Here is a 54,909-nt window from a genome sequence, read left to right as displayed (position 1 = left end):
CAAGTTGCAGTGGGACTATGAATTTTGATAGCTCTGATTTGTACCAGATAATAATTCCACCTGAATCTCTACCTTTTGTAATATGAGGGTGTTTAACAGAGAGAATGATGATTTCTTTGTAGTTTGTGGGACAGTGAGTGATGCTGTCTGACTTACACCAGGATTCTTGTAGGATGATAATCAGTCAGTGGTTTTTGTGTTTTTTTTTAAATTCATGGTTTTTACTTTTGTATCCAAACAGAGATGATTTTATGCCCTGAATGTTCCACATAAAAATAGATAGGAGTTTCATTTTTAACATGAATGCAAGTACAAATAAAATAGATTTTAAAAGGAGATAAACCTGTGTAAGTGAGGGGGACTATTGGTGTGTGTGACATATATACAGTCATTAACAAACTATGTGCATTTACAGTCTCATGTTGTGAGTAGTGAACACAGAACTTAGCTCAGCAGTTTGGTGCATATGAGATTGAGCAGCTGTTTGATCTCGCCCGGGTCTGTAGTGCTGGTGGGGGCTGGATTCTTCACTGCGTTGGCGTAGCTCTGCTTCAGTGGCTGCCTGCTGGGGCTGGGGACTGGTAGTGGGTGCATTTTGCTGGTCGTTGGTGGGCGGGTTGCTGGGCTAGGTATGGTGTGTCTGTGCAGGCTCGTGGTCCGGCAAGCTGGGGTTGCTCTGAGGGTGGGAAGGCTGTGTGGAGGCAGGGGGTGGTAGTGATGGATGATTTGGTGCATGCTGATCTTTTTGGGTGATGGTGGATGGAGTTGTCTGGCTGCATGTAGGCTGGGTGGTCTGCTGTTTCTCAAGGGGCTGCTGGGGCTCACATCTTTTAGGTTTTTGGCAAAGGTGCCCACAAAGTCTTTGGATAGGTGGACATGGTCGTGGAGGCTGTGGATGCTGAGGTTAGGATGGTGTGCCAGGTGTACATTGGCCATAAAGGCACATCCATGGGAGATTTCTGTGTTTATCTTCTGGATGGTAGCAGGGTGGAAATCTCTCTGGGGCAGGATGGTGGAGATGGTGATCTTGGAGGGGAAGGCCTGAGTGGCAGTCTGTGCTACTCTCCTTACACATTCTGCTACTCTTTCCTGCTGTGCCCTTAGGTCGTTTGTGCCAGTGTGGATGATTACATTGCTTGGCTCACCTGAGATGGCATGAATGAGGAGCTGAATTGCATCACTGGTTCTGGGACACCAGACTTTGGTGACTTTGGTTCCAGGGAAAAGTTGTTCCTCATTTAAGAATTTTCCATTAGAATCAGTTAGGATGACAATATCCGAATCTTCAGGTATGTGTGTTTGTGGCTTTTTTTCTTCATGTGGCCCTACCTTAGAGTGGGTGGGCTGTGATTTTGAATGGGCTTGTCGTGGCTCTGACTGGATGGACCGTGGGTCACCATGGATGGATTGTGGGTCAAAATGAGTGGGGCATAACTTGGAGTGGGCAGGTACGAAGCTCTGAGTTGGTGGGCTCAGGTCTGGAATGAGTTATTGATGTCGTGGAATGGGCAGGTTGTGATTCTGAATGGGTGTTCTGTTGTTCAGAGTGGGTGGACTGGGGGTCAGTGTAGGTGGGGCATATCTTGACTTGGGTGGGCTGTGGTTCGGAGTGGCTGTGAAGTAGCTCGGAGGGGGCAGACCGTGAGTCAGAGTCTACAGGTGCTGGCTCAGAGTGGGCGGATCTTGGTTTGGAGTGGGCAGGTTCTGTTACGTAATGGGCGGGTCTTGGTTCTGAGTGGATGGGTCTTTGCTCAGTGCGGGTGTGTTGTGGCTCGGAATGTACTGGTCGTATTTCTGTGGGCTGCTGTTGCTGCTGGCTAGCGTTGAGGCTTTGTAGCTCCTCCCTGAGGCTGTGAAGGGTCTTGTCCTTGAGTTGTAGCTGCTCTCTAACTGTGGTGAGCTCTTTCCTCAGAGATTGTCCTCCTGGAGCTCCTGCACCTCTTTTCTCAGCTGTAGCAGTGAGTTCTCTAACAGGGGCAGTTGGTCTTTTAGTTGCTGGGATGGATCACTGGATGGTGGGTTGGAGAGCAGCAGCTGTTTGAATCTATCAGCTCTACCTCTTGGAGGGACAGGCTCTCTCTCAGCTGGAGCACTGTGCTCTCCAGTCTGTGTGGTTCTGTGCTGTCCTGTACTGATCTGAGTTCTGTGGGGTGCATCTGCTCGTCTCTCCCCTCCCCCAATCGCTGGACTTCACTGCTGCTGCGCTCTGCCCCTCCCATCCCTCAGTCCCTCTCTCAGTCTCAGCCTCTGTCAGGGCTCTGATAAAGGTAAAGTCCTGCTGGACAGAGCTGAGACTAGCCTCACTGCCCTGAAACATGATGGTTCCATTGTGGTACACATTCACAGTCAGGAAATTACTTTCACTCTCCTCGTTCTCTATGATTATTTGTCTTCCGTTGCAGATGCCCCTCTTTTTGTGGCGTGTGTAGTGGGCGCAGATAGCCCTGTGGCAGACTTCAGTGTGGTCAGTGTAGAGCAGGAGGTTTGTAATGGTCATTTTACTCTCTGTTTGCGAGTAATCAGCTGTGAGGGTTTCTGGGTTTTCTCTCAGGAATCTGTGTAGGCTTTCCTTGCCTATGTGGTGGTCAGGTCTGCAGGGTACTGCACTGCCAGGGGGGAGGAGTTTTCCTGCAGCTGCCTCAGTCATGGCTCACACTCTGTGGCTTAGGTTAGCTAGGTTAGCACTGGAGCTAATTTACTGGAGATTCAAAACTAAGATTTATTCAGTTTTTTTTGTAAAGGTGGAGGTTCCTACCTCAGTATTCCTGGGTGGATGACTTGAATGGATGAAGCTTTGTAAATTTGATGATCTTTATTCCTCCTTATTCCTCCTCTTGTCCCTGTTTTTGTTGCTCCTGCTCTGCTCTGCTGCAGCTTCAGTTAGCCAATCTTTAGCTCAGTCTGTTCTTGTCTTTTCTGTGACTAACCTTATTTATTTTTCAGAAGATAGTTTCTGTTTTACTTTCTTGTCGGTTCAGAGTGTTTAAAAACTAGCTTACTTTGGTTTATCTCATTTTAAAACCATTTAATTTGCAAAAGTTTCAAGAGCTCCCATGAAGCATGACTCTCATGAACTCTCTCTCACTCCCTGTGCTGGACTTTACCTGGGCTAATTATTTCCTGTGCTAGACTTTACCTGGGCTAAATACTCCCTGTGCTGGACTTTACCTGGGCTAATTATTTCCTGTGCTAGACTTTACCTGGGCTAATTATTACCTGAGCTAGACTTTAGCTGGGTGAATTATTTCCTGTGCTAGACTTTACCTGGGCTAATTATTACCTGAGCTAGACTTTACCTGGGCTAATTATTACCTGTGCTAATCTTTACCTGGGTGAATTATTACCTGTGCTAGACTTTACCTGGGCTAATTATTTCCTGTGCTAGACTTTACCTGGGCTAATTATTACCTGTGCTGGACTTCACCTGGGCTAATTATTTCCTGTGCTAGACTTTAGCTGGGCGAATTATTTCCTGTGCTACACTTTACCTGGGTGAATTATTACCTGTGCTAGACTTTACCTGGGCTAATTATTTCCTGTGCTAGACTTTAGCTGGGCTAATTATTACATGAGCTAGACTTTACCTGGGCTAATTATTACCTGAGCTAGACTTTACCTGGGCTAATTATTACCTGTGCTAGACTTTAGCTGGGCGAATTATTACCTGTGCTGGACTTTACCTGGGCGAATTATTACCTGTGCTAGACTTTACCTGGGCTAAATACCCCCTGTGCTATCTTAATTAAGAGATAAACCACAACTAACAAGACTAATTAACCCCAACAGAGAGAGATGAAGGGAGAGAGAGATACAGATAGAGAGAGAACAAAGAGAGAACAGACAGAGAGAGAGAGAGAGAGAGAGAGAGTCAGAGAACAAAGAGACAGAACAGAGAGAGTTAGAGAGAGAGGGAGAGAGAGAAAGAGAATTAGAGAGAGAGAGATAGAGAGAGAAAGAGAATAAGAGAGATACAGATAGAGAGAGAACAAAGAGAGAACAGACAGAGAGAGAGAGAGAGTCAGAGAACAAAGAGACAGAACAGAGAGAGAGTTAGAGAGAGAGGGAGAGAGAACAGAGAGAGTTAGAGAGAGAAAGAGAATAAGAGAGAGGGAGTTAGGGAGAGAAAGATAATTAAAGAGAGAGAGGGAGAGAGAGAGGGAGAGAGAGAGAGAGGGAGAGAGAGAGAGAGTTAGAGAGAAAGAGAATTAGAGAGCGAGGGAGAGAGACTCTCTCAGATAGTCTTTTGATTGCTGTTGCAGTCATCAGTAATTGAGTGGACTGAACAATAATGACCTCATAAACTGTGCGGAATGAAATCAGACGATTCAGAGCGACGCTCAGATTAAAACACTGTAGGTCAATCTGTTAATGGATAAATGGAAAAAGGCTGAATGGATGAATGAACGGAGGCTTTAAAGGTGACGACTGTGATGATTAACTCTCAGTTTGTGGCTGACGATCCTGTAATTTTATATGAAATATTTCTGACTGAAACGAGTGCCGAAATCATCTGGACAGTAAATATTCAGTCTGTCCCACATTAGAGTAAGAAGAGGAGATGATTTACAACCCCATTTCCAAAAAAGTTGGGACGCTTTGCAGAATGTAAACAAAAGTAGAATGCAATGATGTGCAAATCATTTTAACCATATTATTTAAAGGAAAATACTACAAAGACAACATATCAAATATTGAAATTGAGAAATTTAATTGTTTTTTGAAAAAATATATGCCCATTTTGAATTTGATGCTGGCAACATGTTCCAACAAAGTTGGGACGGGGGCATGTTTACCACTGTGTTTCATCACCTCTTCTTTTAACAACACTCTAAGTGTTTGGGAACTGAGGAGACACTGCTGTAGTTTAGAAAGTGAAATGTTTTCCTGTTCTTGTTTGATACAGGACTTCAGCTGCTCAACAGTTCAGGGTCTCCTTTATCATATTGTTCATTTAATAATGCACCAAATGTTATCAGTGGTGACAGATCTGGACTGCAGGCGGGTCAGTTTAGCATCTGGACTCTTTTAATATGGAGCAATGCTGCTGTGATACATGGAGAATGTGGTTTAACATTGTCTTGCTGAAATAATCAAGGCCTTCCCTGAAAAAGACGTCGTCTGGATGGCAGCATATGTTGCCAAAACATGTATATATCATTCAGCATTAATGGTGTCTTCACAGATGTGCACGTCACCCATGCCATGTGCACTAATGCACCCCTGTACCATCATGAATAATGGCTTTTGAACTGTGCACTGATAACAAGCTGAGTGGTCTTTAGCCCGGAGGACACAGTGTCCATGATTTCCAAAAAGAATGTCAAATGTTTATTCGACGGACTACAGGACACTTCTCTACTTCACCTCAGTCCATTATAAATGAGCTCAGGCCCAGAGAAGGTGGCAGCATTTCTGGATCCTGTTTATATTTGGTTTCTTCTTTGCGTTTTAGAGTTTTAACTGTCATTTGTGGATGCAGTGATGAACTGTTTTCACAGACAGTGGTTTTCAGAAGTGTTTCTGAGCCCATGCAGTGATTTCTTCTACAGAATCATGTCTGTTTTTAATGCAGTGCTGCCTGAGGGCCCGAAGATCATTGCCAGAAAATACTGGTTTTTGACCTTGTCCCTTACATACAGAGACTTCTCCAGATTATCTGCATCTTTTAATGATATTATGTACCACAGATGCAAAAGTTCTTTGCTATTTTATGTTGAGAAATGTTATTTTTGAATTGTTGCACTATTTGATCGTACAGTCTTTCACAGAGTGGTGAATCCCTCCTCATCTTTACTTCTGAAAGACTCTGCTGTTTTTATACCCAATCATGTTACTGACCTGTTGCCAATTTAACCACCAGGTGTTTGTTTAGCATCACACAACTTTAATAATAATAAAAAAAAAATAAAAAAACAATAAAAATTCTCAGTTTTGACACTTTGTACTATTTTCAGTGAAATACAGAGTTTAAATGATTTGCACATCATTGAATTTTGTTTTCATTTACATTTTGCACAGTGTCCCAACTTTTTTGGAAATGGGGTTGTATTATTGTATTAGTCTTGTGCTATGGAAGAATATCCTTTTTGTCTTTTTTAATATCAAAATAAACAGAAAATACTCTGAAGTGAGATGCAAACCTGTTAATACAGACAGGTAATCAGATGTAAATGTAATATAATGTAATAATATAAGCCTATCTGTAAAATTAAATTTGCAATAATAAGTTCACAATTACAGGTTAACAGTAAAAGAAGCTAGTTTGCTTAGCTTTGTTTGGTTTTCTTGTTCCAGTGTATTTTGATAAAGCTGGTGCTTTTATCTTTTTTTTTAGCTCCAATGGAAAGTCGGTGACGTGGGCTCAGACGGAGCGCAATTCCAAAGGCAGCCACCTGTGGCAGCGTCTTTCCTTCCACATCAAAAAACGGGAGAACAACCAGACGGCCGTGATCAAGCCTTTCTCGAAGACATCGGAGGGTCGTGACTGTGGAGGAACTGAAGTCCCGCCAGACAGCAGCAACAACAAGATGCTATACGAAGTCACCGAGCCGGAGGAGCGCTTCCCCATCACGTATCGTCCTCAAACACCATCCCCAATCAGCACCGTGAGCCAGAGAGCAGGGGGCGGAGCTTTGGGAAGGAGCTCGGGTGCTGATGACCAGGTGATCAGTGGAGTGTCATCTTATCTGAGCCAGCCGCCTCGGAGCGACAGCGTGTCCTGCGGCGGAGTCGGCGGCACCAGCGCATCACAGGGATCGCTGATGGAACAGATCAGCTGTGTGGTTAACCGCTTCACCGCTAACATTAGCGAGCTAAACAGCATGATGCTGTCCAACTCACCACCAGGGGGCACCATGGGGCTGAACACGAGCATGTCTGCTAGCATTTCAGCTAGCATGTCCACTCACGGCCACTCCTCCAACTGTCCGCCTCCCTACTTCCTGCCCCGAGAGGTTTCAATGCCGACCACGATGACGACCTACGCCGAGATCCAACCACTACCACCAGTGGAGTCCAATGGGGGTCGGACGCCTTGCCCGCTGCCCAGCTCCTCCTCCAGGGGTCCAGGCACCAGGAGCTCTCCCGTGTCCAGTGTCAAAGAGTTCATGGTGGGCACGGCGTCAGCCCTCGAGTCCACAGTTACAAAGGCCGAGCTGGAGGAGCTGCTGCCGCTAACGCCTCCATCGCCCTTCAGGGACTCTGTGGCTTCCGGGAGCAGCTCCCCCAACTCCCCCACCGGCTCAGAGGCAGGTCTGGGACCGCCCCCGTCCCCCAGATACGAGTGCCTGGTACTGCGACACTACAGCCAGAGCTCCTCCTCCTTATGAGGGCCGGGGAGACGTAGGAGGAGGCGACATTTGGGGAAAAGAGGCAGGAGGAATGTACGAATAAATGACAAATAACGGCTTCCTAGAAAACGTAATAAGACAAATCTAGTCTTTAGTGTGCGTGTTTACATGTTTTTGATGCCGGAGACAGACGGCCAGTACAACAACAAGACGTCCGCCGAAGTTTCTCCTGAGCGAGGCATTTTACGAACGGCCTGCAGGGTCGCACAACAACATAATATCTTTTTGTTCTGTTGTTTGTTTGTTTGGTTTGTTTTGGTAGTGGCCTTAAACAAACATGGCTTTCGTCTAATTAGAGATGTCCTTCTGACAGTATAAAAAAAAACACATTTGTGTGTTTGTGTGGCGAAATGGGGACCCGGCCGCCAGTGGGGACCTTCAGCGTCCTTCACCCAAGGAGCTTGAAAAGGAAAGTGACTCAGAGTATTAGTGACACTTGGCAATGCACTCGGGACCGAAGACCTGCTCCGCCAGACTGGGAACAAAGTGCTTTGTTTTATTTACTGCAAAACCCTGTAAATATACATCAGTGACATTTTATCATATGAATCTGTTTCTTTTTCCCTTTTTTAATTCACTCTTTCTCATTTTTCTTCTCCCTCTTCTTCCGCCTTGCTTTCCAACTTTGGGGATTATCTTCCCGTTTGATTCAGAATTATGAATGTATGTGTTTCGTGAATTTTGAATAATGTGGGACCAAAATTCTCCGTCTCTGCTCTTGAGGTTTAAGTTTTTTTGGTTTGTTTTTGTTTTTGCAGAATCGTTTTTGGCCTTCGTGAACACAATACTAGTGAATGAAATACTAGTGAATCTATTTAAGTATTACGAGTTAAAATGGTGGTTCAAATCGCCTCATTCTAGTAAATCACAGTGATTGATCGGTTTAGCTAATGATAATCAGTACAGAGTAATAATTCATTACTTATTATTTAGATTTAAATCTTCAAATACTGTTTAATAATGACGTCTTCATTCATAAAGGGCTTTTAACTAATTTAGCACACTTAGCGCCCCTTTTTTAACCCAATCAAGACACCCTCTGAATAGTGAACAAGATCCGGAATTGTCTATCATCGTTCATGATGATGGTGTACATAATAAGGGCATGCTAACGGACATAAACATCAGTCATCGCCTTACATCACCTGACACAAACATCTCCACTAACAAGTTTTACAAACAAGAAAAAAAAAAACAAACGAGACTTTTTCACTAAAGGGTAAAGATGTCTTTTCTACAGAAAACTCCGCCCACATGTACCGAACGTGTCCTGATGAATGTGAGATTATATATGTATCCGATATAAAGTATTAATATGATAGAGTTCATAGTGCCAAAGCGGCTCGCCGGGGAAATATGTGTTTATTTACCGTTTTTATGGTGATGGATACTGTATTATTTTATAAAATAAAAATCAATAAATGTTCCAGTTTTTCAGATGTAAAGCAATACTACCATAATCGCACTCGCAGCAGCTAGAAATGCGATGATGTTCCTGAAATGTATGCGTTTTTTCACCCGCTCATGTTATGGATTATAACAGTTTCCGTTTTCATTTTGGATTTTAATGATTTTAACAGATTCATTTATAAAATGTAATCATAATAAATGCAGATGCAAAGAGTGAAAGTGGAAGTGAAAGAGTAAATCAGATGAATATTAAATATTATATTCATTATGTTAACTACTAAGTTTATACACTCACAGTGTTTTATAAAGTAACCTGGCTCACAATTTAACTTCTAACAGTAAATTTACAGTAATAAGAATAATGATCCACTTTTTATGTTCCGTATCTGTTTTATTAGAAGTTTAATGAACTCATAATTTAGTCAGTCAGGTCCGTTACTTTAAGTTAAAACCCAAAGTTTTTTTACACTTCATTTGCATAATGTCTACGAGGGTCAAACATTCATTTGTACCCATCTGAGGATGAAAGCTGGAGGTCTCATATTGGACACGTTTCATCTTCTACATGTTTCTGAAGTTTTTAGCGTTTTTCACAGTTTTAGTTTAACAGCGTTTAGAATTAGAGACTGAACGTTTAAACATGCTACTCTAATGATATAAAACTAATTCTGATCATTACAGTGCTTCACTCTAAATAATCATTGATGATTAATTGATTGGAAAATAAATAAAGTCCTTTATGCTGGTAATCTTTACAGATCAGAACTGAATATTTAATTCAAAACAACAAACTCTCCCCCAAAACCGAGTCCAACTCTCAGCATCGTCAGTAACATTATTATCTATGAGAACATGTCAGTGAAGTAAGTGTCGCTGCGTAAACATGCGTGTGTTGATGTTGACATTTCGCTGTTTAGACATTAGCAGAGTAAATGTGCTGATTTTATTTGTGATGGTGACGGTTACGAGAAAGAAAGTGTTAGAATGCAATATCTGCGTCTGGTCACAGAGTGAAAGAGGTGAGCTTCCCTTCAACCAGCGTTTATTCCCAGAGGAACACGACTCTGGAGTGATGTTCACGCTGAGGTCAGTAAAGCAGTCAGGTCACTGGTCTGGACACACAGTCCGGATCTGAACAGAAAGACTCATTATTATTATTATATTATTATTATTATTATTTTAATTATTCTCTGCTGAGAAATCAGTTCAGTTCTGGTTTAAACTGTGACTGAAGAGCCCATAAAGACTCTGTCCAACCTGTGCCAACTCAAACTGTGTGAACTGAGCTGAAGTGCTTTCTTTCTTTTGCTGTTTTCTGATTGATTTTTTTGTCACTGGTTTGTTTTGCTGCGTATTTCGGGCTCTGTTCCTGTAGAGATTATAGAATGTAATATGATATTGTTATAACGTATTTCTGAAGGTGATTTTTGTTGATATAGTTCCATGCAGCTTTGTGAGAGACATTTGTGAGAAAAGTGCTTTCTGCTATTTAGAATCAAATCTTCTTTCTTTCCTTTATTTTCTGGACATCTGAAGACAGTTGTGTTGCTGTGTGACATCTTTTCATTCATTATTAAAAATCTGGAATAGATCCATGAATCTCTGGTGGGTCAGTTTGGAAAAAGATGCTTTTAATCACAGTTTCATGTTTGTTAAGGTATTAATACACACAAAACTCTCAGGCTGGACTGACAGAGACTCGGCTGTATTAACCGACAGCGCTCTCATAAAAAAGTCATGCTATAATTTTACCTAAATTATTTCCGGCTCAATGTTCATTGACAGAAGTGGAGAAACTGTGTGGAAAGTGCAGATTTTAAACTTTTAATCAATACCACAGTGATGTCTGTAAGTAGAAAGAGTGTTTCTGTTCAGGCCATGAATATCAGACAATGCTGACTTTCTTTTAGCTCACCTATGGAATTTCTAAGAGTATGTTAGCACCAGGGCAATTCTAGCCCCTATTTAAGGGGACTTTAGCCCTCGTTTTTCATCTCATGTTATACCTGGTAATTCTCCATATGAATGAAAGGCAAGGCTGAGATATAATGCGATATAAATAAAGACAGTACATTTTCACAATACAGACATAAACTTTACTTTTACAAAACACCCCATTTTAAATAACTAAGCAAGTAAGGTACCATCTGTAAAAGAAACAGCATCAATGCTTGTTTATTCACTGTTTTAAATTCGGCACACAGCTCATGAAGACATACTCAAAACCTCAGAAACGCTTCTTAACAAATACTTGTTTTGTGGCAAATTACATGCATATAAACCGAAAAATCATACAGCTGCTCACTTTATGATCTTCTGTCTGCAGATTTTTTTTTTTGGCTTTGGTATTGAAAGGGTAGTGGGATCACGGGAGCAAGAGCAGGATCATGGGAGCAGCGGTGGGATCATGGGAGCAGCGGTGGGATCATGGAAACAGCAGCGGGATCGTGGGAGCAGCAGTGGGATCATGGGAGCAAGAGTGGGATCATGGGAGCAGAGGTGGAATGATGCAGGTGATGATAGCCAAAATGACAGTGAGAATTTTGTATTAATTTAAATCAATTATTTCTTTAATGAAAAAATGATTGAAAGAATTACATTAACGAAACTGCCAACCAGCAAGAAAAAGCATGGAATAAATACAAATTCCAGCAAAGTGTTTATTGTGTACTTTATCAGTATGTATTCTAAATATATTCCAAATGTCCTTTGAATGCGCTGCTTTTTAATGCATTATAATGAGACACGTTACTAAACACATTTCAGAATTTTAATAAATTTTACTTTTTCTGCCGGGCGACAGATGAGGAGCGGTGGTGAGATGGCTAGCTAACATCTGGATAATCTGTAAAGTGATGAAAAATATTGTGGTCTATATCAGCAGGTTCTGACAGCATGTATAAACCCCTGTATGAAGAATGTTATGCAGCGTTTTTTTTTAGTTATTAGTTATCTATCTAATGAAATAGAGGCGTGTTTAGATGGAGCCTTTTTAAACGCAGCACACCTGCTTAAAAACCATCTTTGGGCAAGAAAACATGTTTGGTTGACAAGTGGTTAGAAATGAAAGACAGATGAATCATAAACTGATCAGGTTCTCAGAGCGGGGCGGAGCCAAGCAGTGCGAAGTCCACCCCCCAAACCCAGTTTTGCAAAGTGAGATTGCCATCATCAGTAAAGCAGTGACCAGAGAAACACTGTGTGAACGGTCACACTTACTTTTAAAATCTGTCATCAGGGCAGTTACTGCTCAGCTGTAAGAGTTTGCCATCAATAATCAATAATCAGTACAGCTGTCAGTGATAAATAGCAAGAACGCAGAGAAAAGCTCAGTGCTAGTCTGCTTCGTTTTGCTTAATGAGACAGGAACAGTTCACATCTACAGCGATACAGCGAGTACTTTTGTTGATCACATGACCAACATAAACATGTTCAGCAGAAAAAAATACAAGAAATGAAACCAACAGCATTAATTAATTATCAATTAAGAACAGCTTCAAAATCACTTTCTGCTTTTCCAGAAGAAACACAGCATGACCTGTAGAGAGTGAACTGTAGAGAGTGACCTGTAGTGAGTGACCTGTAGTGTGTGACCTGTAGTGTGTGACCAGTAGAGAGTGGCTTGTAGTGTGTGACCTGTACTGAGTAAACTGTAATGAGTGACCTGTAGAGAGTGACCTGTACTGTGTGACCTGTAGTGTGATCTGTAGAGTGCCCTGTAGTGAGTGACCTGTAGTGTGTGACCTGTAGAGAGTGAACTGTAGAGAGTGACCTGTAGTGTGTGAACTGTAGAGAGTGACTTGTAGTGTGTGACCTATAGAGAATGACCTGTAGTGTGTGACCTGTAGAGAGTGACCTGTAGAGAGTGACCTGTAGTGTGTGACCTGTAGTGTGATCTGTAGAGTGACCTGTAGTGAGTGACCTGTGGAGAGTGACCTGTAGTATGTGACCTGTAGAGAGTGAACTGTAGTGTGTGACCAACAGAGAGTGACCTGTAGTATGAGACCCGTAGTGACCTGTAGTGTGATCTGAGTAACCTATAGAGGTTGACCTGTAGAGTGTGAACTGTAGAGAGTGAACTGTAGTGTGTGACCTGTAGAAAGTGAACTGTAGTGTGTGACCTGTAGAGAGAGACCAGTAGAGAGTGACCAGTAGAGTGACCTGAAGAGAGTGAACTGTAGAGTGACCTGTAATGAGTGAACTGTAGAGAATGACCTGTAGTGAGTGACCTGTAGAGAGTGAACTGTAGAGTGACCTGTAGAGAGTGACCTGTAGTGTATGACTTTTAGAAAATGACCTGTAGAGAGTGAACTGTAGAGGGTGATCTGTAGAGTGACCTGTAAAGAGTAACTTGTAGTGTGTGACCTGTTAAGAATGACCTATAGAGTGTGACCTGTACAGAGTAAACTGTAGAGAGTGAACTGTAGAAAGTGACCTGTAGTGTGATCTGTAGGGTGACCTGTAGTGAGTGACCTGTAATGAATGACCAGTAGACAGTGACCTTTAGAGAGTGACTGTAGAGAATGACTTGTAGTGAGTGACCTGTAGAGAGTGCCCTGTAGTGTGATCTGCAATGACCTGTAGTGAGTGACCTGCAGAGAGTAACCTGTAGAGAGTGATCTTTAGTGTGTGACCAACAGAGAATGATCTGTAGTATGTGAGCTGTAGAGAGTGACCGGTAGTGAGTGACCTGTAGAGAGTGACCTTTAGTGTGTGACCAGCAGAGAGTGACCTGTAGAGAGTGTATCTGTCTGTCTGTATCCATGTCGTTGGTTCATCTGCAGTCAGCTCAAACAGCACAACAGACCCATATCTGCAGAATAAACTCTCATCCTGTTATTAAATATGATCTCGTTGTCTGAGGTGACAGCAGTGGGTGAAGTGAGGAGCCTCCCGAGTATGAAGGATGAGAAGATCCTCAGAGGCGTTCCTGCTGGAGATAAAGTGCTTCTACACGAGCTCTCATCACTGCGTCTGACTCACTGAGGAGAACCTGAAGATCTTCTGAAATACAGCACTGACACTCATCACCACTACAGAGCGTGCATCACTTTAACCAGCAGATGTTCTCTCAGATCAGTTAAAACCTTCAGACAAGGGTTCTCCAATGGTTCTTCAGTACGGATATCAGTTAAAATATACAATTCATTTCTGAGACAAATATAAACAATGAAGACGATATTTAAACAAGCACTTTAAATATTAATGCATTAGTAAGTCTATCTAGCTAACGCTGGGATTATTATGGGTTTTTATGCTGGGATTATTATGGGCTGTTATACTGGGATTATTATGGGTTGTTGCGCTTGGATTATTATAGGCTGTTACGCTGGGACTATTATGGGCTGTTACGCTTGGATTATTATAGGCGGTTACACTGGGATTATTATGGGCTGTTACTTTTGGATTATTATAGGCTGTTACGCTTGGATTATTATGGGCTGTTACACTGGGATTATTATGGGCTGTTACGCTGGGACTATTATGGGCTGTTACGCTTGGATTATTATAGGCTGTTACACTGGGATTATTATGGGCTGTTACGTTTGGATTATTATAGGCTGTTACGCTTGGATTATTATGGGCTGTTACACTGGGATTATTATGGGCTGTTACGCTGGGATTATTATGAGTTGTTACGCTGGGATTATTATGCGCTGTTACGCTGGGGTTATTATGGGCTGTTACGCTGGGATTATTATGGGCTGTTATGATGGGGTTATTATGGGCTGTTACGCTTGGATTATTATGGGTTTTTATGCTGGGATTATTATGGGCTGTTATACTGGGATTATTATGGGCTGTTGCGCTTGGATTATTATAGGCTGTTACGCTGGGACTATTATGGGCTGTTACGCTTGGATTATTATAGGCTGTTACACTGGGATTATTATGGCTGTTACGCTGGGATTATTATGAGTTGTTACGCTGGGATTATTATGGGCTGTTACGCTGGGGTTATTATGGGCTGTTACGCTGGGATTATTATGGGCTGTTATGCTGGGGTTATTACGGGCTGTTACGCTTGGATTATTATGGGTTTTTATGCTGGGATTATTATGGGCTGTTATACTGGGATTATTATGGGTTGTTGCGCTTGGATTATTATAGGCTGTTACGCTTGGACTATTATAGGCTGTTACGCTTGGATTATTATAGGCGGTTACACTGGGATTATTATGGGCTGTTACGTTTGGATTATTATAGGCTGTTACGCTGGGATTATTATGGGCTGTTACACTGGGATTATTATGGGCTGTTACGCTGGGACTATTATGGGCTGTTACGCTTGGATTATTATAGGCTGTTACACTGGGATTATTATGGGCTGTTACGTTTGGATTATTATAGGCTGTTACGCTTGGATTATTATGGGCTGTTACACTGGGATTATTATGGGCTGTTACGCTGGGATTATTATGAGTGTTACGCTGGGATTATATGCGCTGTTACGCTGGGGTTATTATGGGCTGTTACGCTGGGATTATTATGGGCTGTTATGATGGGGTTATTATGGGCTGTTACGCTTGGATTATTATGGGTTTTTATGCTGGGATTATTATGGGCTGTTATACTGGGATTATTATGGGCTGTTACGCTTGGATTATTATAGGCTGTTACGCTGGGACTATTATGGGCTGTTACGCTTGGATTATTATAGGCTGTTACACTGGGATTATTATGGCTGTTACGCTGGGATTATTATGAGTTGTTACGCTGGGATTATTATGGGCTGTTACGCTGGGGTTATTATGGGCTGTTACGCTGGGATTATTATGGGCTGTTATGCTGGGGTTATTACGGGCTGTTACGCTTGGATTATTATGGGTTTTTATGCTGGGATTATTATGGGCTGTTATACTGGGATTATTATGGGCTGTTGCGCTTGGATTATCATAGGCTGTTACGCTTGGACTATTATGGGCTGTTACGCTTGGATTATTATAGGCGGTTACGCTGGGGTGATTATGGGCTGTTACGCTTGGATTATTATAGGCTGTTACACTGGGATTATTATGGGCTGTTACGTTTGGATTATTATAGGCTGTTACGCTTGGATTATTATGGGCTGTTACGCTGGGATTATTATGGGCTGTTACACTGGGATTATTATGGGCTGTTACGCTGGGATTATTATGAGTTGTTACGCTGGGATTATTATGGGCTGTTACGCTGGGGTTATTATGGGCTGTTACGCTGGGATTATTATGGGCTGTTATGATGGGGTTATTATGGGCTGTTACGCTTGGACTATTATGGGTTTTTATGCTGGGATTATTATGGGCTGTTATACTGGGATTATTATGGGCTGTTGCGCTTGGATTATTATAGGCTGTTACGCTGGGACTATTATGGGCTGTTACACTTGGATTATTATAGGCTGTTACACTGGGATTATTATGGCTGTTACGCTGGGATTATTATGAGTTGTTACGCTGGGATTATTATGGGCTGTTACGCTGGGATTATTATGAGCTGTTACGCTGGGATTATTATGGGCTGTTACGCTGGGATTATTATGGGCTGTTATGCTGGGATTATTATGCGCTGTTACGCTGGGGTTATTATGGGCTGTTACACTGGGATTATTATAGGCTGTTACGCTGGGGTTATTATGGGCTGTTACGCTGGGATTATTATGGGCTGTTATGCTGGGGTTATTATGGGCTGTTACGCTTGGATATTAGGGTTTTTATGCTGGGATATTATGGGCTGTTATACTGGGATTATTATGGGCTGTTGCGCTTGGATTATTATAGGCTGTTACGCTGGGACTATTATGGGCTGTTACGCTGGGATTATTATAGGCTGTTACGCTGGGGTTATTATGGGCTGTTACGCTTGGATTATTATAGGCTGTTACGCTGGGATTATTATAGGCTGTTACGCTGGGATTATTATGGGCTGTTACGCTTGGATTATTATAGGCTGTTACGCTTGGATTATTATGGGCTGTTACGCTTGGATTATTATAGGCTGTTGCGCTGGGATTATTATGAGCTGTTACGCTGGGATTATTATAGGCTGTGACGCTGGGATTTTTATGGGCTGTTACGCTGGGATTATTATGGGCTGTTATGCTGGGATTATTATGGGCTGTTACACTGGGATTATTATAGGATGTTACACTTGGATTATTATGAGCTGTTACGCTGGGATTATTATGGGTTTTTACACTGGGATTATTATGAACTGTTACGCTGGGATTATTATGGGCTGTTACGCTTGGATTATTATGGGCTGTTACGCTTGGATTATTATGGGCTGTTATACTGGGATTATTATGGACTGTTACGCCGGGATTATTATGGGCTGTTATGCTGGGATTATTATGGGCTGTTACACTTGGATTATTATGGGCTGTTATGCTGGGATTATTATGATCTGTTACACTGGGATTATTATGGGCTGTTACGCTGGGATTATTATGAGCTGTTATGCTGGGATTATTATGGGAAGTTATGCTGGGATTATTATGGGCTGTTTATTATGGGCTGTTACACTAGGATTATTATGGGCTGTTGGGCTGCAGTTAAAAAAGAGTGAGTTATGGTTGCCATGGAAATCATTTGTCTTGGGGTGTTTTCACACTAGAGCTTTCTTGCAGACTCAGGACCACTTGCTCTGTGAGTTCGGAACATTTGTTCAAGTGTGAAAGCTGTTTTCGAGCCTGTGTGTAGAACTGAGAACTGATCTCTGGTCCTTCTGAAATCGGTACTCTAATGTTCTCTTCCAGTGGATTGCGTCACTTCCATTTTCAAGAGTCCTGATGGCAGAGAGGACTGCTGTGGACAGAAAGAGCTGCTCTTCACTGCTTGACTTTGTATCCGAGGAAAACAATAAACAGCAGCAAACAGATGAAGCTGCCGACCATTCTGCAAACCTGCATACAGAAAAGTGACGTGTAGAATTGCACAATCGTTCCACAGTTTTGATGGAATTCTTGTATGAGCCTAGAATCAGTCCTGGGTGTGAAAGGGTGAAAACGCCCTTTGTCACACAGATGTGAGTGTGCTGATTGGTTAATTAGTGTGATCAAAGTCTCAGCATGTAACTTTCTCCTACTTAACTCAGATAAAATAGAGGTTCTGCTTCTTGGTACAAAAGCTGTTAGAAACAAACTGTCTAATTTTGCACTTAAACTTAATAATTTCTTAGTTGCGTCAGGTAAAAAATCTTGGTGTCATGATAGATCCTGATCTGTCCTTCGACGCACATATAACTAATATTACTAGAACAGCCTTCCTGTATCTCCTCAATGTTGCTAAATTGAGAAATGCATTATCTCTACAGGATGCAGAAAAGTTATTCATGCATTTATTACTTCAAGGCTAGATTACTGTAATGCCCTGCTGGCTGGATGTCCCAGCAAAAGCCTTAACAAGCTTCAGCTAGTCCAGAACACTGCAGCCAGAGTCTCACAAGAACCAGAAAGTTTGACCATATCAGCCCAGTTTTAATCAAACCTGCACTGGTTACCAGTTAAATTTCGCATTGATTACAAAATTCTTTTACTGACCTATAAAGCTCTAAACGGACTCGCCCCTCAGTACCTGAGTGAACTTCTCTCCCACTATGAACCATCGCGCCTACTTAGATCACAAGGTGCTGCTCACTATGAGTACCTAGAATTAATAAAGATACATCAGGGGCGGAGCCTTCTCATACAAAGCCCCCCAGCTTTGGAATAATCTTCCGGTCAGTGTTTGGGACTCAGACACAGCCTCAGTCTTTAAGTCTAGGTTAAAAACCCACTTGTTTAGTCAAGCCTTTGGTAATTAGTTTTCCCTGTTAGATAAAAGGTGCAGATCTGGGGGTTCATGGTCGTAGAGTATTATGGTAAACTGGGAGTGTTGGTGCTGTCATCCCGCTGCCTCACACGTTCACTCAGGTTTGCTGACGGTGGAGCGTAGGGGCGCCGACATCTCAGGGAGCCTCATTTCTCTGTTACCTTTCTGGTTTCTCCCTTTTTAGTTAGGCTGTAATATCTAGACCTGCCGGAGTCTCTGCTGCTCTGCTAACACTGTAATCTGTGATCAGTCACTCTTTACAGAACTGACTCTCTGTGTGTTTGCTTTTCTTTGCCGAGTTGAACGGCTGCCCATCCTGTGCGTCTGATGCTGTTGCTTCTTCTGCCTTGATTGGGTGCCACTGCTTGCCAGCCTTCTGGACTGGCTTGACCACCATTGAGCTTCATGCTGTACAACGCTGTACAAACCTCACCCTCATGAACTGACCCTCCCAATGCTGCTGCTGCTGCTGCATAAACTAAAACTAATCTAATTAACCATTGCTCCACCTGTTTTCCCGTTTTGTACTACAATACTTAATACTAACGCTGTTTGCTATCTGGTGTGGACCAGAGGAGGATGGGTTCCCCTTTTGAGTCTTGGTTCCTCTCAAGGTTTCTTCCTCTTGCTCTTAGGAAGTTTTTCCTTGCCACTGTCGCCACTGGCGATGCTCATGGGGGCTTGGACCTGGATTTTTCTGTATAGCTGCTTTGTGACAACACCTTGCGGTGTGGTATCTTGCGGTGTGGTATTAATTTTCAGTGTTGCATGTGGGAGTGAGTGGGTAACCAGCCCACTGCAGGCAGGAGTGGGACCAAACACGCATGAAGAGAAATCCTGCAAATTAATGAATAGCCTAAATGAAGTAGAATGTGCACTAAATCACATATAAAAACAACTTGAAATAACAGGAAAAAGGTTAAAATGAAGTTATTCTAAAGAGTTGCGAAGCAACCGATCACGTGAACAACACACGGGTTCTCGTAGCTGACGTCTGATTCATACATACTGCTTCTGCATGGCATGAGCAGCAGATAAAATGCAGCAGAGCGTCTCAGACGCCACACTGAATCGTTGCGGTATTAATAGAATCCTGCAAAGGCAGAATATGTGAATCAGGCATTACAGAGACAGAGCCTTCAGTCCGACGGCCACAGCTGCCCAGGAAAACACCAAAAATAACACCTTTGTGGTTTAATTCCCGCTCTGTGTTTAAATGGTGAATATATGCCATTTGGTAAAGTTACTCACAGTGAGCCTATTTCAGCAGAGAGTGTTTGTGAATAAACTGTGTCAGATATTAGAGTCAGTTCACCTTGACAGAACGGCGGGTGGGAGTGGGACTTAACGTTTCAGTTGCGCGTGGCAGCAAGACTTAGATTCCGATTCTCATTTGATTTTCCAATAAAAGCTGCTTTTAAAGTTCTTTGATTGTCTTTGTGTATCTTTCTGACTTTTTTGTCCTTTTAGTGAAACATGGTCACAATCCCTAAACTCACTTCAGATTAGACCAGGAATTGTAATGAAAGATTGCTGCACTAATTAGCATGGTGCTAACTGCACATCTAAATCATCTCACTCTCTCCTCAAGCCATGCTAGTGAAGCTGGCCTGAGGCTGCACCATTCAATGCTGACCCTACACTAGAAAAAAGTCTGACACTCTGACATCTACAGACAATCACAGAGTTTTTAGTCACAGACTGTGATTTTCAGAATATGGGGATCTGGCAGTGTCACTATTTGCAAGACTGCAACTAGATTTTTTTAATTATTACCCATCATGCTCCTGGTGGGAAGTTTTAAGAGAAGAAACCCTTGTCCTTCTCCACTCTGTACTGGTCCTAATGGAAAGACACGTTGGCTGGGCGTGTAAAGCTCTGGGGCTCAGTTCACTGTAGAATTGTATATTCTGACGTCACCACCCAGTGGAGCAGATTTGCCTTTATTACAGAAATCATGCATGTATTTACTCCGTTGCTCTCTCTCTCTCTTTCTCTCTCTCTCTCTCTCTCTCTCCCGCTCCACAGCATATATCGGTCCCCTGGCTTAATAAGATCAGCACCCCACTGCTGGTCCCCCCCTCAGACCACCTGGATTACTGTCCTGCGTACAAACTCAAACTAGTTTAAATCTACTCAAACAGATTTTAAATACAGAGACTTTTATTTCAGAAACTAAACAAAGACAAATATTACAAACAACTGAGAGAAAAAATAATGACTAGGCCTGATATAAGATGATTTAATATTGTTTTAGATTAAAATTATTTACTAATTTATAATGTAAAACTAAAGAATTGAAGGAAAATTGGACTGTTAGTGGAAAATGAATGATGATAAGTGAAATTTTGTCTACTACTCTGTTTAAACACCAGTGGGCCGCCCGGAAAACGTTGAGCAAAGTGCCAGTGGACCACCAGCTTCGCCATCAGCGGACCGACGGTGGCCCACTATCCTCTTACTGTCAGGGTGTTAAAAAGCCTGAATGATGGGAACGGATCAGCGAATCTACAGTGATGGAAACTAAAGTCTCATTTTTATTCATATTTTTAAGCGTGTGGTGTAAACTAACATCATCACGGCTTGATTTTTCAGGACTGTGCCTAAGAAGCTGCGTAAAAGCTTTTACGGCTTTTTTTTGTTTTATGCAATACTGCCAGATTATGAGACACATTAAACTTAAAATAAGACACTGTAGCACAGTTAGCGTGATCAGCCTGTAGTTAGCATTGATTCCAACTGTTTTTGAGCAGTTTGAGGAGCTTTAATGCGAGTAATTGTGTTTCTTTGTTCTACAGCCTTGATTAATTGAATCAAAATTGATTGAATGATCGAACTTGATTCACTGAATCAAACTTGATGAATCGGTTTAGCTCTGAACTCTCAGGCTTTTGATGAGCAATCAGCACAAATCTAATCACATGACATTCACCCCCTCAGTGTCACGTGACTCCTGATCACATGATAAGGCGGAAAGTTCAGAGTGTTTCTTCATTGCTGGTCGTGCAGGCTCGCGGGGGGCTGAGAGACTTTAACACAGTCTCGGTTTATTTTTTAGACGGTTTCTGGAGCGCGTGCGAGGATGCAGCGAGTACCTGTCCTAGCGCTCGTGCTCGCGCTGTGGAGCGGGGTCGCGCGCTCGGACACACCTGCAAATTGCACCTACGAGGAGCTGCTGGGCACGTGGAGCTTTCAGGTGTCCGATGTGGGGAAGGACAGAAACATAAACTGCTCGGCACCAGGTGCGCTCAGGGCTGGGTGGAAGAGCTGCAGCTCAGCTGATTTAAGTGTGATTAATTCTCTCGCTTTAGGCAATGCGGGGCGGTTAAAAGGCTTTTAAGATCTGTTTTAGTTTGTTTTAAAAACGTGTTTGTTTATATTTTTAGGAATATAACACAAAGTGCCTGTGCTCGAGATTCGCCAACCTTTTTTTGGAATTGTCCGTTCCACCTTAAATTGGGCGCCAGAATGTAACTCCTGCACCATTTAAGGTGGAACGGAGAATTCGAACAAGAAGCTGGTGAATATAAAACCAACTCGAATTGATCAATAAGTTTATCGATTTCGATAACAGTCCGATTCTGCATCCAATCGATCGATTTATTCGGCGTATAGTTTGTGAAATACTCCGTTTGGTGCACTTCAACTCCTTCGCTCTTCCTGCTTCAGCTGTTGTGCCGCCTGAGTGTCTGCTGACCTTGCACTGCATCATGGGAGTTGTAGTTTTCGCGACGCCCGCTCAGCGCTGAAAGCTGGAAACGGTTCACGGTCGAAACTACAATTCAAAGAAACTAGTTATAAAGGAGGAAAAGAGCACGAGCTGAGTCAGGGGTTCATGTAATCGGTCTTAAACACGACTTATTTTAAAATAGCTATTAATAATAACTATTTCGATTATTCAAACACTGGAACTTAAAATGAATTGAAGTGTTTTTGTAAAGTGGCTGAAAAAAAATTTACCCGAATAACTTCCGTGATCTTAGTCCATTTTTTCCAGTGTAAGTGACCAAATTCTCAGTATTACAGTAAGATTTGACATTTGATAAATATGCAGGTTTCGCTAGCTCATCTTTTTGTAATCTGATGTAGGACTAAAAAAAATTGGTGTGTGTTTTATGTAATGCACTTCCTGTGCAATGAAAACCTTTTAAAGTAAAGAAAATCAACAGTCAGTGTTTTTCTAACAAAACAAGCAGAATTTTTTTTTTTGTTTGTTTTTTTGGTTGTTATAAAATTGGTGAAGGTCGAGGAGAAACAGCACTCTGGCATATTAACCTTAGATCTATTGATGTGAATTTCCTTTATTTTCCAATTTGACCTCCAGGTCCGGTAGTGAAGACCATCACGGTGACCCTACAGAAGCTCTCTGTTGCCGTGGACGACCTCGGCCACACCGGCTTCTTCACGCTCATCTACAACCAGGGCTTTGAGGTGGTGCTGAACGACTACAAGTGGTTCGGCTTCTTCAAGGTCAGCGTTACTTTGTCACTGAGAGCTTCCGTTGTTTATTTGGGCATCAGGTGACTCTGATGGTCAGCTTTCGCTCTTTGCTCCATCAGTCTGGTCTTAAAGGAGAACCTTAAAGCAGAACAGGGGAACTCCAGTAGGTTCTCGTGTGAGACGTCTGAAATGAATCTTCTTCTGTTAAACGTGTGAGAGAGAGTTCATCCAGCTCAGTGATCTGAGGGCATCTGCTTTGCCTTGTTTGGTGTTTTTGTTCTGCTTTTCTCTGAAGTGACGTTACTAAGTTAAGATTAGAGACACGATTGAGAAATATTGATCTAACCACTTCCTGAAAAGCTCAGTCAGATTCACCCACTTTCACACCACAGCAGGAAAACCTTCTGCTCTTAAAACCACAGCGCAGCGCTCGGAGAGCTCGTCTGGCTCCAGACGTGGTCACTGTTAAAGCCGTTGCTGAGCTGTGCAGGTTGGGGAGGTTAGATGAGAAGGATAATCTAATGGTCGATAGTTTAAGCATATTTAATCATTATTAATTTGTTTATCTCCAGTACTCTCAGCAGGGCTCCAAAGTGACCAGTTACTGTGACCAGACGCTGCCCGGGTGGGTTCACGATGTTCTGGGGAATAACTGGGCGTGTTTTACGGGGAAGAAGGTCCAGCCCATTCCACCCAAATCTGCCCAAAGGCCCGCCCACACCCTCACACACAACCCGTAAGACTGCAGAATGTTGTTGTGTTGTTGTTGTGTTGTTATTACTGTTATCATTATTGTTATTAACATTAACAATAGTAGTAGTAATGGGGGTGTGTGTGTGTGTGTGTGTGTGTGTGTGTGTGTGTTGAAGGTTCCTGCAGATGTATAAGTACGATCTGGACTTTGTGGAGAGGATTAACTCTGTCCAGAAGTCGTGGAGAGCTGCAGCATACTGGGAGCATGAGACCTTCACCATCCAGCAGCTCATACAAAGAGCAGGAGGGCGATCGTCCCACGTCCCACAGTGAGTGTGTGTTTAAACAGTGAGTTGGTTAACTGTGGGGGGGGGACGTGCCGTGTTCAGAGTTAGATGTCTGAGGACGTTGTTGCCGCTTCCTGACAACACCCCAACCCCGCCCCCCCTCGCCCCAGCCCCGCCCCCCTCAGCCGATGATTACTAGCCGTTTCCTGTTTTTTGTCTTGCAGGCGTGTCCGACCCGCCCCTGTTACCGCGGAGATGCTGAAGATGGCGGCAGGTCTTCCAGAGCACTGGGACTGGAGAGACGTCAACGGGGTCAGTTATGTCAGTCCGGTCCGCAACCAAGGTGTGTGGATGTGGGTGTGGGAAAGGCTGGGTGGGTCAGTGTGGTATGATTTTCTCTCCAGTATAAATAAAACTGACTGAAGCAGAGAACATCAGCTAGAACACAGAACATGGTTTTCAAAGAGATGCGCGATGCAGCCAGTGATGTCCTGACTGTACCTCACCCATCTCAGTACAGTCATACTTTAATGAACTTAACTGGGAGGTTAGCACTGTTGCCTGTTGCTCTTTTGGATCTTCTGGTTCATCTGGCTGCTGACTGGATCTCAAGGCTGAGGATAAGAGTGAGTGAAGCAGCAGGGCTTAAAGAGCCGTAGCCTGAATTTTTCTTTGAATTTCATTCTCTTGTTCACCTGATATCCCTTTCTAGCGTTTGTATATTAAAGTACCCAAAGTTCACCTTTGTTTCATGTGAAATATGAAGGACAAATATGTATTCTGAGCACATTGAAGCTTCAAGAAGTTGTGTCTCCAGAGTGTTTTAATAAGTCTTTTTCTGTATTAATGCTGTTTTCTGGAGTAAATATTTGTCTGCATGTCTCTGCAGCGTCGTGTGGAAGCTGCTACTCGTTCGCCTCGATGGGGATGCTGGAGGCCAGAATCAGAATCTTAACCAACAACTCAGACTCCCCTGTGTTCAGCCCTCAGCAGGTCGTCTCCTGCTCCCAGTATTCCCAAGGTACTCCGTCATTACGCTGTGGAACCAGAAACAGTCTCTGCCCGTCTCGCTGTGACTCTGCATCTCACGCTGTACTCACCTTACTGACGCTGTGCATCTCGCTATGATGCTGCGCTCGTCTCACTGACACTGTACGTCTCAGTGACGCTGCGCTCGTCTCACTGACGCTGTACATCTCTCTATGATGCGTTCGTCTCACCGACACGTCTCTCGCTGCACTCGTCTGACTGTGACGCTGTACATCTCGCCGTGACTCTGCGCTCGTCTCACTGTGACACCGTATGTCTCAGTAATGCTGCACTCGTTACGCTGTGACACTGTACATCATGCTGTGACGCTGTGCTCATCTCACACACTGTACATTTCAGTCTCACTGTAAAGCTGCACTTCTCACTTGACGCTTCACTCATCTCACTGACACTGTAATCTGACTATGTCTCACTGTGACACTGTACAGAACACCTTTTTGCCACTTAAAGGTTTTGGCTTCTTTTGTTTTTGTAATAATTTCCAACTCCAATACAGTTGGATCATTACCTTCTGGTTGGTTTGGTTGATTTATTTTTGCACCACTTACTGTGGTGGATTTCTGATGTTCGTATTTTATTTCTCCAGGTTGTGACGGCGGTTTTCCGTACCTGATCGGTAAATATATCCAGGATTTCGGAATCGTGGAGGAGAAGTGTTTTCCGTACACAGCTAGAGATTCCCCGTGCAAGGTTCCGGCCGAGTGCGCGCGTTACTACACCTCCGACTACCACTACGTGGGCGGGTTTTATGGGGGCTGCAGCGAGACGGCGATGATGCTGGAGCTGGTGAGGGATGGCCCCCTGGGAGTGGCTTTGGAGGTCTACCCTGACTTCATGCACTATAAGGAGGGGATTTATCACCACACGGGCCTGCGCGACACAGTCAACCCCTTCGAGGTCACCAACCACGCCGTGCTGCTGGTGGGCTATGGCCGCTGCCACAAAACCGGAGAGAAGTACTGGATTGTGAAGAACAGCTGGGGGTCCGGGTGGGGCGAGAACGGCTACTTCCGAATCCGCCGCGGGACGGACGAGTGCGCCATCGAGAGCATCGCCGTAGCCGCCACGCCCGTCGCTCAGCTGTGAGGAGATTAGATCACATGCATCTTCGTGGATGCCCATTGATTTTCTAAATGATGCTGCAAGTGAGTTTAATCAATAGTTCAGTGAAAAAATCAGATTCCCCAGTCAAATGTAGTCGATCAGCCAAGTCATGTTTGCTTCCTTGACGTCCATCTTCTAATCGGTGAGTGTTTGGAGGCTGATCGGCTGCATTTGGGGAAGGTGGGTAATTGGTGATTTTTGGCTGAACTGTCGCTTTACGTGTGCTCGTGCTGCTTTGTGCCTGTGTGAGTTTAGTCTGTCTTAAGCAGTTTTAAGGGAAAAGTGGCCACTTCGGCGTTTTAATGTGAATTTTTTTTCTTCTAAAAGACTCCTTAGGTGACAAGATAAAGGCCGTGACTCGTTCACACACAGAATATTAAGGTAACGCAGTTGCTGAGGGGTGCACAGGTGGTCTTTCTGAATTTTTTTTTAAAGTCTGTTAGTGAGTTTAATCTCAAATCCATCAGGTTTTTTCGTGATAAACATCAGAATCATGATTTTTTTTTTTTTCTTTGCGCTGCTGTGCGGCCTTTCATAAAGAGGTCAGGTCTGATTTTTAAGGGATTATTAGTTCTGCCAAGGGTTTTGGAAAGGGATTATTTTCCATTAGCATATGTGCTAGTGTCCACCAGGGGTCAGCTATGGCCTTCTCCCAGGACCCAAACACTTCAGTTCACTGGGTAGGCCTTGTTCCCCTCTGCTGGCTGTAGCTTAAAAAAAAAGGGATGTTCTGTTAATGTCTGTAGCATCAGATAAATCACAGGTTTTAATCAGTGTTTTGGTGTGGGTTGTTTTGTTTTTTTTTTTTTTTTGTTTGCTAATCTTTCACTCCTTTCACGGAGACCTGGCTTCGTCTCGCTGTGACCGTAAAGTCTCTCAGCATTTTTATTTGACAGAACACTTCTAGGGACTGTCCAATTTGACACATTTTGTAGTTTTATGTAATTTTCATGTCCAATAAAAGCTGCTTTTAAAGTTTCTTAATTGTCTTTGTGGATGTTTTGTCTCTTGTCCTTTTACTGAAATGTAGGTTACAGTTTCTACTTATATCAGATTAGAGTTGGAGCTACGAGGATAAAGAAGCTAACAAGTACTGTAAGCTTATACCCCTCCAATTAGCGTAGTGCTAACGGCATGCTTCAAAGCGTGTGGAGGTGTTCCGTGTCTCGAAGACTTTGATTATGAGGTTTCTGAGGCTGTGACTCACTGCTATCTGTGAACATGGACTCTAGGGTTAGGGTTCAATAGCATAGCTATTGCTCTGTGACTTTGTCTAATTCGGGATCAATACTGGTCTCTCAAACTAAATTATTTATTGATCAGTACATTAGTCTTTCTGAATGAAAATTTGGGCTGTTATTGGATTTTGCTAAGCTAATGTGCTCAAAGCTTTAGATTAGACAGATACACACTGTGAAAAGAAACCAAACAGTCGCTGCACTTAAACATCAACAGTCCAAGTTAAAAGAAGCTCCGTTTGATGGAAAAGTGCTCAACACTGGAAACAAAACATAAAAGCGTGAGGTCAGTTTGATTAGGGCTTTTATTTTGAAAGAATAGACATGCAAACTGTTTGGATTGTTTTAAAAAATGCTCAAGCTAGTTTGTGTTGGTTTTATAATTGTTAGTTTTACATTTTTTAATATAAACTGCAGGGTTTTAGCTTCAGTGTTTTGTTTCAATGGTCACTCTGATATTTAATTATTAAAGCGTTTATACAAATAAAGCTATAAAAAGTGCTGTAATATGTAATATTCTTAAAGCTGTAATTTAGTAGTTGGTGTGTTAGAGACATCAGAAACTGATAAAATAATAAAATATACCAACATTTAACAGATCATTTAATGTTTTAGTAACAATTGCAGTAAAATATTTTCAGGTAATTGGAACTTGAACTACAGATTTTATAAAGATTCTATGCATTTATGTATTTATTTATTTGTGTTTGCTCCCTAATAAAACCACTTTGTGCTCTGATTTATTCGGTATTCTGAGGCCTCATGGGACCTTGGGTCAAATGTGGTCAGAAACATGTGACTTTTTGACCTCAGTCTCATGCCTCTCTTGCTAGTCACAAGTTTTTAGCTCCACCTTCCTCCTCCTCCTCCTCTTCCTCCTCACCCTTTTCCTCTTCCCTCCTCCTCCTCCCATCCTGAACGAGTAGGAGGGCATTCCAGACACAATTCTCTCTCACTCCTTCATTCACTTCTGGACATACTGTGCGGCCTGAAGCACCACGGCGGTATTCAGCAGCGTCCACCAGCGTCCAGCGGCATCTATCAGCATTCACCAGACTCCATCAGTGTACAGCCGTGCCAAGCAGCGTCCACCAGCATCTACCAGTGCCTGGCAGCGTCCACCAGCGTCAATCAGCTTCTATCAGCGTCCAGCAGCATCTAACTTTGTCCACCACCATCCACCAGCATCTGACAGTGTCCACCAAAATCAGTCAGCATCTGTCAGTGGCAACCAGCGTCTGTCAGTGTCCAGCAGTGTCCATCATGCACCAAAAACACCAACACCACCAGCAGCCACAGCAGAAAGAACACTTGTATAAAATCCTGGTAATTGGTGACCTTGGGGTGGGAAAGAGCAGCATCATCAAACGCTATGTCCACCACAACTTCTCCCCGAACTACAGAGCCACGATTGGAGTGGACTTTGCCCTCAAGGTGCTAAACCTGGAGCAGGAGACCATCCGACTCCAGCTGTGGGACATTGCAGGTAAAAACACCCCTCAGAAACCAGCACTGATGACCACAGACACTTCAGACTGTAAAGCATACTGTAAACAGTACAGACATTACTGACCGTCCCAGATATTTCAGACTGTAGAACAAAACTAAACAGTACCGACATTACTGACCGTCTCAGATACTTTAGACTGTAGAACGTACCGTAAACAGTACAGACATTACTGACCGTCGCAGATACTTCAGACTGTAGAACGTACCGTAAACAGTACAGACATTACTGACCGTCGCAGATACTTCAGACTGTAGAACAAACTGTAAACAGTACAGACATTACTGACCGTCGCAGATACTTCAGACTGTAGAACGTACTGTAAACAGTACAGACATTACTGACCGTCTCAGATACTTCAGACTGTAGAAATTACAGTAACAACAGAACAGACATTACTGACCATTTCAGCTACTTCAGACTGTAGAACATACTGTAAACAATACAGACACTACTGACCGTCTCAGATACTTCAGGTTGCAGAACATACTGTAAACAGTACAGACATTACAGACCATCTCAGATACTTTATACTGTAGAACATACTGTAAACAGTACAGACATTACAGACCGTCTCAGATGCTTTATACTGTAGAACATACTGTAAACAGTACAGACATTACTTAGCATCTGACTCTGGCACTGAGGGCTATAGCACATGACAGATGGTCTCTTTGACTTAAAATAGTTTTAAGGAAGCTTTATTTACTTTGATCTGCTGGAAGTGGACAGATAACCAGTGCTTGTCTCAGGATTGTTCTGCTATTGATATGGATTCATGCAATCTGACCACAAAATGGCCAGAACTCATTCTGTTCAGATCTGGTGATCTTAACTAAAGTGTAGTGCAGAAAAATATACATGTGTTTAATGAATATTTATCAGAGACTTTATAGCAGGATGGTGTAAATAACTTTCAGTGTTTGTTAGTGTTTGGCAATGAAGGGTAAACTTGGTCTTTGGAGGATGTGGCTGTGTTAATAACTTCAACACTCAGCTACTTGTATATCAGCAACAATCCTTGTCTGCCTGTTTTCTCAGTGGAATGCTCAATTACTTGGGTTCTAATTAAAATTCTGAGCTGCTTGTGTACTGAATAGTGTATTTAAATTAAAATAATGTTCTATGAATCTTGAGCACTGAGGGAGTTGTTCTGAATCTAGAACACTGAGCTGCTTGTGTATATTGGAACAAAACCTGTGTCTCCTCAAAGTCGCTGGACGTCTGGAATCCTCACATGAGAGTTCTTTGAGTCTCTCTGTCGCTCGCAGGCGGCCGAGCCTCACACAGTCTGCCTGAGAGAGGTCATGTGTCTCTCGCTCATGTGAGGGAGATTTCCACGGAGGGAGAGAGAGAGCGAAAGAGAGTGAGAGAGAGGGAGAGAGAGGGAGGGAGGGAGAGAGGGAGAGAGAGTGAGAGAGAGGGAGGGAGGGAGGGAGAGAGAGAGAAAGAAAGCAGGTTAGTCTGTGTGAACAAAAAAATAAATGGAGCTGCAAAACGAGACACAAATCACACTGAATTAAAGAACCTGAAAAACATCTGATTATAGTTCATCTGAATCTTCGGATAATAATCTAGCTCCTCCTCCTCCTCTGTGGCATGGTTCATGTGTTCTCCTGTAAATATATATATATATTCTTTCAGAATATTATTCAGGAAAGATTTCATATTCTCTTTTTGAATTATCTAGAGATAGAGGGTTAGCCTTTTAACCAATCAGGGCCAAGCTTCTGACCAATCCGACAGCTTTCTGACCAGTCAGAGACTCTGACCCATCAGGGCGAAGCTTCTGAGCAGTCACGCAACTTGCTGACCAGTCAGAGACAGCCTTCTGACCAATCAGGGACAGCCTTCTGACGAATCAGAGATGGCCTTCTGATCAGTCAGAGACAGTAGATATGTGTTATTATGAAAGACACGAAAGTAAATGTTCACCCCACATATTCCACAATGTAAACAATAATATTGTTATATTTTCATAATTTTTTGTGCAGAGCTGATATCAGTGTAGACCATCTCAGGGTCACTGAATGACCTCATTACACACAGTGATAAATAATGTGACTGAGACTTTATCATCCTTTGTCACAGATTTGTAGAGTAATATATGAACTTTATCCATCGGTGTGGCTCTATCAGCGGTTTTTGCATATTTTTATGGCTAATTCTGTTTGTGTTTTTCTTTTTTTGGCGGTTCCTCAATTCCTCATTAACTCATGAGTGAGATCCGCAGAGTGAGGCTGATCTAAATTACAGCTTAGAGCTCAAAGAACAGAAGTTGGCTGAGTTCAAGGTACAGCTCTTTTTTACAAAGCAGGAGCCTTGTGCTTCTCTTCTTCCTGGAAATGTGCTGCATGAATAAGATTCTCAAACCTATAGAAGATCATGTGAATAAAAAACAGAGCAAAGAGCTTTTCTTCTTCCTCACCAAAGGGCACCAAGCAACAGGACATACAGGACATACAGACAGGAAGCCAGAGGAGTCCTCACGATCAGTAGGGTCAGTGGTTCCTCAGACTCAATAGGGTCAGTGGTTCCTCAGACTCAGTAGGGTCAGTGGTTCCTCAGACTCAGTAGGGTCAGTGGTTCCTCAGACTCAATAGGGTCATTGGTTCTTCAGACTCAATAGGGTCAGTGGTTCAGTAGGTCAATTGTTCCTCAAACTCAGTAGGGTCAATGTTTCTTTAGACTCAGTAGGGCCAACGGCACATCAGATTGAGGAGGGTCAGTGGTTCCTCTGATTCACCTGGGTCAATGGTTCACCAGACTCGGTAGGGTCAAATGTTCATTAGACTCAGTAGGGTCAGTGGTTTCTCAGAATCTGTAGGGTCAATGGTTTCTCTGATTCACGTGGGTCAGTGGTTCCTCAGACTCAGTAGGGTCAATGGTTCCTCAGATTCAATTGGGTCAGTGATTCCTCATACTCAGTAGGTTTAATGGTCCATCAATGTTGGTTGTCACTGTTGGGTTCTACTGAGATTTAATAGTACAGATTAATTCAGGCAGACCTGCAGACAGACTTGCAATCGTGAAGTTTTTGCATGAACACAGACATTATGTGTTGGTAATCCTCTGCTAATCTTCTTCACGAGACCCACCTCCAGGACTCCTATTTACAAATATGTACGTAAAGTAACCATGAAAGACATTTTTAATGTTGAAGTTTTCTTCACAACAACCTATTAGCACACAGATAAATAACTTAAAGCCCTGAAAATAAGTATCAGACATTTTTGCATTAATGTGTAAATCACTTTAACATCACGTGTTTCAAACATCTTTTGACATGATGTACATTTTAGTCTCGCAACATTCACTCAACCCTTTAAGCTGAACACATTCCCCCCTTTAGAAACATCTGGAATGTTCAGCAGGATCTGAATCTTCTGAAGAAACATGTCAAGAGAGAAATATCAATTAATTAGTTATATGGGTGATTCCAATCGTATGATTGCTGCCTTTGACGTACAGGAAAAATGTACAATTCTGGACATTGGGACGTGAACTGATTGTCCTGGGAAAACCGGCACTTATGAGATTAGGGAAAAGCTACTTGAAACATTTTTAACATTTCTAAAGTTTTAATGAGGTGGCAGTTTCATTATTCTGTTATTAATATCATTAGGCTATTAGTCTAATCACCGGGCAAGCCTCCATCTTCCAATCAACTGAATAAACTCTGTGCAGACACAGTTTGACGAGGACATTCCATTGAGAGAAGCTGCTCCATTAAAGCTACACTGGACGTGATTTTCATTATTAATTACAGCTGGTAATTCCAGTCCTCTGAGACAGTTCAGAGTTGAGCTCAATTTACCCTCTGAATGGGTAGTCAAGGGCAATTTTTGTGGTTCAGGTCTGCTGGGAACTCCAGTAGAGCATCTATGGACCTGATCACGGCGCCTGAGGGCAGAATTCAACCTCTACAGTTAAACTTAACAGTAATTAATTGACCTTTAAAGCGATAGTCTGGTCAGAGTTACAGAGTTTTCCCCTCATGCTAAGTTGATGTTTGGAGTCTGACGATTGCTTCTTTATTTTTAGCACTGCAAGCTTCAGTCATCACATACTGGCCTCAACTGTGTTGGCTTCCAATTCACCGGCTTCTTATCAGAAATTTCTGTACCACCTTAAAGGGTGCAGTTGTTATGGAAGTTGTAGAACGGAAAATTTGAATGAGTAGCAGGTGAACAGGAAGCCAACTTCAGCTTCTCGCCTCAGACCGTGTGGAGTTGTTGAGTAATATTTATAGCTGTGTTCAGCCTGCAGGTAAATCAGATTTATCTCTCAGATCAGACCTTTTGAGTCGGCTGTCCGCTCTGTTATTTGCGAGTGATCAGATCGTCTGACGCTGCTCACCAGCCTTCTGGACCGGTTTGACCACAATGGAGCTTCTCGCTGTACAATGCTGTGCAAACCTCACCTGCATGAACTGACCCTTCTGATGCTGCTGCTGTTGCACAGACTCAATCTAATTAACCATTGCTCCACCTGTTTTTCCCCGTTGCTTTACGACAACACCTGTTGTAAAAAGCGCTATATATATAAAGTTTGACTTGATTTAACTTGATTTGTGTGTCCATACATCACCAGTCTATCTGCATGGGTTGCCGTGGTAACAGCGTAGGCGTCAGTAGATACGTAGCTACGCTGGTGACGTGGATTTCAAACGGAGATGCAGGAGAGATTGAGGAGCATCATCTCGCCCTCCAAACTCTTCAGAACTCTCTTCATTATCATGAATCTTTGGAGCTCTTCTTGAATCCCAGCACTTCATCACTCTGGATTGGACATTGTCATTGTTTGAAATCCGATTTGAGCATCCAGAGCGTCCAGACTGAGAAAAATCTGATTGGAGTTGCATTTCAGACTGCCTGCAAATGTGGTTTAGATCCGATTTGCAAAAAATCAGATTTCATGTGTTTTTTGCTGTCCAGAATATCACAAATCAATCTAGATACAATCTGGATATGATAAAAATCAGATTTGGACTGCAGTCTGAACAAGGCGAGCAAGTTGGCTTCTGACTCTATGACTCACTGTTATCTATAAACATGGACAAAAGTACAGACAATTAAGGCTTGCTGGCTGTAACTGTCTAGCTATGCAATGTTCTTTTGATGTGTGGGAAATGACATGGCTAAAACCAGTTTTGGTTATCTTGATCTGCATATGGATGATGTTGATAGTAGAAAATGTTTAAAAAAAAGAGACCTTTTTCTAAATTGGCCTCCATACATTTAGTAGAAAATGAAAGGCCTCCAGAAAGTCCAGAATACTGAGACGTTCTGACATTCCTGTTCCTCCCTGCAGGTCAGGAACGTTTCGGGAACATGACCCGCGTATATTACCGCGAGGCCATGGGTGCCTTCATCGTGTTTGACGTGACGCGTCCGTCCACTTTTGAGGCGGTGACGAAGTGGAAGGAGGACTTGGACGCTAAGCTCAGCCAGTCCAGCGGGAAGCAGGTGGCCGCCGTGCTCCTCGCCAACAAGTGTGACCAGGGCAGGGATGTTCTCACCAATAACGCCATCAAGATGGAACAGTTCTGCCAGGAGAACGGGTTCCTCGGTTGGTTCGAAACATCTGCAAAGGTAAATTACAGCATTGTCTCCAAGGAATGTCGATCAGGCAGTGGAGAAAAGGCATTCAACACCGTTAAAGGAGGGGACACAGGTTTCACTCTGCTGTATATCACAGACATACCAAACACCACGGGGACCCAAACAGCAGCAGATAAAGTAGAACATCTTAAAAAAACAATACTTTCAGTGTCAGAGTCATGACTCAATTCATGGGGTTGGTTGGCACATGTTGTGGGGATGGTTAGCATGATGATAGAAGTCCACAGTTTTAAAGAATTCAGCAGTAAATAAACAACAACAACAATAAAAATTTGGTGAATTAAAATGGTCAATATAAAAGAAATGAAATAAGTTTAGATAAAATCACACACACACAAACACACAAACACACACACACACACACACCATGAGAAATGACAACCAGCAGGAAATCACAGACACTTCCTGCTGACTCAGTCTAATGAATATGCAAATGTAACGACTCATGAATATTCAGTTAATAATTAATTGCGCCCTTGCAGTGCATTACTGAGTGTGAAACTGTGTCATCATTTTTAATCTTCAATATCCCTTTAGAACACAAATCAAAATCTACTGTAATAGTAAGATGAATGAATAACTGACTCTAAATGTAGGTATTGTGATATAAACTGAGTCTGTTTGACAGTTTCTCATTAGAGTTATTGGGATTTCTATCAGTCTTGTAAAGTGTGTCCACAACATAACAGTAGCTAAGAAAAAAAACACATATGTGGGTGGAGCTGGTGAGGGATTGTGTATGAATATTCCTCTAATAATTTAACTCTCTCTCTCTCTCTCTCCCTCTCTCTCTCTCTCTCTCTCTCTTCAGGAGAACATTAATATAGATGAAGCTGCTAACTGTTTGGTGAAACACATCCTTGCTAATGAGAATGATCTGATTCACACTGAGATTCAGGACATCGTTTCACCCAAACTGGAATCAGGACGAGGGTCTTCATGCTCCGGCTGCTTCAGGTCCTAGAGACCCCCAAAAGCCTGACAAATGCCCCCACATTCACTTATTCACAAAGTGGCTGCTTTGTTTCCTGCATTATGCTCAAAGTGGGAAGTTGAACTGATCAGATTTTCTTTTTATTAACTGTTTTAACACAGAAGTCTTTTCTGATTTCTCTCATCTTTAACTGATTAGATCACCTGCAGCTCCGTCACCAGAGCTCAGTCATTATAAACAGACTTGATAATATTAGTTTATCTTGTTTTTAATTGACATGTTCTGCATCAATGATAACTTAGCATGTAGATCTGAAATGAGGAGAACATTAAAACATTGATACTAAATGCCTTAGATGAAATAACGACATGAATCCAGGGGGAAGGGGGGGGGGTTCTTAAGGGGATATCATTCCCTTAAGCCGCCCCCTGTAGGCAGACAAGGTTCATGTTAACCTTTATGCCAGCTCACCTGGCTAAACAAGCTTATCTCTGCATGCCTAGCTTACCTAGCTCACTTAGCTAACCTAGGTCACTCAGTTGGCCTGCAATGTTTAAAGGTCAGGGGGCAGTTGACATGTTTCTGCTGTGCTTTTCCGCCGGGTGCTACCCTGCTGACAGCGCTGTGTATGTAATGTGATGTGACTAAAAATGACCACCGTGTGAATAACCTGAACCCCCCCCCTTCCCCCCCGCAGCCTTACAGCCCCCAGATTCACACAGAGTCAGCTCATTGTTCTCTTTGTGTGTGTTTATTTTAGATCAACCACAGTTTGATTTATCGCCAGACTGTCGCTTTAAGAGCTTTTTGTTGGTCACCTGATTGAGCTCTGTAGACTCTTAATGCTGATATTTAAAAATATGTATATATTTTGATAAATCATGTTTTTAATGAAGAATGTTATTTATCCAAAACTCTGCTGTTCTTAGTGACGTCATCAGCGTAATGTGTTTTATTTATTATGGTATGTGTTGTGATATTTTTTGTTAAACAGTATAAATGAAGCTATACAACTGTGTACATACTCCTGTGATTAAAGTGTTACTGTATTCAGTACATTAATATTACAGTTTAATGTAGAGAGAAAATAAATACTATCTTGCCTTCTGCTGTCAAGTTACTGTTTTGGAGATACATGTTTTCTTTGGACAGTGATTATGAAAGCATGCAGTTCAAGATGTTCTACACATATGCTTCATGAATATTAATAAATGAATGTTTTTCTATTATATACATATATATTCCACTTTATTAGGGTCCCTCTCTCATTTTCAGAGCAGTCTCGGTTCTTTGTGGTGTGGTTTCAACAAGGTGCTGAAATGTTCCTTTCCTGTAAAAATGAACGGATATTTGGAGGTTCCTTTTGGGTTCCTCAGCTTTCCACACTGACCGATCTCCATAAGGAGCCTCAAGGAAAAATTTTTGAACAGTGTGGTTCTCTGTGGAACTTAAGACAGCTGAGGCAAAATGCATGATGGAACCCAGTGAGCTCATTAGATGTTCCTGCAAGACATTGCCTTTTAGGGGTCCTTCAATGACTCCATTAACTACACTCTCAGAAATAAAGGTGCTAAACTGTCTCTGGGGCAGTTTCCCTCTTGTCACTGGGGTGGTTCCCTCAAGGGTCCATCTCAGTAACTTTAGTCAGGGAACTAAACTGTACCATAATCCACTGAAATGATATTTTCTAAGATGTACTGACTCCACACACCCCTTCTCATCTCCAGGCTTTTTGTTTTACTGCTGTGTTCCGCTTTGTTAGAACCCCAGCTCACTGTTTAACATTTAACAGGTTTAATGAGGAACTTGAAGCAGTTGGGTACAAAAAAAAAACAGGAAAAAAGTCCAAGTAAGACACAAATCCAAAACTCAGTGCTGAGTCAAAAAGCCAGAGACTTCATAACAAACAGAACAGAACAGAGAACAGTTAGAAAAAGACGAGGACGTGTAGCAAGAAAGCACTTCCTAGACTTCACAGTGAGATGAAGTTCGTCCATATGAAGCCCAATGATTAACACAAATGGTTGCGGGTCAGCTGAGAAAAATTAATAGTAGGGCGAGAGCGACCTCTGCAGGCACGGAGGGGAATGTTCTGGCATGAGGGTGATGATCAGCTGCACATTCATGCAGTCAATCTCCTGTTTCACCACATTCTCTTTTTTCTCCGCTCTAATTTGCAGCATATAGGGATCATGGATAGATGCTGGCCCTGTGAGGCCCCTGGACACAATAGTCTTTAGGGGACCCCAACAGTCCAACAGTAATGTGGAAAAAGAATGAGATGAAACAAAATGTCACATTTCTGTGCACTTTGATCACTATTAGGAATGTATTTTATTTTTGAATATGAACAAATGTTGCCTTATTCATGTGTGATATTCTACAGTCTGTGCTTTTTGTATGAAGTTTGAAGATTTTTATGTGAGATTTGAATCATTTTTATTTTCATTTCTTTCCAAACTGATTCCTACAGAACATCATTAACCAGTTAACTGAGAAGAAGTGATTGTCAAGCCTCTGTTGAAGTATCTGAAGAAGGCCATGTTGACGAAGCCCATGTGGTGGTGTTAAGCGTTCCTCCCAGGAACTGCCTTAGAAGGGCACTCCAGTTCAACCAGGTGTGAACCCGGTGACCCTCAGCACTGAACCACCGAAATCACAGCAGAAGATCTATGCGGGAGGGAGTCCTCAAGCTCTTTCAAGGTGGAGACACCCAGGATTCCTTGAGAATCTACCATCATCATTTTGTTTTGTTCATTTTGGTGTGTCTCCTAGTTTTGTTGGCTTATGTGATATAATGGCTCCCTATGACAGGGAGCCACTCGCACCATTCTCCCCCAAGGGACGAATAGTGGGCCCCAAATTTGGGCTTGTGCTCCCAAATTATAGTTTGGAGTCCACCCCTTTTTAAGGTGGGGGGCCCCATTGTTTGGCCCCCAACCACAGATTGGATGGGAGGGAGGGTTAAGCCAGAGGTTTGGTTTAGGCCCTAGGTTATGTTTGGGGTTTTAGAGTTAGGGCTAGTGCTGTACTTAGGCTTAAGATCAGGTTTAGGCTCAAGGTTGGTTTAGGGTTAGGTTTTAGGGCTTGGTTAAGGTTAGGCTTAGAGTTAGGTTAAGTTTCAGGGTTAGGTTTAGGGTTAGGGTTAGGGTTAGGGGAACATAAAATGACTTCCCCCATCAACTGTCATCAGACAGTTGTGGTTGGATAGGAAGACCAAGGGTAATGCACGGGCTGCCGCTTGTTAAGCAATGCCATCAGGCCTTCCAGTCCCTCTGTCTGGGAGTGAATCTCCTTTTATTTATTTATTTATTTATTTATTTGAAAATTGTTCCTAGTAGATATAGTTGCATTAGGGTTGTATTTACGTTTGATTCTTCCAACTGCATTGCAAGGCAAAGAACAAAGAGGTGAAGAGAGGGATGCGCCACTAGACTGAGCAGGGCACCCTCAAGGCCTGGCTTGGCCTATGTTTTTCACCTATTCATTCTCCTTCCCACAACAGCAAGTCAGAGAATGAACAGGTGTGGTACAGTATATTAATGAATTTTAGGACACATCATCAGTAGTGTACCCCAGAGTCATCGGGTGTTTCGGCCTTTAAACGCTATACACCCTCATCTGAGGCGGCCAGCCATAGGTTGCCCAATTCAGTTATGTATTTTGAATATATTGTATAAAAGCTAATGTATTTTTTATTTTTTTTTAGATAAATGCTGTTGTATTTTTGAGAATGCTATTTTTAGCCTTTTTTCTTTACAAAGGTGTACTTTTTATTGTAAACTGTGGTGTGGTGTGTGCTGATAGAAGACTGGGCATTCATTTAAGATCTGTTTGCCCCAGACCACCTTCCCTGCATGCTGTCCTAGTGGACCCAGAGAGGCTGAATACTTACCCCCTGCCCAACTGACCCTTTGTTAACACCGCTAGGTTGCCCAGATCAGCCAGACAAGGTCTGAGAATTTGGGCCTACTCTGGGTTAGGGTTGTTCATTAGGGTTAGGGTTAGGAAAATGATGACATGTAGGTCCAAAATTAAGGTTGGGATTATGTTTGGAGACGATTTCAAGAATGACACCAATCGATACCAATCGTATCACTGATTTCACCCCTTATGAAATGCTCACAGTGCTCCCCATGCCTTTAACATATCTCTTAGGGGGTACTAAAGGTCCTCAGCTCAAGTAATTACAAGCTTATTATGAATATGTAAAATGTTTGACTAAAATCCATAGAGAAATATTCAATGATGTGAAAGGTGCCACTGAGGAAAGAAAGTCAGATATTAGAGATCAGCTCAAACTAGTGCTACCCAGAGACTATGTCTACATAAGGGTCTTCAAAAGAGGCTGGACTGAACCAAGACGTGAGGATCCTTTCAAGGTGGTCTAGCAACTCCAACTGCGGTTAAAGTGGAGAACGAACCATTGTTCCTGAGCAACGCCTGTGCTGAAACCAGCGACTGAACAACCACCAGCCCAACAAGAACATGTCCAGATGATGACTCCCATGAGCCTGGACCAAGTGGAACTTCCAGACCCAGACAAGAGCCCATGCCCACTGAGAGACACCACCGGCACCACTGGACAGTGATGACGTGGACTCGGACATGGATGACACAAACATGAAAACACAATCGTCAACCTCTTGCTGTTGTCATTTGCTTTTTTCATCACTTGTGTTCTGCTGGGACTGACAGTGTGCATGTTCTACATGATATACAACCCTCCACACTGTCTGAAAAACGACTCATGTGCACACAATCAGATCCAGAACTCTCATAAGTGGATGAAAACAGCGGAACCGGAATACTCTCTAGCGTGCCAAACCTGGAACTTGACTAATGGCATGCACTGTGACAGTACTGTCCAATTACTAGCCAAAAAGTTTGCCATGGATTGCATGGGACACCGAATGAATTCAAGGTGTTGCATGAATGGACAGTGACAAAAGGAACATGCAAATGCAAATCAATCTTGCTGTTGTCAATGGTTTCCAGGTATTTCCAATTGTACATAAGAGCCTAATTATGTTGGACCAAGTGTTACACCTAGCAGGAAAAACAATGGGCTACAATGTGTTATCTCTTTTGCTACTCCTTAGTAATAATCACTCACTGCCAGCAGGTGATTCCTAGGTAATATATGGGGGCACGGGTACCAAAGCATATTTAAAAGACATTAAAGGGAAAATAAGAGGAATAGGGATTTTAAAAGCTGATCGATGTAAAGTTTCAATAAGAATGACAGTAGGAGCAAGGTGCGAGTTAATCCTCTGTCAAGGATATAAGTGTGAACCAATCATGTGTTATGAGATATTTAAGAGAAATAATTCCAAAGGAATTGTTATTTAAAACGGAATATGAGATGATGAAAATAGGACAAAAAGTTATAGAAGACACATTAGATGAGGCTAATCTGAAGAAAAAGGGATGGTTGTCACAGAATATGCTTCCCAAAATATGTTGTATCATTACTTACGCTGTACTGCTGAAATCAACATGAAGATTGTATAACTTGCCATTCCAAACATGTACCAACTATAGTGGCTATAGCAGGATTAGAAGTTTTTTTTTTATATTTTGATGTTTTATTCTATCCTTTAGTGACATTAGTTTGTGTTTTGGGAAATGTTATAATACATTGGCAAGTAAATATATTTGTTAACTATTTTAAGGGACTGGTTTGCTTTCAAGCTGATGCTGGCTACTGACATCCAAGAAGTTGGGTTCAAGACACCAGTTGCCTCTTTGGGGTTGAGAGCTGGGACTGGAATGGTCCAATTGTGGCTTTTTGGGCTTATTGGCTTTCTTGGGACACTTGGTATATGGGACTTGAAGAGCCTGTATAGCAGCTCTGAGGAGCTTAATACCCAGGAAGACTCGGATTTGCCATGCCTTATGCAGCTATGCTCACTTCCTATACAAAAAGTTCAGACTGATATCTGGGCTAATAAATTTATAGTGAGTTTAGCAGTTTAATTTACATTGCCTGACAGGTTCCAATACACAAACAATGATCATTTAAGGAAGAAAATGACTATTTCTTTTTTTATTTTATTTTTATTTTGAGTTTTCTTTTACTTTGAACTACTTTGCTAATGGATTTGATTTTTGGTTTGTTTTTAACTGTACTCTTTGATTTTATTAATTTTTCTTCACTTATTTTGATATTATTTTACTCATTCAACATTTATAATATGTAATTCAGCAATACTCACTGTTTGGTACATTGAACATATTAATCAATTATAAGGTTCACGGTAAACCATGAAAAGGGGGGAAATGACGGAGATTTTGAATAAATATTCCTTTAATCAGTAATCAAATAGATTAGATGTTGTAATCAATAACCAAATAGGAAGCATTGCTTAACACAGAATATTAATTCTCCCACAGAGGGTCGGCCTTAGTCTGTCTGCATAGGAGATTCTAGACACAGGAGAGCAGCTTAGAGAATGAGCTAATATCAAAATTTGAGGACTAAAGTGGGGGGATATCAATCTACTCCAGATAAATGGTATATAAACTGTTGTTTGGAACACTATATTTGGATTTACACTGTATATGCAGTTGGATCTCTCGAGACCCTGTGCCACCTGATGCTGATATAAAGAAGAAGCCTTTTTCCCTCTTCCACAAACTCAGCTTCTGAAGACTCTTTCTTTTTTGGCGTCTTTTGACAACTTAGACTTCAAATAGTTATTAGTGAAAGTGTTTCGCTGGCATTAAAAGATCTCTTTTTATTCATAATATTATGTTGGAGGCCTGGGGTTGGAAGGGATAGCCTTTGGTCCCGACAACTTCCTGAGTGAATGATCAAGGTACTCTTTTCACTGGATTTGTAGTGCTGAAGTCTGTAAACTTCTGAAGGTGAACTGGAAATTTCACTGTCCATACAGAGTACAAGCTTCAGGACAATTGTGTCCAAACCGTGTCATCAAAGAGCAGGTGACTAAACTCCAGGCCAATTCGTCATGGTGAGGAAACATGACAAACAATCTCTAGGTCCTAGATGTGATGATCTGTATTAGGTTCTTCTGATTACTGACTCACCGCAACCCAGAAGGATAAGCGGTTTAGATGATGTATGTATATGTATGTATGATTACTGACTCAGCAGTGAAGTTTGAGGGAAAGAAAATGTGTATTCCCGTTTCTCAGTTTAAGGTTGTGCCTGCTCCTCAGAACTGAGTTTTAGGGTGAGTAGGAGAGGAGGTGGGTCATGTACAGAGCCTCAAGGAAGAACTATGATTTCTGTTATCATAGGGGATACTCATGAGGTGAAGATATCTCCACACTGGGCATTACCATGACAGCCTCCTCGGAGGGACAGACAGTTGGGAGCAGCAGGTAACCTCACATAATCACAGAATGAAAAACCTCCAAACTTTGATGATGAATAGTTTGCTGCATATATTTCCTTTGTGTATTCCACACAGAAGGTAGGCGGTGTCCCCATCCACCCAGAACATCACACTGACATTAGAAGCCTAAGCCACAACACCCAAAGAAACGAGCATATCTTCCACATGATTTGCAGAATCTGCAGGAACTGAATGTGTCTTCGGGACTATCTGTACAATTTATTGGAGATGAGTGTACCTTTAGGACAATCCTGCTCAAGCAACTGGCACTGTGGAGTTCACTAAAACAACATGTATGCATTACAAATTCAAACACTGTGCACGATCATAACAATGGTCTATGGTGTAAATGCATGGGATTGCACACACATATTCAGTGAAGATGTGACATCACAACATGCAGAAGCAAAGTTTCCAAGGCTTATACAGATGTACACATGTGACACCACTTCACTTCCCACAACAAACGTTTTTGAACTTATTACGATAAGATAAGATAAGATAAGATAAGGTAATCCTTTATTAGTCCCTTAATCCTTTATTTATTACCCCAGTTGCTTTCCTTGGTGTATTGAAAACAGAGGTAAATCACCTTCTTTAGGTGAGATTCCCAAACAGTCATGTGCTCAAATCTATGTCTTCGGAAAGCGAGGGTAATGTCTACAGACACTCACCAAGATCATCATTGAAACTGCCTTCTCAAGCCACTCTCAAAGAGCCTGTTGATGACGAAGACTGTGTACAAGAAGATGCTCAGTGGCTGGCCTTGACTCATTTATGTCATCTACCTGCACCAGTAGGAACATACTGGCTCTGAACCACAGCATGATCTGATTTGCCCTCTAGATTCAGCGACTGATGTACTCTTGCATACCTATTTCCATCCAAGAGAAGTAAAAAAGAAAAGCTAAAACTCACAGCTGGTAGCACTGACCAAATTGGCACCTGTTTTCCTGGTTTAACCTGTCAACAAGCTCTGCGGTCTCACATTCTAGGGGCAACGATTCTCTCCTATGGCATCATACAAGTCCTAGATCATAGATGGACCAACTGATTAATGACACTGTTTTTGTTCTGAGCAACATCAGCATAGCCTTGTTTAGTAGTAGGCCCTGTATGCTGCACTGACTGAATAAATTGTAGGGAAGATATCTCAAAAGTCCTCACCAACTTGCACAATTTGACCAGGTAGTAGCCATGAACAACCCTGATACTTCACTACATGAACTTCTTGGACATTTTTGGCGTAATGTTATGGAGACAGGCATTGTCCTACTTTGCACTGCATTTTAAATGTTTGTTCAATCAAGCCCCCAAAACTCTTCACCCATACTCTCCTTTCATATTCTCATTTTCATCCCCCTTAACCCCTCGTTAACCTCGTCCTCTCCCTCCACCTTAATCTTTCACCTTCATGTTCCCACTTCTTCTTCTTGCCCCTTCTCATGCTCCTCTTCTTCCTCATTCCTCCTCCAAGTTCTCAATGTGTATGAGGTCCTCCCAAAATATTTCTTGCTAGACTGATGATTGACTGTTGATCGATCAAGCCATACCCGCACATTATTTACACACTGTATGTGTAAATAAACTCCGGTCAGTGCTGCAGCTCCAGTCGCCTGACTCTTCCTGCCAAATTTCTAACAAGGCACATTTGATAAATGTAAAAGTGATGATGACACCTGCCAATATGTCATCACCGTCTCTTGTTACGAGGCGCTACAGTACATGCCCTGAGAAACGAGACTGTGACAAATGCTAAATTTTTTTTTTTAGGCTGAGAAAGCGAAACACATACAGTATGCACCCGTGTTGCTAAAATGCTGTTAGAGTACTGAGGAAGGCAGTATGCCAAAACACATCTGTACTGTCTGTGAGCTAAAAATGAAACAAAAACAAGGCTTATGCAAAAGTTGTGGCACATTATGTATTTAATGTTTTTCCCCAATATGTTAAAATCAGCAAAACATAAAGAAATTTGCACTAAAATTAGCAGACAATTGCCAACCGTCATATGCAGACCTTCAGTTTCTGGCCCTCCTTTGTGACAGCTGTCATTCTTTCAATTAATCTTCCATGTTAAAAAATATATATTTTACCTCTTAAGCTGATGCACAGTTCCTCATAAAGGAATATTTTGGGCAAGTTTATTAATGTTCTTTACCTAAATATGAGCAAAATAAAAACAGAATAAGAGAATAAAACAAATCAACGGTATTTAAATAAAAACAAGATGTCAAAATAGCATTAGATATTACGTAAAAAAGATATTAGCATAAATTAGAATGAAATTAATCTAGAGTAATTAACACAGAGTAAATGGAACAGGCCTTTGAAAATGGCCCTGTGAGTCTGACAGCTCATCTGACAGCTTTTGCACTCAAGCTGACTGCAGTGTAGGAGCTACCTGAAGAAATTATACCTGAAGAAATTAACGATCCATCTGGACTTGAATCACATGATTTTACATTCACATGTTGCTGAGGTCACAAGGGCAGACTGCAGGGTTCCATGTAATTTTGCTCATTATCTTTTAGAGCACAAATGAGCTACTAGGCAGGCCTGTGCCCAGGTTCTGTTCACTATTCTATTCTTCCAAACTTTTGTATACAATTTTAATGATGTTCCTATCTGTGGTACTTACAGTGTTATCAGCTGACTTTATACCACAGCACAGGCAACTGACCTGGAACAGGGCTGTATCACTAACTGAGCATATTTTGGCGTGGCACAGGAGAAGAGTAAGCAGAGGCCATATTTCTGCTCCAAAATGCTCTTTTATTTAGATTATTTAGAAATACTGCTTTGTTAATAAAAAAGAACTCCAGTATATGGCATCACTTGTAATTACAATCTCGTTGGACTCACTTGACTGAATTATTCATTATTGTGTGCATTATGGTGCACACAAAAAGATTTCCGAATATTTTCTATACAGTTAATGAATTACAGTACTTACTAAGTAGAAATCATAGTGAAATCTGCCAAGGCTCATCCTTCTATTGACCTACATTCAGATTAATTCAGATTCAATAATTCAGATCTCTTTTTGCTTTTATCTATTTAATGTTTTGGTTTGGCTTCATACTTTAGCCAGCGTAGCTTTAATTTTTCATTTATTTCTAGTTAATATTAGTCTTAAGAATCAACCCGTAAAGTCAGTATATAAAAAAATCTTCCTTTTTATGTGTAGAAATGTAAATGGTTCTTTCCACTTCAGAGTTTTAAATCAACCATTTTTTTTTATCTATGGCCATTTGTCTATGGCCAGACTGTCTGAAGGGAGATACAGAGGTTTGAGTAATGCTACCTTCACTCTCAGACTGTGGTCATTTAAAGGAGAGCTGTGTGCACTCTTTTAAAACAGCTACCTATAAATCCAGTGTGCATTGGTCATTAAGGTAGATTAAAGTTTCTGAATGAATTAAGTGATTATTGTTCATTCTTTAATTGTGAGTCTCTATATTGTTGGAAATGGAGTGTGAAGTTCATGGCTCTCCTGTTTGAGAGCCCCCCCATGTTCCAATCTCAGAATGAGGGCAGTGCTAACACATCTGATTGTGTTTGAAATTCATTTGATGAGAGAGTGTAGACTGACCGAGTGACGTCCTAAAGAGAGCTGTGTGAAGGTTATTAGAAGATCTTGTGGAGTAATGAGAAACCTGAAAGTTGTACTGAAAACTGTTTTCAGAGAAGTCGGGAAGAAGATTGTGTGTAACACAGAAAATAAACCGACAGATTTGAAAACAGTTCATTTCACACACATTAAGTGAACATTGTGGAAATGTGGACGAGAGTTTAGATGATAATCAGCTGAAGTGACCATTATAACAAAGAGCTTCTGAAGAATATAAACACCTGATGTTACTGTTTGAAAGTACTGATGCAAATAATATTACAGTGAGAGAGGGAGGATAAATCAGTGTGTAACACAAGTTCAGAGGTGTCTTTGTGGCAGTATTTGATTCTTCTGAATATTTTTGCTATTTTATTCGAAATTAAGGAAGCACAGTTTGTCATCAATATATATACCAAGAGATTTAGTACAGTGGACTTGAGTTAAAATGTGACTAGACACACAGACTGCCCTTCTAGTTTTTTCTAGGCTGAAAAGCATGCCTGAACTTTTTGATGTTGAGGGATAATTTATTAGCTTTAAACCTGTAATTAATATTTGTTAGTTCTGAATGTATAGAAGAGATTAATTTATGACTATCTTTTTCAGATAGGAAAGTTTTGAAGACATTCTTTGCTGCCAAGTGAAGATTATTAACAAATATTAAAATAATAGGGTCCCAATATTGACCCTTGAGGAACTCCACAGTCTGTATTCTTTAGACTGGAGCAGGAGCTCTGCCTTTAGACACACTGTTTTCTATGTGATAAATCTAACTCCACATTTTAAATGCCACAGTACGGTAACTTCTGTTGCAGGTACTGTGATTATCTACAATAAATTCCTTATTGCAAAATAAACAGAACTAATTTTATGAATTTTTGTTTGGAGGCCAAAGGATTGGTCGTCTCTCCATTGTCATAACATAACTGAATTTGTAGAGATTCAGGACACATTCTGAATAACAAGTGAGATGTAAATTAAGACCCATCATAATATTTCCACATCGTGTTGTCATTCTTAAGTAGAAGTGCTGCATTTGGTCATTGCTGAGTAAAAAACTTAATTGTGTCAGTAATTGGAAGATACTGATGTGTCTAAACTTGCTTCTGCTGTCCCTGTTTCAGTGAAGTGTCTGTCCTGTGGCCAAGAAACATTTCCTTAGGCTTGACGAGGTGAAATTTCTCTGAAAAGTGCTGATTCATTTTAAAGGTAGAGTCATTTTGATCAAATTTGACCTCAATTTTTTCAGACTCCCTCATTAATGACTGAACAAATTCACTGTCACATGGTGCCCATGTATTACTCAGTAGGCCAAATTCTGACTTTTATTTCATGAAATCTAAGCGATAATGCAGACACTCTCCCTTTAAGCCAGGTCTAAATTAGGCCTAGGTTTCTGCTTTTGGGGAGCGTCTAAAAATAGAGATATTAAATGTACATAAAAACATGCTTGTGCTTTGTTCTACCTCTGTATGTATATGTGTGTATTATATATATATAATATATTCATATTTATCAAGGAGTTTATTTAGGAAATAAGTGCTACAGCTCTCAGGCACGTCACCGATGAAACTCGGGCGCCATCATGTGGTCAAACCATGAGCCAGCAGTTCAGCATTTACGATAAGGAGCACAGGATGGCGCCCGAGCTTCATCAGTGACGTGCAGCACTTATTTCATTCATAAACTCTCTGAAAAATATGTGTATATTGTATATAACACGTATATATTCATAGGTTTTAGTATTATATTGTTATTCTTACAGAATTTCTATTCCATAACAGTGTGTTTCGTCACATTTACAGCAGCCTGGATGAATCCACTTTGACTTATGATTATGAAATATCAGAGAAAACACACAGAGCAAATACTGCCCTGAAATAAACAACACTCGGATTATTATAACTACTATTATTACCATCGTCATTATTAGCAGTAGTGTTTCAGCTTTCAAAATCACACTTTAACACAAAACGTTAAAAAATGGTCCAAAGTAACAAAAGAAAGACAGAAAGAATAAAAGATATTTTTCAATTTCAATACAATTCATATAATTTAAGAAAATATTTAATAATTAAAAGTGGTTCATCTGGGCTGCTGTAAATATAAAGAAACACTCTTTTATGAAGTAAGAATTCTGTAAGAATAATATAATAACAAAATGTATGAACATGCATGTGTGTGTATTATATCCAATATATAATATATTCATATATATGAGAGAGTTTATGTACGAAATAAGTGCTACAGCTCTCAGGCACATGTCACTGATGAAGCTCGGGTGCCATCGTGTGGTCAAACCATGAACCATCAACTCCGAGAAAGACCGTACGACTCCTTACTGTAGATGCTGAACTGCTGTATGGGATGATGTGGTTTGGTTGGTGTAATTACTCTGAAATTATTTTATTTCATTTCATTTCATTATTTTATCTCATTTTATTTACTTTCCATTTTATTTACGGAGCCTTACAAACACGGTAACTCAAGAAGTCACTCAGCTACACTGTGTCTCCACATTTTACCAAAATATCTCTTGTTCTACTACTTTCAGGTTCACATTTTGACCACACGATGGTCTTTCTGCACTGTGTTTTCTATGAGCAGCACATTAATAACTAAACAACATATTTAGCGCTGCTATTATACAGTCTGATTTTAATAAAGCAACCCTTTACATTCAGATATAAATGAGGTTATAAACATAAATATATAAATGATATAAAACTAAGAAGACATTTATTTAACAGTTAAATAGTAGTTTTACAGATCAGATCTCATCAGTTTAAAAACTGTTTTCATTGTGAGAAGCAAAACATTTAGACTTATAAAAGTGAAAACAGCTTAATGGAACAAAAATTATGTTTAATACTTAACTGGTTATGATTGTCACAAATTTGGGGAAAAAAGAAAAAACATTTCACTGCACTCCCATAAAAAGCTTTGCACTTGAAGGGGAACTCTTCATAATGCATAATGAAATGGTGGAGATGTAAGGAGAGCGGCTCAGAGTGGTTTGGTGTGAAATGCTCCGTTCTAGATAAACTTACTGAGTCTTGTTCTCAGTGGTGCTGATAGGAACCAGACATCTGAAAAGGGTTAATGACTCTGAAAGCTCCCTAACAAAGTTGTTCCATGAGATAGTTGTGCATGTGCTGCCTGATGTCTGACTCACTCTTTTAGGAGAGTTTTGTGATGAAGTTTTGGATTTAATTTTTTTTTTTATTTTAATCCATTCATGGTGGAGGGATACATGCAGGGTGCTGTGAGGCAAAATAGTCCCCAAAGAAAACTTACTATTTCAGATTTTCCATTGTTTTCCATCATCAACCTTCCATATAAACTCACATAGAAGACTCTGTCTCCTATTGAACATGTATGAAGAGCATCATGAAGAGCAGAATCAGACAATAACAACCACAGACTGTTGAGCCAGAACTCCATGACTTCTAAGCATGAATGGGCAAAAATTCCACTTACAAAGCTGTAACAATTATTATCGTCATTAAAAAATTAAAAAGTGCTATTAAAAGGGAAGACAGTGTAACAGAGTGGTAAACTTACCTCTGTCCCAGCTTTTTTTGAGTATGTTGCATCAAATTCTAAATTAACTTTAAATAAGTTGGTCAGTGAAAACATTGGAAATCTTTTCTTTATACTTTTGTCAGTTAATATACTGTAGATTCAAGAGAATTAACAAATCACAGATTCTTGTTTTTATCTCATTTTACAAAACGTCCCAACTTTTCTGGAAATGCGGTTTGTATTTTGAGGATTAGGACTTTAATTATATGCAATGCTCTCATCAAATATCTCACAGAATGACATCACTGTTCCTTCTCACTGTCCACTCACCCTTAACCATCACTACACAAAAGTTTACAGATCCACTCTGAGAAAAATGACGGTCATCTGAGGAGGCATCCATAAGGAAGACAATCCCATAACTCCAGGCTTTGGACACTGTAGGATCTTTCAGTGATCTTGTTAGCTATCATTAAAGCAGTGACCACTGCTTCACTTGTGAAAAAAGAAAATCAAACATTTCTCTGTTTTAGCCTGTAACCTGACGCATCCTGTGGACTTCAATCAATCTAGCCTGCATATCATTATAATGTAAAATGCAAAGAATCTGAAATCATGATAACTGTTGTTGTTCCTGTTATCATCTGTAATTGTAATATTAATATCTGAATTAGCTGATCAACTGGAAGTTACTGACTTGTGATGACTGGTTTTCTCTGCTCTATGTCATTGTAACTCTAACCTATAGGACTTTGTTGTCTGATAATGAGGCATAATGAGCAGCAGTCTGATGATTTAGTCTTTATGACAAATTTCTTGAAATCATCTTGAATCAAATATGTGAAGCTGTTGCGATGTGTAGCTGTAGCGTATGTGTAGCTTTTGCAATTTTTCTGACCACTATTGCAATATCAATTTAAATGCTATTATCTTCTATGAAATTAATTTACTTTCATTTTGTTTTTTTGGCCAAGACGACCAGAATATCCCCTTTTTCTGGCTTGAGGTACTGGAACACTGAGTGAGCAAGACAAGTGGTTATCACATACACAGCACATGTGTTGGTAAAACTCATCTACAGGCAGTTCACAAGCTCTGCATGATTTGTTGAAATTTCCTCATTTAAACCTTGTTAATATATATTTTCTATAATAAATATTGCAGTTCTTGTGATTTGAATATAAAAGTGGTTAATCTTTCAGGCCAAGCTGTAGCACAAACAGTACCATTCCAGCCTTCATACAGCATCATTACTTCATTTTCTAATGTTATGTGAACATAACCAAAAACATATCTTGGTCGCGTCCCTCTGCTTGTAGGAATCTTTTGAAGACGTTGGAACACAGCAAAATGTGTCCCTGATGCAGCACTGAACGGAGGTTTTCTGACCTTGTCAGAAGTGACAAAAAAAAAAAACAAAACAAGAAAAAGCACAAGAAACAAAACAAGAGTTAAAATTGTAATTGCTGTTTAAGTAGAGCTCCCAAACATTTTCACTGGGTTTTTCATTACTACCCTAGTCAGGTTGATAACAATAATCACAAGCAGCTCTTTGTACTTCTATGAAGAGCTACATCTTTCACCTTTACCGTTACTGCCAGGTTAGCATGCAGTCCGAGGGCCACTCAAGATGCTCTGTGAACAGTTGAGCTCTGATCAGTCGAAGAACGTTCTAGAGTACGTAAGTGCGTTTCGTGAGCATCTACATCACACCTCTAAAATCGCTGCCAGGCCACAAGGGGTGCGAGCTAAAATGAAAAGTCGGTTTTGTTAAAAATTTCTATGTCATGAATTTCCGGCTGGTAATCGTGTTTTCGTTTTCTTGCCAGTGCCTGGTTCTGCATTACACGAGGCATTTTCTGGCCCGTATGAGATTCAGTCCAAGCTTAGTGACGCAGATTACGTGGTTAAAACTCCGGATCGAAGACGAAGTTCACGTGTGAGTCATGTTAACATGTTAAAGCCATATGTTTGCCGTGACCCAGCAAAAAGTGATGCATCGTCCACGAAAAGCATGCCAGGTGTTGTGCCGAATTCCGACTCCCCGGCAGAATCTGATTCCTGCACATAGACATGTGGACCTTACGGACTGCACTCAGGATTTCTTAGGTTATTTCTGTGTGTAAATAACGCTTTATCTTTCATTTTCCTTCACAGCGAACAACACAACAGGATCTAAAGCCAGCTGATGCCAGCAGCTAATAAAAACTAGCTTCCTTGTTTGGGAATACAGCTACAGTTAACAATGGACTCTATATTACTGTTCACTTGCTAGGTAGCAGAAAGCTAGCTAGCTGGCTAACAGGCTAATGCTACATTAATAGAAGACAGACTTCAAGTTTAAGCCGTTAAAGAAAGCGTTAACTTTAAAAAACTGACACATATAAGTGTTACTTACATGTCTGTTAACTACGAGCTAAAGACGTCTGAATTTAAACTAGAGCTGACATAAAAAAATCCCAAATAGCGCTCAGCTCAGAAACCTAACGTTAGCTAGCTCGCGTTAGCAAGATTAACAGCTAGTATTAACTTACCATGGGAAGGAAAAGGCAGAGATTTTTTTGGAGAAAATTGTCCTAAAAAACAAATCTAACGTTAGTTGTACTGCTTTTTATAGGAACATGAAATATATAAACAATACAGCTTAATGAATTGCAAATATGAATTAATATAGCTACAGATTAAGATAACTCACCTCAAACGACTGACCGGCTGCTGAAACCGTTAAACGGAAAAAATTTAAATGCAGCTCGAGCGCCTCTCTCTGGACCAGCATCGGCAGGGAATCAGTCTATACAGCACAAAGAACCAAGTCGTGACCCGAACCCGTTCCAAAGCCGGACCAAATCCGCAAAAGGGATCTACCGGGGGAAAAGCAGATCCAGATCGGAGTCGCTTGCTATCTGGGTATGTGTTGTCAGGCTCGTCTGTTCTGTTTGGTTCTAAATTAGAAATGTTCTCAGCGTTTGATCCAGTGGCTCCCATAATTGCAATCTTGTGCTAAACGCCTCAGAATCAGAATACTTTATTGATCCCAGAGGGAAACTGCAGTTATTACAGTTGCAACCATTTATGTAAAAGAATATACACTCACATAATAATTTAAATACAAAAAAGAGAAATTTGCAATATATACATGTTTAAATTCTTACGAATACAGTAAAGTGGCAGTGGCTGTGATAATAAATATGAAGCATATTGTATAAAGCAGTTCAAATTATTGAGTAATTGCACAAATAATGTAATTTTTTAAAAATTATTATTATTATTGCACATATGAACAGTACAATTTAGTATTGAGTATTGCACAAATTAACCATAGTGTCACACATTGAGGGAGAAGTTATAGAGTTTGATGGCCACAGGTAAAAATGACTTCCTGTGGCGCTCTCTGGTGCATTTCGGTAGAATGAGTCTTGCACTGAATGTGCTACTATGTCTCATTACTGTGTTGTAGAGTGGGTGGGAGCCATTGTCCATAATGGCCTGCAGCTTAGACAGCATCCTCCTCTCCGACATTGCCATGAGCGAGTCCAGCTCCACACCCACAACATCACTGGCCTTGCGGATCAGTTTGTTGAGTCTGTTGGTGTCTGCCACCCTCAGCCTGCTTCCCCAGCATGCAACAGCAAAGAGGATAGCACTCGCCACCACAGACTCATAGAAGATCCTAAGCATAGTCCGGCAGATGTTGAAGGACCTCAGGCGCCTCAGAAAATAGAGACGACTTTGGCCCTTCTTGTAGAGGGCGTCAGTGTTCTTAGCCCAGTCCAGTTTATTGTCAATATACACTCCCAGATATTTGTAGTCCTCCACAGTGACCACACTGATCCCCCTGATGGACACAGGGGTCACCGGAGCCTTGTCCCTCCTCAGGTCCACCACCTTTGTCTTTGTCACGTTGAGCTGCAGATGGTTCAGCTCGCACCATGCGACAAAGTCCTTCAACCGTCGCCCTGTACTCATTAGCATCACCCCTGCTGTTACATCCAACTAGTGCTGAAACATCAGAAAAGTTCTGAAGGTGGCAGGTCTCTGTGCTGTAGCTGAAGTCTGTGGTGTAGAGGGTGAAGAGGAAGGGAGAGAGGACAGTTCCCTGTGGGGCTCCAATGTTGCTGACCACTCTGTCCGACACACAGTGCTGCAGGCGTACATACTGTGGTCTGCCAGTCAGGTAGTCAACAATCCAGGACACAAGGGGGGCATCTACTTGCATTGCTGTCAGCTTATCACCCAGAAGAGCAGGCTGAATGGTGTTCAAATGCACTGGAGAAATCAAAAACACGATCCTCACAGTGCTGGCTGGCTTATCTAAGTGAGCGTAGGCTCGGTTGAGCAGGTAGATGATGGTGTCCTCAACTCCCAGGCGGGGCTGATAGGCAAACTGGAGGGGGTCCAGAAGTGGCTGGACCATGGGCTGGAGCTGATCCAGGATGAGCCTCTCCATGGTCTTCATGACGTGGGACATCAGCGCCACTGGCCTGTAGTCCTTGACGTCACTGGGTCGTGGCGTCTTCGGAACAGGAACAATGCAGGACGTCTTCCACATCATAGGGACCCTCTGGTGACGCAGGCTCATGTTGAAGACATGGTGCAGTACTCCACAAAGCTGGGTGGCACAGGCTTTAAGCACCCTGGGAGGGATCCCATCAGGGCCTGCAGCCTTGTTTGTGTGGAGTCTCTTCAGTTGTCTTCTCACCTGATCAGCAGTGAGACTCACTGTAGAGGTGACGGGTGGGGGAGGGGTGGAGGTGTGAGCTGTCACAAGAGGGGGGCAGGCTATCAGGAGGGGGATGGAGGGTGAGTGGAGTAGGCTGCTGAGGACCAGCAGCAGAGGAGTCAGGATGGGGGAGGACAGAGCCTGCAGTATCAAATCTGTTAAAGAACAAATTTAGCTTGTTGGCCCCATCCACACTGCCCTCTACTCCTCTGTTGTTGCTGGACCTGAAGCTGGTGATGGTCCTCATTCCACTCCAG

General features: G+C 41.7%; 3 protein-coding genes across 3 annotated transcripts in view; all 3 read left to right on the top strand.

Moving 5' to 3' along the window:
* The window catches only part of grm5b (glutamate receptor, metabotropic 5b), a 103,591-nt gene extending 95,731 nt beyond the window's left edge, over positions 1-7,860 (top strand). The window contains exon 10 of the mRNA XM_036560816.1: positions 6,335-7,860. Within this exon, the coding sequence (XP_036416709.1) occupies positions 6,335-7,328 (994 nt within the window). The 3' untranslated portion in view covers positions 7,329-7,860. The remainder of the gene's footprint in view (positions 1-6,334) is intronic.
* A 13,665-nt stretch (positions 7,861-21,525) lies between these two features.
* Positions 21,526-27,103, top strand: ctsc (cathepsin C). Its single transcript, XM_036560825.1, has 7 exons — positions 21,526-21,792; positions 22,875-23,020; positions 23,563-23,726; positions 23,860-24,012; positions 24,195-24,313; positions 24,860-24,991; positions 25,607-27,103. Exons 1-7 carry the CDS (start codon positions 21,633-21,635, stop codon positions 26,104-26,106), a joined length of 1,374 nt encoding a protein of 457 aa, XP_036416718.1. The 5' UTR covers positions 21,526-21,632; the 3' UTR covers positions 26,107-27,103.
* A 1,252-nt stretch (positions 27,104-28,355) lies between these two features.
* Positions 28,356-35,470, top strand: rab38a (RAB38a, member RAS oncogene family). Its single transcript, XM_036560826.1, has 3 exons — positions 28,356-28,848; positions 34,183-34,463; positions 35,305-35,470. Exons 1-3 carry the CDS (start codon positions 28,626-28,628, stop codon positions 35,455-35,457), a joined length of 657 nt encoding a protein of 218 aa, XP_036416719.1. The 5' UTR covers positions 28,356-28,625; the 3' UTR covers positions 35,458-35,470.
* The last annotated feature ends 19,439 nt before the right edge of the window (positions 35,471-54,909 follow it).

The sequence above is a fragment of the Colossoma macropomum genome, unplaced genomic scaffold (assembly GCF_904425465.1).
Source record: "Colossoma macropomum unplaced genomic scaffold, Colossoma_macropomum, whole genome shotgun sequence".
Taxonomy (NCBI): Eukaryota; Metazoa; Chordata; class Actinopteri; order Characiformes; family Serrasalmidae; genus Colossoma; species Colossoma macropomum.
The sequence above is the reverse complement of the archived record's forward strand: the minus strand, read 5'-3'. Positions and strand labels throughout refer to the sequence as shown.

Excerpts from the sequence above, each read along its gene's own strand:
- rab38a (XM_036560826.1), top strand. The coding sequence starts at position 28,626 with ATGCACCAAAAACACCAACACCACCAGCAGCCACAGCAGAAAGAACAC. Across the intron at positions 28,849-34,182 it reads CCAGCTGTGGGACATTGCAG|GTCAGGAACGTTTCGGGAAC; the intron begins GTAAAAACACCC and ends TCCTCCCTGCAG. Across the intron at positions 34,464-35,304 it reads GGTTCGAAACATCTGCAAAG|GAGAACATTAATATAGATGA; the intron begins GTAAATTACAGC and ends CTCTCTCTTCAG.
- ctsc (XM_036560825.1), top strand. The coding sequence starts at position 21,633 with ATGCAGCGAGTACCTGTCCTAGCGCTCGTGCTCGCGCTGTGGAGCGGG. Across the intron at positions 23,021-23,562 it reads AGTGGTTCGGCTTCTTCAAG|TACTCTCAGCAGGGCTCCAA; the intron begins GTCAGCGTTACT and ends GTTTATCTCCAG. Across the intron at positions 23,727-23,859 it reads CACACCCTCACACACAACCC|GTTCCTGCAGATGTATAAGT; the intron begins GTAAGACTGCAG and ends TGTGTGTTGAAG.